Genomic DNA, 70,722 nt, shown 5'->3' on the forward strand with positions numbered 1-70,722 from the left:
TTGGATCCAAAGCTCGGAGGTGGTGAATCTGGTTGCTGCCTTGTGTGGCATATACAAGGTTAGTACCACTTTCTATATACAATTATTACATGAAATCTGTAGTCATGAAATTGAAATATTTCTAAAGATAGCTAAAATGAAAATCTTATTGATCAATGTCTTCTATGCTAAAAACTGTTTGATAATTTCCCCTTACATTGCAAGTGTTCAAAGGATGAAACCTGGAGGGCAGTTCAATTATTTGAAGCCACGATCCACTTAGTGATATTGTGCTTCAATGTGTTATAGCCCACAGTATCCTCAAAAGGAGGGAAAGAAGAGATTAGCTTAGAGTTTTGTCTCATGTCTATGAGGGTTGTTGCTTCGTTGGAATCCGTTGCAGATGCAATGTTGTTTTTTACTCTCTTAATGAAGTAAAAACAACATTCATGTGGTATTAGCACACTCGTCAAAACGAGAAAAAAGGAATAGCTTAGAGTTTTGCCTCGTGTGAAGCATACATATGTGATAGCTCTCTATTGCAGACACAATGTGACTTCTTACTTTATTCGGCAGTTTCTTAATAAAATAATAAATCACGTGTAGTAGCCCACCATCGTCAAAAATGGGGAAAAGAAATAACTTAGATTTTTACCTCGTGTCAAAAATTCAAGTGTCTCATAGTCGTCAAAAAGAGGGGGAAAAAAATTGCTTAAAGAGTTTTGCATTGTATAAAAAACGCATGTTCTATACACCAAGGATGCCACAAAAAGGGAAAAAGGAATAACTTAGAATTTTGCCTCTCGTCAAAAATCCATGTGTGCCCACGATTGTCAAAAAAGGGGAAAATAGATTTTAGAGTTTTTTGTCGTATTTATAAGCTTGTTATTTTGTTGGAATCCGCTGCAGAGGCAGTCTGATTTTTACTTTATTAGGTACTCTCTTGATACTTGATAGAGTAAAAGATCATGTGGCATAGCCCACAATCGTGTAAAGAGGGGGAAAAAAGGAGCAGCGTAAGTTTTGCCTCTTTGTCAAAAACGCATGTGTTATAGCCCAGGATGGTCAAAAAGAGAGAAAACACAAAAATAAATAGCTCAGAGTTTTTTGGAATCGGACTCCGGCGTCCGATTGGCCTGAAAATTGGCGGGTCCATCACTAACGGCCTGGTGATTCATGCTAATTGTTTTGCAATGAATAACTTCAATTTTGAGGTTTTAGGGTCATGAAACACGACTTCATGATATTTGGAGTTTTCGGCACCCATAGTCGTCAAAAGGATAAAAAAAAAAATAGCTTAGACTTTTGCCTCATGTGAAAAACGTATGTGCTATAGCCCGTGAATCCACAAAGGGAGAACAAAAGAAAAGCTTAGAGTTTTGCCTCTTTTACGATCAGGAAACATGACTTCATGACATTTGGAGTTTTCAGTGGGTTTTTTAGCACACAATGTTTTTTGAAATTCGGATGCCGGACTCTGATTGGCTTGAAAGTTGGCGGGTCCCTCACAAACAGCCCGGTGATCGATGCTAATTGTTTTGCATTGACTAACTTCATTTTTTTGAGGTTTTAGGGTCATGAAAAACAACTTCGTGATTTTTGGAGTTTTCGGTGGGTGTTAGCACAAAGGTTTTTGGAATCGGACTACGGATTCCGATTGTCCTGAAAATTGGCGGGTCCATCACTAACGGCCTGGTGATCCATACTAATTATTTGCAATGAATAACTTCAACTTTTTGAGATTTTAGGTTCATGAAACATGACTTCATGATATTTGGAGTTTTTGGTGCCCATGGTCGTCAAAAGGATGAAAAAAATAAATAGCTTAGAGATTTGCCTCATGTTAAAATCGTATGTGCTGTAGCTCTTGAATGCCACAAAAGGGGGAACAAAAGAAAAGCTTAGAGTTTTGCCTCTTTTAGGATCACGAAACACTTCATTACATTTGGAGTTTTCTGTGGGTGTTAGTACACAATTTTTTTGAAATTCGGACGCCGGACTCTGATTAGCTTGAAAGTTAGCGAGTCCATCACAAACAGCCCAGTGATCGATGCTAATTTTTTTGCATTGACTAACTTCATTTTTTTGAGGTTTTAGGGTCATGAAACACAACTTCGTGATTTTTGGAGTTTTCGTAGGTGTTAGCACCCAGTTTTTTGGAATCGGACTCCGATTGGCCTGAAAATTGGTGAGTCCATCACTAACGGCCTGCTGATCCATACTAATTGTTTTGCAATGAATGACTTCAATTTTTTGAGGTTTTAGAGTCATGATAGACGACTTCATGATATTTGGAGTTTTCGGTGCCCATAGTCATCAAAAGGATGTAAAAAAAAAATAGCTTAGACTTTTGCCTCATGTCAAAAACGTATGTGCTATAGCCCGTGAATGCCACAAAGGGTACGGCTGTTCAAAACCGAACTGCAACCGATAACCAACCGCAAAATAGGTTTATTGGTATCGGGTAATTGGATTAACGGATGGGGAATGGTTTGGAATTTTATAGTTAATGGCTTAACGGTGAGGGGGACGGTTTCCTCATTTTCCTTATCGGTTAGCCGTTAACCCATTAAGAATAATCAAATTATAAATATATCTCTATGTATATAAAGTACTAAAGATTAGAAATACTAATCTTTGAGTCTAAAACTCATTTTTCTTCCCGCAACATGGTACTCATTTTCCTTATTACTTCTGCCTGGTGTTTGTTTCTTGTTATCTCATGTAACCAACTAGAATCATTCAAACATTTTTACTTTCTTTGGATGTTTCTTCCCTTTTCTATGGCGAAGATGAGAACGAGATAGAATTACTAGTGGTTGTTTGAAAGAAATAAATTTTCTTATGGACAATGACACACTTTAGTATGAAAATCTCATACTTAATCTGCACAATTTATTTAATAACGGTACTTTAGTGAAAATTTAATTCGTATTTCCAATAATTTAAAATCATGTGTCCCAAGAATACCCACCATGAGTAATACATCCATTTAAATCTTGCGATGTGAAGCAAATAGGGTCAAATGTGAGTTTGCTACCTATACACTATCAATATTGAGTCTTTTGTGTTTTGATAATTTTGTATTGATGCAATAGTCCGAGCAATAGAAGGAAAAAAAAATCTCATATACTTTATTGATTAGCCGATAAACCGACCGTTAACCGCTAAATCCACACCGAACCAACCGATATCTTATTGGTTGGTTAGCGGATTGAGATATTTAAAAACTGATATCCGATAAGCCGAACCGTTAAGCACAATTATCCAACCGAACCGCCCGATAAGCACCCCTAACAAAGGGGGAACAAAAGAAAAGCTTAGAGTTTTGCCTCTTTTAGGATCATGAAACATGACTTCATGACATTTGGAGTTTTCGGTGGGTGATAGCACACAACTTTTTTGAAATTCGAAAGCCGAACTCTGATTGGCTTGAAAGGTGGCAGGTCCATCACAAACACCCAGTGATCGATGCTTATTGTTTTGCATTGACTAACTTCATTTTTTTTGAGGTTTTAGGGCCATGAAACACAACTTCGTGATTTTTGGAGTGTTCGGTGGGTGTTAGCACACAGTTTTTAGAATCGGACTCCGGACTTCGATTGGCCTGAAAATTGGCGGGTCTATCACTAACGGCCTGGTGATCCATAATAATTGTTTTGCAATGAATAACTTCAATTTTTTGAGGTTTTAGAGTCATGATAGACGACTTCATGATATTTGAAGTTTTCGGTGGCCATAGTCGTCAAAAGGATGGGAAACAAAAATATAGCTTAGAGTTTTGCCTCATGTCAAAAACGTATGTGCTAAAATCAAACAGCCCGATGGCTTGAAGTTGCATTGACTAACTTCATTTTTTTGAGGTTTTAGGGTCATGAAACACGTCTTCATGATTTTTATAGTTTTCGGAGGGTGTTTTGCACACAGTTTTTTATGAATTCGGACGCTGGATTCCGATTGGCCTTAAAGTTGGCGGGTCCATCAAGAACGGTCCGATGATCGACACTAATTATTTTGCAATGACTAACTTCAATTTTTTTTTTTTAGGTTTTAGGGTCATGAAACACAACTACATGATTTTTTGAGTTTTCAATGGGTGTTAACCTACGATTGTCAAAAAGAGAGGAAAATGACTTCGAGTTTTGCCTTGTATTTATAAGCTTGTTATTTGTTGGAATCCATTGCAGACGCAGTGTGATTTATTCCTATATAGAACTCTCATGATAGAGTAAAAAATCATGTGATATAGCCCACAATCGTGAAAAGAGGGAGAAAAAAAAGAGTAGCATAAGTTGTCTTAAAACATGTGCTATAGCCCACGATTGTCAAAATGAGGAGGAAAAGAAATAACTTGAGATTTACCTTGTGTCAAAAATCCATTTGTTATAGCCCATAGTTCAAAAAGAAGAAAAAATAGATGGCTTAGAGTTTTGTCCCGTGTCAAAAATACATCTGCTCTAGCCCACGAGTGGCACAAAGAGGGAAACAAGGAATAGCTTAGAATTTTGTCTCTTGTAAAAAATGCATGTGCTATAGCCCATGATTGTCAAAAAGAGAAAAAAAAAATAGCTTAGAATTTCGCCTTTGTGTATAAGCTTGTTGTTTGAATCCGTTGCGGACGCAATGTAATTTTTTACTTTATTAGGTACTCTCTTGATAAAGTAAAAAATCATGTGAAAAGAGGGGGGAAAAAGGAGTAGCGTAAGTTTTGCCTCTTTGTAAAAAACACATGTGCTGTAGCCCACGATTATCAAAAAGAGGAAAAAAAGAAATTACTTGGACTTTTACCTCATGTCAAAAATCCATGTGTCCATCGTCGTCAAAAAGAGGGAAAAAATAAATAGCTTAGATTTTTGCCTCGTATAAAAACGCATGTGCTATAGCCCATGATTGTCAAAAAGAGGGTAGCATAGCTTAGAGTTTCTCTTCGTATTTATAAGCTTGTTGTTTTGTTGAATCCATTGTAGACGCAATGTGATTTTTTACTATACTAGGTACTCTCTTTGATGAAAAATCATGTGATATAACCCACTATCATTAAAAGAGTGAAAAAGAGGAGTAGAGTAAGTTTTGCCTTTCAAAACACATGTGCTATAGCACACGATTGTCAAAAAGATGAAGAAAAGAGATAACTTAGATTTTTACCTCATGCAAAAGTTCATGTGTCATAGCCCATAGTCGTCAAAAAGAGGAAATAATAAATAGCTTAAAGTTTGGCTTTTGTTTATGTGCTTGTTGCTTTCCTGAAATCCTTGCGACACATTTTGATTTTTTTCTTCATAAAGTACTCTCTTAATAAAGTAAAAAATAATGTGTTATAACCCACAATGGTCAAAAAGGGGGTACAAAGGAATAGCTTAGAGTTTTCCTCTTCTAAAAACGCATGTGCTATAGCTCACGATTGAAAAAATATGGGGAAAAATAGCTTTGTGTTTTGCCTCACTGTTTAAGCTTGTTGTTTTGTCGAAATCCATTGACGCAATGTGATTCTTTATTTTATTATACTCTCTTAATAAAGCAAATATTTATGTGTCATAGCCCACAATAGTCAAAGGAGGAACAAAAAGGAATAGCTCAAGTTTCGCCTCTTATCAAAAACGCATTTGCTCTATCCCACGATTGTCAAAAAGAGAAAAAAAGAAATAACATAGAGTTTTGTCTCGTGTCAAAATATCTATGTTATAGCCCACAATTGCCAAAAAGTGGGACAAAATGAAATAGCTTTGAGTTTTGCCTCGTGTTTATATGCTTGTTGCCTCGTTGGAATCTGCTGCAGACGCAATGTGACGAAGATCATGTGTTATAACTCACACTCATAAAAAAAAAAGAAGGGAAAGATGAATAGTTTAGAGTTTTGCCTCTTTTCCAAAAATGTGTGTGCTATAGCCCACAATTGTAAAAAAAGAGGAAAACAATTGCTTATAGTTTTACTTTGGATTTATAAGCTTCTTGTTTAGTTGAATCTGTTGCGGACACAATGTTATTCTTTTACTTTATTAGGTATCTCTAAGTAAAGTAAAAAATCATGATACACCCCACAATCATGAAAAGAGGGGGGGGGGGGGGGGGGGATGGAGTAGCATGAGTTTTGCCTTTTGTCAAAAACGCAGGTGCTATAGCCGAAGACGAAACAAGATTTGAGTGATTCCGTCTTCTATTAATTCTTTATTAAAATTGAATTCCAACAAATAAAATAGAAAATTCTTGAGTAGTCTACTTCCCTTTGAATGATAAATCCCTTAACTCTTAATAATTAAAGGAATACCTTGGAGCTCATAAGGGATTTACTTGTCTATATATTGTTCCATTCGATCTTTTAGGTCCCGAGACAGAAGCGACCCCATAGGCTTTCGCTTTCGCGTCTCTCTAAAATTGCAGTCATGGTAAAATATTGGTTTATTTAATCATCAGGGACTCCCAAGCACACGAGTTTTCTACAGTTCAAGTACAGTTGATATAGTGGAAGCGCAGTCAAAATATGGTTTTTGGGGGTGGAATTCGTGTCAAAAATCTAAGTGTTATAGTCCATAGTCGCAAAAAGACGAAAAAAATAAATTGCTTAGAGTTTTGCCTCATCTCAAAAAAGCAAGTGCTAGAGACCACGGATGCAAAGGAATAGTATAGTTTTGCCTCTTGTCGCAAATGCATGTGCTATATAGTCCACGATTGTCAAAAAGTGGTGAAAATAGCTTAAGAGTTTTGCCTCATATTTATAAGCTTGTTTTGTTGGAATTCGTTGCAGATGCAATGTGATTTTTTACTTTATTAGGTACTCTCTTGATAAAGTAAAAAATCACATGATATAGCCCGCAATCGTGAAACGGAGGGAAGAAAGGAGTACCATCAGTTTTGCCTTTTTTTGAAAATCAACAGTGCTATAGCCCACAATTATCACAAAAAGGAAGAAAAGAAATAACTTAAAATTTTACTTCATGTCAAGAATTCATCTGTTATAACCCATAGTCGTCAAAAAGAGGAAAAAAATAAAACACATGTGTTATAGCCCATGAATGCCACGACGAGGGAAAAAAGAATTAGCTCAGAGTTTTGCCTCGTGTCAAAAACGCATGTGCTATAAACCACGAATGCCACAGAGAGAAATAAAAAAAGAAACAGCTCATAGGTTTGGCACGTGTTTATGTGCTTGTTGTTTTCCTGGAATCCTTGCGGACATATTTTTGGTTTTTTCTCTTCATTAAGAACTCTCCAAATAAAGTAAAAAATCATGTGATATAGCCCACAATCGTTAAAAGACAAAAAGAGGAATAGCTTAGGGTTTTATCCTCGTCAAAAATGCATGTGCTATATAGCCCACGGATGTCAAAAAGAGGGTAAAATAGCTTCGAGTTTTACCTTGTATTTATAACATTCATTATTTTATTTTATTTTTGGAATCCGTTTCAAATGCAATGTGAAATTTTTACTTTATTAGGTACTCTCTTGATAGAGTAAAAAATCTTGTGCTACCCATGATTGTCAAAGAGAGGAGAAAAGGAAATAACTTAGAGCTTTACCTCGTCGAGAAAATGCATGTCTTTTAGCCCACGATTGTCAAAAAGAAGAAAAAAAAAATTAAGTTTTACCTCGTGTTAAAAATCTATATGTTATAGCCCACAGTCATCAAAGAGGGGGAAAAAATAGCTTAGAGTTTTGCCTCGTGTAAAAAATGCATGTGCTATAGTCCACGAATGCCACAAAGGGGAAACAAAAGGAATAGCTTAGCTTTTGCCTCTTGTAAAAAATGCATGTGCTAATATTAAACGATTGTCAAAGAGAAGGGAAAATAGATTAGAATTTTGCCTTGCATCTATAAGCTTGTTGTTTACACGATGGTGGTCTATAATACATGATTCTATACGCGATGGTAAGCTATAACACATGATTCTTTACTCGAGGCAAAACTCTAAGTTATCCTTTTTCCCCTCTTTTAACTATTGTTATAGTCACAATCATCAATAAGAGGGGAAAAAGGAATAGCTTAGAGTTTTGCTTGTGTCAAGAGTACATGTAATAATTTAAGCTTAGTTGCTTTGCCAGTTAAACAAAAACATTGCATACGTTACAACTCACAATCGTCAAAGAGAGGGAGAAATGGCTTAGTTTTTACCTCATGTCTAGATGCTTCTTGGGTCGTTGGAATCCGTCGTAGAAACAATATAAATTTTTACTATTAAGTACACTCTTAACAAAGGAAAATCAGGTGTCATAACCGAAAATCGTCAAACAGAAGGAAAGGAATGAGTTTTGCCTCATGGCAAGCACACTTGTATTATATTCCCCGACTGTCAAAAAGAGGAACAGAAGGAATAGCTTAGAGTTTTGCCTCGTGTTTATGTACATAATGCTTCATTAGAATCTAATGTGGTTTTCTTTGTCCACTTTATTTCCTTAGTTGGAATCCATTGGAGACAACACAATGTGGTTTTTAACTCTCTGTCTGCGACGGATTGCAATGAAACAAGAAGCACATAAACACGAGGCAAAACTCGTCTATAGCTACTAACTACATTGACTGGTATTATAACTCAGTACCCAACTACCTGCAAGTAATTTCTCTAGGATTGCTGGTAAATGGTAATGAACCTGCAATGGAAATCGGCGAACAGCGGTAAAAGGCAGCTACAGCTATCTCAATAAAACTATTCCAAATGAAAAATGTGAAAGGAACTTATATATTTAAGACTCATAAACTACAAATTAAATCCCAGAAAGCCAGAACAAAAGCCCCTATTGAAGAGTTCTGCAGTTCAAAACATGCCATACCCGACATCACATCACATCAAATCTTCAGTTGTTTCAACTTCTCAATTTCCTGAGATTCATGTAGCTTCTCCTCAGTTGCAATCTCGGTCGCTTCCACTGGCATTGTCGCGCTCCTTGAAACTTCCAAGTCAATAGGCTCCTGTCTCTTAGTCGGTTGAACTTGAGCAAATGGTTGCTCTTCAGAATGGTCATGTGGCAATTCTGCCTTGCCTGGTACTGCTTGACAAGTTGGTATTTCATGTACCTGAATTTCAGGTGCCTTTGAAGCTAGTGGTTCTTCGACTTGAACAGGTGGAGCTTTAGAAAAGGTAGGCTCCTTTACTTGAAGTGCTGTATCTAATGTGGGGAGCTCCGCAGCCCGAACAGGGGGTGCAGCATAAACCGGCACTGCCTGCCTTATACAGACAGGTGGTGCCACTCTCATACCTGGAGGCCTTATCATCCTTGCAGACTGAGATGATTGAGGAGGTGGTGGCGCAGAAAAAACAGGAATTGAATTCCGTATGGTCACCGGAGGAGCCATCCGATGGTGCGAGCCAAAATGCCCGACAGGAATATATGGTGCTGCGCCAGCAGCAGGGAACTTCTCCGGTCGAACCCTGTGACTATCCATAGAGAAGCTGTCATTTATAATATTATTTATGGTTTGAGCAGTCCTTGGACTCAATGGTGCGTCGCTTCCAGTAGTATCAATGGATCTACTTTGAGAAGAAGGTTTTAGACATAACGGACTGACCGGTCTACTACGAGGAACCGTTCTTGGACATATTAGGGGAAGAAGTTTTGATGTAGTAGATGGAAGCTGCTGTACACTTGATGGTCTTGGATTAGGTGTTGGAAATTTAATTGGGAATGATGCTCTAGCCAACCTTGCCTTCATAATGTACCTTTGTAGTGCACGTGCAACAGTTACATGCTCTTGCTCATCATTTCTTACTCGGTCTGGTCTTGAACTTTCAGACTGCTGTGCCACTGACGCAACAAAAAAAAATAAAAAATTAAGTCATGCAGATTAGTGCACCTAATTATTGCTGATTGTAAGATACAAATTAAAGCTTATCACTGGTATAAGAAGAGAATATCAATCTACTGAATTCTTTTTGATCGGTAGGTGTATATCAGTCTAATTGAAATTTAGAAACTAAAAATATTAATTTGCAAGCACAAATAATCAAGCAATTAGATTGCAGCACTGGAAGTTCTCCTAAAATTTGATAAACCATGCAGCACTGATGATATAAACATTTGTAAACATTCAGGCAAACATCAAATTCTAGCACTTAAATACTTCTCCATCAAGTTCGTCATAAGAAAGTTGGAAATCACTGCACCTCCAAGCTTATCATTTTCAAATGAGTTGGCCAGACGCGAGAGTCACTAAGCTCTGAAAGAAGAGAAATTGCCATATCTGGTTTAATCTTTTTCATTGTTCAATAAGAATTTCAGGCTGCAATCTAGTATCACTCACCCTTGAGAGTAGTAATTGACTCGCTCGTCAAGTAAGCTCTAGCAAGCCCCTTTTTGTTTTTTATAATAGAGCAGAGCTTTGAGCTTGTATTCTCTCACATACACGCACATATGAATATATTGAAGCATAAATATTTTCTCAAATATAGTACCTTTTGTAATCAATGATGATCCTTGCAAGAATTTGTGTAAAAATATAGTAAGCAGCTACTCAGTTTTTAAATACTAGTTTTCTAGAAATAATATATCATTGAGCTTGATAACTCGAACTGGTTTATTTGCTTGTACTAATTAAAAATTAACGCTATTTAACATTTACCTGAAATCGAGCTCAACCATTACAAATTTATAGTACTTGAGTTTAGCTAGCTAGCTGTGATAACACCAATACATACAGCATTATTGACAAAACAAAAAGGCAAATACATATGTGTGTGTCACCAGACTGAACCGAGAGGCAGAAATGCGGGGTGGAATGTATGAGCGAAAGGTGACATGCAACGGAGTGGGGAATAGCCCTCGTCTCATGTAAGACAACTAGCTGCACCTCGAGGTGCTGCCGGGAACTGAGGGACCTTTTCAAGCACAGCAAGGTAACTGACAAATAGCACTAGCATATTCATTATGGAAAACTAATGCTCCGAGCCAAATAAAGCTTACCTAAGAAACATGGCTTTCTCAGCGAGCTTTCTATCGTAAAGCCAAAGACGCACTAAGACAAGGTATAACTGTTGAGAAGGGGAAATGATCAATAGAACCTAGTTGGAAAATCAAAAAGTCTGAATTTTCTACAAAAGTCGGCTCGAATATTTGATTTTAGGTGCATTTATCTATTTATCTATCTATATCATCAACTGTTGAATCGGTTTTACTTAGATTTGAAACTTGCACTCCTCCTAGGTTGATAATTTCTCTTACGGGTGGAAGAAATCAAAGAACATATAGACTAGTAGAGACCCTCAATGTAGTTGTCTATCTAAGGCGATTGATCTACGTCTTCTCCACAGAGGCCTGGAGTTGTGTCTCGATCTCCTATACGTGAAATATAAGGGACTAGTTCCTATGGAGATAACCCCTTGGTCTAATTCCACGCCTTATGACGAAAAGAAAATCGGTGTGGCTTAAAGTGAAGATTCGGGAAAGTAGAAAAAATTCCCTTATGGGGTATTCCAAAGTGAAACTTGCGCAACAAAAAAGGGCCCGATACTTCAACTAGAGAAGCAACCAATTGGTTCAGCAAACCTCGACCAATTGTTACACATTCTCCAGGTCAGAAGGGATCTAGTGCCCAACTACTGACAGGCCAGGATTGGTCGTTATTTGACACCCAACCACTTTTCACCAATTAGAGACGCCCTCTTCAACACATTAGAAGACAATGTCACATAAGCCAAAAAGACTCAGTCATAGGATATTAGAACACCTATGTGCTGGTATACGAAACCACCTGGATCGGATTAGAGTAAACAATAATCTCTAATCAGGCCTCCCTTTGACTTGAAAAATTTCACACACGGCCACCAGTTTCATAAGAGGATGTATGTTGCCTATTGCTCACGAAAATACCCGACCTATACATAGTCAAGTCATTCGCCTATCTTTGTTATCTCCTTGCCTTCTTTTTTTGAAACATGTTATCTCCTTCAGTGAAAATGGCTTTGGCTAAAAAAGAGGGAGAGAGGAGCCTTACGGTACGTCACTTCTGCATTTATGTTTAAGCTCTCGAGATTCTACACACTTTTCAGTGGAGACGAATAGTACGTGAATGGCGATCTTCAGCCTATTTCTTGGCGGAAGGAAATGCTACTCACGTATCAAAAAAGAAAGTTGGTGCCCTGTCAAAAAGACTTGGCGTAGAGTAAAGGCCTTTCAGCAAGATATTAGTTTTAAGCTCCTGCGGGTGGCTTTTTGTCTAATAATACAACATGGTAATTAATCGAGTGTGCTTTTCTTTTTCCTACTTCCACTTCAGGAAGGGAAGTCCTAAAGGTGGGCATGCTCGATTGAAAGGAGAGAAAAACTTCTTCACTTTCAGCACGGGCGCGGACTCCGCAATCTTCGAGTCGCTGAGGTTTGTTTTTTTTTTCCGCATCTTAAGATCCGTTATCTCTATGATTTGATTCTTCGCGTATCAGACGCATACTTATTTGGTCTCCATTTTACCTAACGTAAGAAAGTGACACATGCTTGGCAGACTTTTTTCAAATTTGACGGTCATGGACGAGGCTAACAGCCATGTACCTGAAAGCACTTTTGCTTTCAACCGCCAAATGGTAAGGCACCTCCCTCTTTTCTCTCGCAATCACAATAGTTGTAAAGTCGAGTGTTTAAGTTAGACTGGGTATAACAGTCGAACTATCAAAAAGATTTGCTACAAAAGAATTAGGAGTTATAACATGGGAAAAATACATAGGTTGGCCCCTAAACTTGTCTGGAAAAGTCATTTACACACCTTAACTTTACGGGCGACGTATCCCCCCCCCCCCCCCCCTTATGTTTGTTCGAAATGATATATTACAGTAATCTCCAATTGTAGCTACCACCATACGCCAACCAACAAGGATTAAAGCCATTGACCTCTAATTTGATGGAACAACTTGCAAGACACTCATGTTTTTTGACAACCAAATATCAATAGAACGGGGCTGTGAAGAGTCCCACATCGAGCATAAAAGAAATGGATGGTCTCTTTACATGGCTCGGGCAATCCTCCCCTCTATAGATAGCTTTTGGGATTGAGTTAGTCCCAAGATCCATTTCTTTACAGAGAGTACAGTGAGAAAAATAAATAAACAAACTTGAAAATTGATCCGAAAAAAAAATTCCAACTAAGTTTTGCTGACGCAAAACAAAACTAGAGGAGAAAATCAAACTCAATGGTTCTCCATCAACTCTTTTAAAATTGAACAAACAAGACAACACCAACACATCCAGCATCATTGACAAAATAAAAAGGCGAATGCATCTGTGTTTGTCGCCCAAACCAAGAGGCATACTTGTGAACCACACATGTCAACTACCCCCCCCCCCCCCCACACCCAAAAAAAAAATATACCACCCACAAGGAGCTAGTCCACCAAATGCGGCCCTGACTTACAACAATGCAAAAAGAATAGAGCGGGGGGGGGGGGGGGGGGGGGAGAGGAAGGTAAAAGGGGTGGGGAGACAGAGGCACATATGTACTTTGACAATTTTGAAGTGAAATGTCCAAGCAGCATTTGATGTATCATTCTACCAGTCATTTACCCTCTGTGCAAACTGTTGTTCAAATCAATAGCAATCTTCAACAGCTATTATGCATCATGACGCAAAATACAGTATTATGAACCACAGGAACTTTTAATAAAAACTCCACAAGCCCCACTAGCATAGACACAGTGCAGCTTTAAGACAACTTCTTCATAAAGAAACAAGGTTCCCAAACAACTGATGCAGTAAATATCAATTGGTTCATAAACATCGGAATCACTTACATAATTTCAGAGACGACCAAGCTGCCATAGCTGCATTCTTTTCAGCTTGCTTCTTATTCTTCGCTGGTTCACCAGTAAATGTGACGCCTGCCAATTCTACTGTGCAGGTAAAGACAGGAAGGTGTCCTAGACCAGATCTAAATGTTGTATATGCTGGCAATGATGCTCCTACTCTTTGAGAAACTTCCTGTAAAAGATTCTTATATACCCCCGTCTCATCCTACAAAATCATGGTCATACAGAAATTAGAAACCAAAATTCCAATCAGAAGCAACCACAAAGCCTTATTCTTTCACAACTAAGTCCAAGCACCATATATTAATTTATTAAAACAATCAGGTACCGCATAAAATCCACGCAGCTCACAATTTATGGTGACAATGTTGGGCTCACTTGCACCAGTGCTATCATTTTTTACTGGAATAATTTCTATAATATTGGTCGGAGAAATTTAGATTTATTTTAAGTTTACTTAGATACAGAAATGATGATGCAACTTCACATATTGAGTCTAATTACCTAGAGAACCATCAGAAATTGGCAATGTCCTCTAGAAGTTCTGGACTTCAGACCTGACCATCTAAAATTAGAACCCTAACAAACAGAAGCATCACCTTCAGACCACTATGGTAGCTTGGCTGGCGTAATGGTTTTGAACAGTCTTAATGAATTTAATGTAATGCTCAGTCTAAGAATTTTGGGTACATGGCTTCTATGTTGCCCTCCCAAGAAGTTGCCCACCTAATGGTGGTGTTTAAGTTTATTCACTTTGTAAAGTACGAAAACCTAAGGTTTTTAATGCCTGAAAAGCAAGGGAAACCAGTCAGAAGAGGACTCCAGGAATGCCACAACAGTAGCATTCTACACTTACTAAAGGACATCACAAGAAAATCACCATTCCATAGATTTGTAACTTCCATAAAAGCATACCTAAAATGATTAGTTATTGTTTTCAGCTAACACCTACCTTAGCTGGTACTATCTGAACCGCTAGTTATTCTTTTTGCAACTAACAGCCACATAACAGGGAGCTCTTGCTCCTGAACTATCACAAGTTCGAGAAATTTATCATACTTGAACTACTATACAATAGCTATCAAACTACTGCAGCAATTTGGGACCAAATATGTTTTTTTTTTTTTAGAGAAGGTAACATGTGGGACCAAATATGTTTTGCAAAGCTCACATAGACAGAAAATTCCTATAAATCAAACTAGGAAAAACAAGAAAAAGGAAACATCTGTATAAGGAAAAATTGTAAATAAACTAAAGTATCCTAATAATAATCGCGACTTCACACAACTACACTTCTTTGGTAGTCTTAGTATAGATGACTAATATTTATTATTTATCTATAACAGACGTGTTGGGGCCAGTTTATGCGCACAAATAATCCACCGGGTACCTGCTACCTAGCCCCGGGTAACTTTGCACACCATGAGTGTAGAAAACCAATCGTCACTGACACTTACAAAAATCACAAATGCAAATACATTTAAGCTAAATGTCATAACATAGAAGATAAAAAGATATTCATATACAAACAGCCAATTTCAAATGGAAAAGTGTAATTCTGAAACCCTAAATCGCTAAAATCGGGAAAATAATATCAGAGTTCTAGCTGCAAGCGAGTTGGAAAGACCACGATTAGAAAATATTTATTTATTTTTCTATAATGGAGAAGTCCGGCTAGTTTATAAGCACATGACATAATCCACCGGGTACCTGCTACCTAGCCAAGTAACTTTGCACCAAGAGTGTAGAAAACCAATAATCACAAATGCATATATACGTTTAAGCTAAATACCTTGACATAGAACATAAAAAAGATATTCATTTAAAAAAAAAAAAAGGCAATCTCAAAAGAGCGTAATTAGGAAAGCAAATAGAAATGATGGGAAAAAAAACTCTAAACATTCACTAAAATCGAAAAAGTACCAGGAACATAAAAAAGATATTCATTTAAAATTAAAAAAAAAGAAGGCAATCTCAAAAGAGCGTAATTAGGAAAGCTAATAGAAATGACGGAAAAAAGACCCTAAACATTCACTAAGATCGAAAAAGTACCAGGAACATAAAAAAAATATTCATTAAAAAAAAAAAAAAAAAAAAGGCAATCTCAAAAGAGCGTAATTAGGAAAGCTAATAGAAATGATGGAAAAAAGACCCTAAACATTCACTAAGATCGAGAAGTACCAGAATTCTAGCAGCAAGCGAGTTGGAATGACCACGATTAGCGATATTTAGTTCTTTTTCTATAATGAAAATGTCCGGCTAGTTTAAGCACATGGCTAAATTAACACAAATACATATATACATTTAAGCTAAATGCCGTAATATAGAGAACGCAATCTCAAAAGGCAAAGCATAATTAAAACAGCTAACAGAAATGACTCATTAAACCCTAACAACTCACTAAAATCGGAAAATATTACTGAATTCTAGCAGCAAACGAGTTGGAAGGACCAATAATCACAAATGCATTTATACATTTAAGCTAAATGCCATAGCATAGAACATAAAAAGATATTATTCACTTGAAAAAGGCAATCTCAAAAGGAAAGCTTAATTAAGAAAGCCTCCCTCCGTCCCAATTTATGTGATACAGTTCGAATTTCGAGAGTTAAACTTCTTTATTTTGACTGTGAATTTCAACATACAATCTTTAAGTTTTTTGAAAAATAATTTACATATTTAGAAACTACATAGAAAGTACTATAAGTCACAATGATTAACAATTTAAAATATTTAAAGGGCATATGAATAAATCGCGATCAAAGATTTTCTTGTTTGACTCTCGAAATTCAAACTGTATCACATAAATTGAGACAGAGTGAGTAATAGAAATGATGACACATAAAACCCTAAAACTCGCAAAAATCGAAAAAAAATTACAAGAATTCTAGCAGCAAGCAAGTAGGATGGACCGCGATTCGCGAGTGCATTCAACGCAACCAATAATCACAAATGCATATATATACATTTAAGCTAAATGCCATAACATAGAACATAAAAGAGATATTCATCAGGAGGAAAAAGAAAAAAAAGGCAATCTCAAACGGAAAGCATAACTAACAAAGCTAATAGAAATGACTAATAACACCCTAAAACTAGGGAAAAATCGGAAAAAATTACCAGAACTATAGCAGCAAGCAAGTTGGAAGGACCACAATTAGCAATATTCATTTCCGTAACTAACACACACTAATGCATATCTACATTTAAGCTAAATGCCATAACATAGAAACATAATTTCAAAAGGAAAGAAATTTTAACAAAGCTAATAGAAATCACTCATAAAACCCTAACAACTCGCTAAAATCGGAAAAAATACCAGAACTCTAGCATATAATAAGCTAAATGCATATAATCACAAATGCATATATAAAACTAATAAAAAGCACAATTAACAAAGCTGATAGAAATGACTGATAAAACCCTGAAACTCACGAAAAATCATCAAAAATTACAATAATTCCAGCAACAAGAGAGTTAGAAGGACTGTGATCCGCAAGCGCATTTAACGCAACCTCAGCAGCAGAATGCTCAGCTTGACGAAGGGTAGAACAGTAATTTGGACTCTCAAATACTTAGCCGTTGAAATTAACCGAAGCTTTAAACCTAGGCGCGTGATCCAGGCCTTCTCTTATACACGTATACGAAGGCAAATTGAAACAACCCCTTTGCGCTAACTCTTGTAACTGGTTTTTATACATTTCTAGAAGGTTCCAAAAAAAGCACTTCGATTTTTATTTTATTTTTTTGAATCTCGAAAAGTGAAAACTATCCCATAAAATGTGACAGATAGAAAGGAGGGGCAAAACCCTACAATTTGCTAAAATCGGAAAAAATTACCAAAATTCTAGCAGCAAACGAGTTAGAAGGACCCCAATTAGCGGGTGCAGTCAACACAACTACTAAATACACATTTAAGCTAAATGCCGTAACACAGAAAAGGCAATCATAAAAGGCAAAGCATAATTAACAAAGCTAATCGAAATGACTCATAAAACCCTAACAACTCACTAATAATCACAAATGCATATATATACATTTAAGCTAAATGCATATAATCACGATTGCATATATACATTTTTTTAACATAAAAAGTACAATAAGTCACAATAATTAACAACTTAAATATAATTCATAAAACCCTAAAACTCGCGAAAAATCCTAAAAAATTACCAGAATTCTGGCAGCAAGAGGGTTAGAAGGACCGCGATTCGCAAGCGCATTTAACGCAAACTCACATATATATGTATATATACATACTTAAGCCAAATACATACATACATTTAAGAAAGCTAATAGTAATGACTCATAAAACCCTAAAACTCGCAAAAAATCATCAAAAATTACCAAAATTCTAGCAGCAAGGGAATTAGAAGGACCGCGATTCGCAAGCGCATTTAACGCCACCTCAGCAGCAGAATGCTCAGCTTGTCGAAGGGTAGAACAGTAATTTGGACTCTCAAATACTTCACCATTGAAATTAACCGTAGCTTTAAACCTAGGCGCGTGATCTGGACCTTCTCTTATACAAGTATATGAAGGCAAATTGAAACAACTCCTTTGTGCTAACTCTTGTAACTGGTTTTTATACATTACTAGAAGGTTCTAGAAGAAAATTTGAATTTCAAAGAGTAAAGTACACGCGCCATACCATAGAAACAGCAATCTCAAAAGATAAAGCGTAATTAAAAAAAATAAAAAAGCTAATAAAAATGACTCATAAAACCCTAAAACTCGCAAAAAATCGTCAAAAACACCAGGATTCTAGCAGCAAGCGAATAATCACAATGCATATGTACACATAAAAGGCAAAGCATAATCAACAAAACTAATAAAAATGATTCACAAAACTCTAAAACTCGCAAAAAATCGTCAAAAACACTAGAATTCTAGCAGCAAGCGAATAATCACAATGCATATGTACACATAAAAGGCAAAGCATAATCAACAAAACTAATAAAAATGATTCACAAAACTCTAAAACTCGCGAAAAATCGTCAAAAACACCAGAATTCTAGCAGCAAGCGAGTAATCACAAATGCATATATATCACACACTTAAAAGGCAGAGCATAATCAACAAAACGAATAAAAATGACTCAAAAACACCCTAAAAACTCGCGAAAAATCCAAAAAATTACCAAAATTCTAGCAGCAAGCGAATAATCACAAATGCATATATATCATACACTTAAAAGGCAAAGCATAATCAACAAAGCTAATAAAAATGACTCGAAAAAAACCTAAAAAATCCAAAAAAATTACCTAACTTCTAGCAGCAAGCGAATAATCACAAATGCATATATACAAAACAAATAAAATTGATTCATAAAACCCTAAACCTCGCGAAAAAGTCGTTAAAAATTACCAAAATTCTAGCAGCAAGGGAATTAGAAGGACCGCGATTCGCAAGCGAATTTAACGCCACCTCAGCAGCAGAATGCTCAGCTTGACGAAGGGTAGAACAGTAATTTGGACTCTCAAATACTTCACCATTGAAATTAACAGTAGCTTTAAACCTAGGCGCGTGATCTGGACCTTCTCTTATACAAGTATATGAAGGCAAATTGAAACAACTCCTTTGTGCTAACTCTTGTAACTGGTTTTTATACATTTCTAGAAACTTCTAGAAGAAACTTCGAATTTCAAAAAGAGTAAAGTACACGCGCCGGTTAGTTCATCGGAGCTCCGTTTACTCTCGCCGTTATCGACATCGAGTCCGATCGTCGACGGAGTTAACGGAGAATTTGCTAGGGTTTTGTAATATATATATATATACAGTGTTAGTGTATGTAATGATTTTTTTTTTCTAGAGAGAGAAAGTTAAATATCACAGTTTCACTTCTAGATAGAGAGAGAAGAAGGATCTTTCTTTTCAAGAGAAGAGAGATACGTTTAAATGAAGTGCTTTTTGTTCGCATTCGAGCATTAATTCTCTGCATGCGTCCACACAACAAGTCACATAAAATCTCTGTTATTTTAGAATCGGCTCATGTATATAAAGGATCATATAAAGTCATATATCTTTATTCATTTTTGTAAAGACCCCTTTTAACTAATTTTCTCACATAAGATAAACGGAACAAACACAAATAAGCATATATTAAAAGGAGAAATCGGGTAATTTCTATTGAAACTGAATATTATAGGTCAATCTGGAAATTCAATCGATTGAAGGATAATTTTGTTAACTTTTAGAACGGCAGGCAGGGCATAGTCAGATAGTATAACGTGAGACAAACTTAGCTAATAAATGAAAGTAGAAGAATATTTTTGACCTTTTACCCTACTTTTTAAATAATATTTCGCTTAGTCATCTAACTTTCCAACCATATTTGCTCTTGTAATCTAAGAAATATAATATATATTTATTTATTCCTATTCTGTTAAATCTTCATATCTTATCTTAATTTTTCTATGTGGCTCATATAGTGACTTTATTTTCTATTAATTCTACTCACATATTTAAATTATTTTAATCCGCCTGTCCGAGCCGACCTATCAACTCACGATTAACAATATTTATATTTATATATTAACTGTGAGTGTATCTAATGATTTTCTAGAGAGAGAGGAGAGATTCTGAACCTTTTTTCTTCGAGAGAGACTTAGAGCCTGTTTGGATGGGCTTATGTCTGTTTGCAGCTTATAAGCTAAAAAAAATAAGTTGGGGTAGTCTAACTTATTTTTTTTAGCTTATAAGCTGTTTCAGCTTATAAGCTGCTTTAGATAAGCTAAGTCAAATGGGCCCAATTATTTTTTTGAGCTTATTTTAAGCACAAAATGACTTTAAGCTGGTCAGTCAAACACTCAAAAAAGCTGAAAACAGCTTATAAGCAACTTATAAACCAATCCAAACGGGCTCTTAAAATGAAGCCTTTTTAGCATATTGCTTTTTGATTGCATTCATTCCACTGGGGGAATTAATTCTCTGCATGCGCCCACACAATATGGATCTTGATATAGATTTGTTACAAAAGTAGTCTATATTGATGGTGTAAATAATTTTTATATAATTTTATATCTGTATATGTTTTGGTTTAACTTAATATTGCAAGGTACTTTTTCTTTTCTTTTTTTGTTATCAACTTTTACTTGTCATTGATTTTGACTCTTCAATCCAAGAAAAGAAGATTGTGTGTGAATCGATTTGAAAAATACAAACTTGATATTATCTTTTTTTTTTTTTCATATTTGAATGTCTTTCATGGATCTCTTGGTTGGAGAAATCAAAATAAGAGGCTCAAATCATTTCTTCTGACTTTTTTTCAAATTCAATATATTTGTTGATTGTATATTTGTCGAGTTGATTGGCATCATTCGTTCTTTTATGTGCTTTCATTTTTATCCACCGCCAAAAAAATATACACTACCTCAACTATTCAAGTAAGAAAAGGAAACAACTAATAGTTGATGTGTTTTTTGATAAATAGTTGGTGATTGTTCAGATAAAAAACTCACGAAAAAATAATAGTTCAGGTGTGTTTTTAATCTTTAACTCATAAATGTAAGTTCATAATTAAATTGTCGATGTGCCTTTTCGGTTAAAGATGAATGGGGCAGAACTGTGAGGCTCGAAAAGTTTATCAAAGTGAACAACATCTTAAGTCTTAACAGTGAAACTTGAACCACTATATTAACCGTATAAAAAAAAAATTGTTAAATTGTCACATCAATTTGACCCAAATCTGGCTACATTTATGTAAAAATCACCATAACCTCTATTGTACAATTTTAAATTAAGATAAAATTTGAGAAGAAAAGATAGAAATGACATTAAGTAAGTATAAATTATTAAATTTGACCTAAATAGTCATATGAATTTACCCCATTTGAGTCATTGTGGCCAAAATAGTGTGACAAAAAATCCTTATTATAAAAAAAAAAATACATTAACTATTTTTTTTCCTACTTGGGGAAAGATAATAATAAATAACTCACATGCCGTCCTTTAATTTGTTAGAACACTGATAACACCATATAATAAATGAACTGAAGAAAAGGTTGAAATGAGACTGCCCTAATTTGAATGCAGCCAACTTCATGTTTTTCCTCTTTTTTTTTTCTTTTTTTTTTTGCTGGTATATAATTTTTTTGATGACAAGGGAACCCACGATCACGCACGGGGTAAACTTCGCTCCTGTGCAATAGCCCCCAAACCACACAGGAGAGGTAACTCGCACTAAGTAAGCCCCATGCGACGAGCTCGATCCAAAAGGCAAATCCCTATTGCCATAGGCAGGGAGTTTCAAACCTAAGACCTCCATCGTGAAAGTTTTTTTTTGTATATATTCTTCAAATTTTTCCAATTTGTTTGTTTCATAAAAGAGATATATGCTAACAATATTATCAATGTAAATTTATTGGTTATAAACTTATAATATAGGTTACCACAACTATCAAGTTCGATAAACGTAAAAAAAAAAAAAAAAAAAAAAAAAAGTTGTATTTTTGTACATCTATAATATGTTTGCGAGTTCTTTATTGTTTTATCAATTCATACTTATTAGAGGCAATTACATGATGTTAAATTTCAAATAATATAATAGTGTAACATTTTTATATTATCTTGTAAAAAAATTAAATTCTACGCTTAGTCTTAATTGGAGTGGGTGTTGAGGGTCCAAAAGTTGGCCACATGTTTCACACGTGTAGTATCAAAAACAAACATATGATGCGTATATCAATTCAAATGGTCTAAGTTGACTTTGAGTTTAAAATTTAGTGGTCAGTATCTACATGAGGGCAGCATATTATTTCACCTACTTTTGGATAGGATTAATAGATAGTTCTATCAATTTTTTTCAATATTTAGCACTTGGTTTTCTAAAAGTACCTAACTTTATCTAAATAAAGAAAATTATCGAAGAGCCAACACAATTCTCAATTAATTTTTTTTTTTGGCCCTTTCCCAATCGAAGCAACTCAAAAGTGTTTATTCCTCCCAATACCATATGTTCTATCAATTTTTTTCAATATTTAGCATTTGGTTTTCCAAAAGTACCTAACTTTATCTAAATAAAGAAAATTAACGAAGAGCCAACACAATTCTCAATTACTTTTTTTTTTTTTGGCCCTTTCCCAATCTAAGCAACTCAAAAGTGTTTATTCTTCCCAATACCATATGACTTTTCCTCAAACGATCAACAAAATAACGAGTATATAATATACCTCAAACTTGGTAAACATCAAACTTTCTAAACACCTCCATTTTTTAGGATGGTGGTTCGAACTAGCTTTTTGTGCCCATTAATTTCACTGACTATCTACGATCTTTCACCAGCACAATTAATTATTCCACTGGATAACTACTATCTCCCATCAATGCAATGAGGTTACTTTGTCATCAAGGCTAAGGCATATGGGAAGACCAACTTATGAGCACCTTGGCTATTCCACTGTATATTTACTACCCCCGACCAATGCATATATCAATCTACTCTACCACTAAAGGTTAGGTAGATGGAAGAAAGCAGCCTGGCATTTTTGCTCCTAAATGTGAACCCTTATCCCCCAAGTTTTCACCCCCTTAGTACTTTTTTCATAAGCACGGTCATGTCTTATCCCCGTATAGTGACCGTTTTCATGTTTTCTCCTAATTTTATCGTTTCAAGATCGTTGACCGTTACGCCACACCCTTAATTGTCGGGTTCACCACCTTAAAATATTGTAGGAGTGTCCTCCGACCAAACAAATAATACATGTCTCAGCATGTTTGGCTAAGATGCAATTTAAAAGTTTCTTATCCACCAAGAGCAATTTTGCATTTAGTGCATGAAAAAACCAGTCACCCACAACTGGATAATAGAGTTTGCATAAATTATCTACCAACACTACAAATCTCTTGAGCATCCATGATTAGATTATTTGATACTAAGTTTTGAAACAAATGGATCTGAGTAATCAACTATCCTGGTCCACATTCTTCATCTCTTTACACTTCTTGACACTAGGACAAGGACTATGAAAGAAAACCACAATGCATGAAAAAATATGATAGCCGCTAAGGCTAGTGGAGGCGCGCACGAGCTAGTCTGGACAACACCGTTGCAAAAATTAAAAAGAAAATGACATTGTAGTCGGGTTCTCCGAGTCAAGCTGGTCTAGATATTACTGTTATTACAAAAAAGGGATGACAATCACCAACGCTAGCCGAGGTGCGCAAGTTGGCCTGGACACCATTGTTATAATAATTAAAAAAAATGACAACAACTGAGGCTTATATATCCAAGACTCCAGTATTCAAACTTCCAGTGAGCAATGCAATACAATACCTTAAAACCTCAAATTATTCCAGATAACAAGTTGTCATCACAAGTTCTTGAAAGCCGACTCATGAGTTGGTTTCTGTGGGGTAAGTTTTGCCAATAGCGCCTTGTTGTGACAATGCTCAGCATCAACAAAATAGAAGTTTCCGTTAGCCTTGAATGTTACAAAAGGTCTATTGGTCTCGGCTGGCTTGATATCTGCAAACTTAATCGTCTTTGGAATAAAAGTTGCCAGCCAAGACATCATCTCCACTTCGAAAGAATCTGAACCTGGCTTCCATCTCAGTTTGTGAATATAAGGACTCACGAACCAGTGAAGCGCACCAGTAGTAGAAGCACTTAAGAATATAACGGTAGATGCAACTGCTCCCTTTAGTATCACATTGGAATCAGTAGACGTCATGAAGGTTATGACAGGGCCTAAAGATACAGAGAGGCAACAGGTTGAAAGGGACAGAAGCTTCACTTTCTTTATAGTGCTTGAGATAGGACCATAGTAGACAACTCCGCCATCCTTTTCGTCATTTCCTGCTTCTCCTCCTTTACGTGGCCCTATGCTGATCTTGTTGTCATCTTGTGCTGTTGCGGACTGTGATAGCCACCTTTTATGGATAGCAGCTAGCTGAGACACACGACTAGTGTCAGTTTTGGTACCACCAATAAGCGGCCGAGTTCCATAACTAGCCAGATGACCACCTGAAAAGATAACGGGTAGGGGTGGCAAAATTAGCCCATGAAAACATGACCTGCCCAAGTTGATATGTAGCCAAAATTGACCCAAGAGAAATCTGGTCAAAATATTTTTCAAAAAGCATTTTTTATTTGATATGTTGTATATAGCCATAATAAAGAAAAAAATAGTTTTATTAAGTACTAAAGAATTATAAAAACAAATAAATCAAAAGCTTAATAAGAATTAGGCAGAAATGGATGGAACGCTGCAGCTAAGGTTTACGAAAATAGACAGTTAACGATTTGATCCGAAAATTTGACAGAACTTGGTCAAAATTTGATATTCTAACATAAACAGAGAAGCTGAAAAAAGAATTTCACGAAGGAGTGTGATGAAAGAAGTGGAGAAAGGACAGAAAGAAAAGAGTAAAGTCCAGCATTTGACAACCTTGTACGCAGAAAATTTTGCTTAGGAAGGACTGAAAATCTACAATGATAAACTTCAATAAAGCAGAAATTCCATTTAAAGCTATTTCAAGTTTCACCTCAAAGGAAAAAAAAAATCACCTCAAAGCATTACGCTTTCCTTTCTGCAAATATGTCTCTTGAGAAACTTAGGGTCAAAATCGAATAACATCACGTAATACTAATGATCCGTCCCAATTCCCAAATCCTAAAAATACGGAAGTAAAATACTTTTATCATTTATTATTAAAGCAGAAACTGGAGTCATCAAACCATTTTTAATGGGATGGTACAAAAAGATAAAGGAGTAGGTTGTAGCCTTGCTCGGTAGATACGGTAATAAAAAGTTGTTACATTCTTTCTTCAAAAACCTTAGAGCTATAAACCCCAATAAGTTCATCTGTATTCAGAGGCGGATGCAGAAATTGGTGTCATCAAACCATTTTTATTGGAACGACATGAAAAGATACAGTAATGGTAGCTTCATTCAGTAGATACAGTAAAAAAAAGTTGTTATATTCTCTCCTCCAAAACAATAGAGCTATAAACCCCAATGATTTCATATATGCTCAGGGGAAGATAAAGAAGGTAAGTTATGGGTTCATCTGATTCAGTAGATTTTGTTCGGACCCTGTATATGTGTTTGAGAATTCACCTAAATAAGTACAAATAATTGAACTCAAAAACAATAAAGTTCAAATCCTGAATCCGCCTCTCTGACTATGCTAATGTAAACATGCATAATTCCTGCCTACTAAATTAAGCAATCCGTTTCTTCCATATGAACATCAATCAAAATAAGATGATCAAAGCTGGCACTCTTCAGACCTCATTGTGATATTCCAATTCAGAGGCCAATCCATGGGTTCAGAGTACTACCATATCCACTAATCCTTGGTCACAATGAGTTGGGACTTAATATAAAAATACATTTTTGAAACTTCTTAACTAATATAGGCACATATATAAGTCGAGTTGAATACAATGGTTAAAGTCGGGGGCGGAGCTACGATTCCTCTCATTAGTTCGTTCGGCAGAACCCAATAGCTTCAGCCCAGAATACATATACTGTATTTGTGTTAAAAGATTCACCTAATATGTATAAATAATTTATTCAAGAACCCAATAAACTGCCTTTTCTAGAATCTATAGCTCATACACTCAAAATCTTAGCTCTGCCTCTACTGATTGTGCCCCTTGTTTCCATTTGACACATAGGGTGTGTTTGGTATGGATCCAATTTTCCCATGTTTGGTTGGTCAATATGTTTTGAAAAATATTACTTCTAGGAAAATAAGTTCCTTAGAAATGAGGACAATGATTTCCCTAATGGAAGGAGGGAAAACAAGTTCCGTTAATGACATTCCAAGTTCATTGTTTTCTCCCCGCCCACCCAACGGCCCAAACCCCCACCTCTTGACCATCCCACCCACCCGCCACCCCCGAAACCCCACTCGCACCCTCATAGTGTTCTGCTACATTGCATATAAATGTTTATGGAATAATATTTTTCTGCTTATTTACCAAACACATTTACTTGAGCCGAGGATCTTTCGGAAACAGTCTCTCTATCTCCACGAGGTAGGGGTAAGGTCTGCGTACATTCTGCCCTCCCCAGGCCCCACTTGTGGGAATACACTGGTTATGTTGTTGTTGTTGTATTTACCAAACACTAGAAAATAGGTAAGAAACCCACTTGTTTTTCAAGAGAACATTTTCCTTCATACCAAACACACCCATAGGGTCAAATTCTCTGAGAGAAAAAAAATAGCATACAATTATCCATACACATTTTTCTACAAGATTAACAGAAGGGCGTTGCTTTCATTTTCCTCCAAGTGACAGTGTTTTACTAGATTGCATACAAATGTTTATGGGATAATATCTTTTTGCTTCTTTACCAAACACTAGAAAATAAGGAAGAAACTCCACTTGTTTTTCAAGAAAACATTTTCCTTCATACCAAACACACCCATAGGGTCAACAAGATTAACAGCAGGGTGTTACTTGCTTTCATTTTCTTTACAAGTGACCGACTATTCACATAGATACAGAAAACAATTGAAATAGGAGGGTCAAATATACAGAAATTAAATTGGCAAGAAAACTAGGTCGAGGATTAAGTTTGAACACAACAACAACAACATACCCAATGTAATCCCACAAAGTGGGGTTTGCGGAGGGTAAAGTGTACGCAGACCTTACCCCTACCTTGGGGAGGAGATAGAGAGGTTGTTTCCGATAGACCCTCGGCACAAGGACAAACAATTCAAAGCGGGATGAAAAGTCATGGCAATAATTTTTTTTTTCTTATTTACCAAACACTAGAAATAAGTAAGACACCCGCTTGTTTTTCAAGAAAACATTTTCCTTCATACCAAACACACCCATAAGGTTAAATCCTCTGAGAAAGAAAAAAAATAGCATACAATTATCTCTACACATTTTTTCAACAAGATTAACAGAAGGGTGTTACTTTCTTTCATTTTCTTTACAAGTGACCAACTATTCATATAGATACAGAAAACAATTGAAATAGGAGGCGCAAATATAAAGAAATGAAGTTGGCAAGAAAGCTAGGTCGAGGATTAAATTTGAACACAACAATAACAACAATACCCAGTGTAATCCCACAAAGTGGGGTTTGGGGAGGGCAAAGTACCCCTACCTTGGGAAGGAGGTAGAGAGGTTGTTTCCGATAGATCCTCGGCACAAGGACAAGCAATTCAAAGCAGCATGAAAAGTCATAGCAACATACTATAAATGCATATAAATGTTTATGGGATATATATATATATATTTGCTTATTTACCAGACACATCAGGCACAAGGACAAGCAATTCAAAGCAGTATGAAAATTCATGACAACATACTATAAATGCGTATAAATGTTTATGGGATATATATATATATTTGCTAATTTACCAAACACTAGAAAATAAGTAAGAACCCCACTTATTTTATAAGAAAACATTTTCCTTCATACCAAACACACCCATAGGGTCAAATCCTCCGAGAGAGAGAGAGAGAGAAAAAAAAAACACCATACAATTATCTACACATTTTCTTGTCCTTCGATGTCTGTTATTATTTACTGTCTCTTGTTCTTCACTTAGCATACTGTTTTGTCGTAGTTATTGTCCCTTTTTCTTATTTGACCTTCTTTGTTATTGCTTTATTCTGAGTAAAGACTCTACCCTCCCAAGACCCCATTTTGTGGGATTACACTGGCTATGTTATTGTTGTCGTTATCTGCACATTTTTTTTTTTTTACAAGATTAACAGAAGGGTGTTACTTGTTTTCATTTACTTTCCAAGTGACCAACTATTCATATAGATACACAGAAAAACAATTGAAATAAGAGAGGCAAATGTAAAGAAATGAAACTGGAAAGAAAACTAGTACAAGAATTAAATTTATACACAAACCTGAATGAAAATTGGTGGATTTTAGATGATTAGCTTGAGATTGAACCAAGTGAAAAAGGGTTCTTCTTGCCATTGTAAACTTTGAGATGCAAAACCCAAAACCCACAACTGAGATCTTGTTTTACATAAAGGGTTTTGCGTTTATTCGTTAGATAGGAACTGATTGTTAGAGTTATAAAGAAATTATTTGTGAGAGAGGAAATGTATTGGGCATTTGGTCTAGTGGTATGATTCTCGCTTAGGGTGCGAGAGGTCCCGAGTTCAATTCTCGGAATGCCCCTTTTTGTTTTTTCTTTTTCTATTTTGGTTTACACCTTTGATATTTAAAGGCCAAATTCATTGGCGACCCGTTCTGGTCGTCAAGATTTTTTACTTAGACACCTCAATTAAACTTTGTTTCATTTAGACACCTGAGGTGGACTCTTACTGTGTTATTTAAACACTTTTCGCTGACTTGATAAGTTGTGTGGATTTCACACCAAACAGGCGCGTGAAAAGGTCAAAAATCATATTTTTTTTCTTTTTTCTATCATCATCGATTTTACCGCCACCGCTATCACTACCGGAAAAAAAAATCAGTTACATTTTTAATTCAACTCAAGTTCTTACTTTCTCTCCTAGTAAAAAGAAAAGAAAAAAAATCAAAGGAACTCATCAAAACACATTTAAAGGGTTCTTTAGAAAGCTTGAAGGTTTAAAATGGATTACTTTATTTGATGAAAATTTTGAAACATTAATATTGGGGTTGTCTTCGGGGCTTCGTGGGGAATCTTTAGCAGAAGTTATACAAATTTGGAGGAGTTTTTCTTAAAATTTTGGATTAAAATCGTGGTTGGAACAAGAACACATATGAAAATGGTGAAGAACTCCAACAACATGATTTCAAAAAAAATCTTTTGTTAGTAAATGTGTTTTTTTTTTGTGTGTGTGTGTGTTAATAATGTGTAGGGTTTAGAAAATAATTTTTTTTTAAATCTTTTTTGAAATATTAGTTTTACTCAAAATTTATTTTTTATATTATTATGGGATCAAATGACACATGTCATAATTTAATTTGTCATTTTGTCATGTCATCGGCGAGTGTGTTACACACACATTACATATTTGGCTGATTCAGCGAAAAGTGTTTAAATAGCACAGTCAAATCCTTCCCCGTGTGTCTAAATGGAATAAAGCTTAGTTGAGGTGTCTAAGTGGAAGATCTTGACGACCACAAGGGGCCGCCGATGGGTTTGGCCATATTTAAAACCAGAGATAATCGTCAAAAGCACATCTTAAGTATCACTTACTTGTGAGTTTCCTACCTGAACTATCAAGTTTTTGTTTTTCCTACATGAACTATCACCACCTATGTATTAAAACACACTTCAACTAGTATCTTCGTGTTATATCCCGTGTTTTCACACCTTTGGAAAATTGGAAATAATTTGGACTTGTATGAAATAAGGTCATAATTGAATTTATGTAACCCTTGAGTTGTTATGAAAGAATATTAATATGGAAGTGTCGAGGAACGCTAAGGGTAAATTTGGGATTTCGAAAATTAGTTTCGGGAATTACAAAACGGGAATTATAATCAATTGGGCCCAAATAATTGAAGGAAAAATTTGGGCCCAACTCAAATGGGGTGGCCGGCCAACATACTTGGCCCAAACCCAAGTCACATGGTAACCATGTGACAAATTAATTAAGGGTACGGGAGGCCGATATTCCTAAGACAGCATTCCGGACCAGATATGGGCATTATGAATTCAGAGTTATGTCTTTTGGGCTGACTAATGCTCCTGCGGTATTCATGGATCTAATGAACCGGGTATTCAGGCCATTCTTGGATATGTTCGTAATTGTATTTATCGATGACATTCTGGTCTATTCTCGGTCCGAGGCAGAGCACGCAGATCATCTGAGAGCGGTATTGGGGGTACTTCGGCATCAGGAATTATATGCAAAATTTTCTAAATGTGAATTCTGGCTGGCTTCAGTGGCATTTCTGGGCCATATTATTGCAGCTGATGGTGTCCGGGTGGATACACAGAAGATTGATGCCGTGAAAAATTGGCCCAGACCCACGACGCCCACAGAGGTACGTAGTTTCCTGGGGTTAGCAGGCTATTACAGAAGGTTGGTGGAAAAATTTGCTTCGATTTCAGCGCCTTTGACAAGGCTAACTCAGAAGGGAGCCAAGTTCCAGTGGACTGATGCTTGTGAACGAAGCTTCCAGTTGCTGAAAGAGAAGCTGACCATAGCCCCAGTTCTGACTCTTCCAGAGGGACCCGATGGATATGTTATTTATTGCGACGCTTCTGGCGTGGGATTGGGCTGTGTATTGATGCAGCACGGCAGAGTTATAGCTTATGCTTCTCGGCAATTGAAAAAGCATGAAAAGAATTACCCTACTCACGATCTGGAGCTTGCAGCAGTGATCCATGCCCTGAAGATATGGAGACATTATTTATATGGCGTTCATGTTGATATCTATACATATCATAAGAGTCTCCAGTATATTTTCAGACAGAAAGAGCTTAATTTGCGGCAGCGGAGGTGGCTGGAGCTCCTGAAAGACTATGATGTGGATATTCTGTATCATCCGGGCAAGGCTAATGTTGTTGCAGATGCGCTTAGCCGGAAATCTATGGGCAGCCTGGTAGATTTACAGCCAGACAGGAGAGAGATAGTACGTGACATTCATCAGTTGGCTAATCTTGGGGTTCGTCTGGCCGATTCTGGAGGTACACGGATTTCTGTCCGAGGAGTTTCTGAATCTTCTATTAAGGAAGATATCAAACGGCATCAATATGAAGATCCTGGTTTGGCACAATACAGAGACACAGCCTATGATAAGGAGAAGACTCTGTTCGAGTTCACTCCGGACGGGACTTTATTATTCAGGGGCAGGTTGTGTGTACCTGACATTGCAGGTCTTCGGCAGCAGGTTATGAGCGAGGCACATTATGCTCGCTATTCGGTCCATCCTGGGTCTACGAAGATGTATCATGATCTCCGATGCTTATACTGGTGGGATGGCATGAAACGGGACATCGCAGAGTTCGTCGCCTAGTGTCCCAATTGTCAGCAGGTCAAGATTGAACACCAGAAGCCGGGTGGACTGTTGCAGGAAATGGAAATTCCGACGTGGAAGTGGGAGATCATTAATATGGACTTCATTACAGGGTTGCCTCGCACTCCACGGAAGTATGATTCCATCTGGGTTATTGTTGATAGGCTGACAAAATCAGCCCATTTTCTCCCCGTCAGGACTACTTATTCCGCCGAGGATTATGCCAGGCTTTATATTAAAGAAATAGTGAAGCTTCATGGAGTTCCTATATCTATTATCACTGACAGAGGTGCTCAGTTCACGGCGAACTTCTGGAGATCTTTTCAGGAAGGATTAGGGACTCAGCTGAGCCTGAGCACAGCTTTCCATCCTCAGAGTGACGGACAGGCTGAGCGCACTATCCAGACGCTTGAAGATATGTTGCGAGCCTGTGTTATTGATTTCAGAGGTAGCTGGGAGGATCACTTGCCATTGATTGAATTTTCTTATAATAACAGCTACCACTCCAGCATCCAGATGGCTCCGTACGAGGCTTTATATGGTAGGAAATGCAGGTCACCTATTGGCTGGTTTGATATTGGCGAGACAGAATTAATCGGCCCAGATATGATCCAGCAGGCAGTTGATAAGGTGAAACTTATCCGGGAGCGACTACTAGCAGCCTAGAGTCGACAGAAATCATACGCTGATAAACGACGTCGTCCTTTGGAATTCCAGGTTGGTGATTGGGTATTTCTGAAGGTATTGCCTATGAAAGGCGTAATGCGGTTCGGCAGAAAGGGCAAGCTTAGTCCGCGTTATATTGGGCCTTATCTGATTGTGCGGAAGATTGGAAATGTCGCATATGAGTTAGATCTGCCATCTGATTTGGAAGCGGTACATCCGGTATTCCATGTGTCTATGCTCCGCAAATGCATTGGTGATCCCTCCAGAATATTTCCTGCGGATGATATTCAGGTGACGGAGCAGTTATCTTATGAGGAGCAGCCCGTAGCTATTTTGGACCGTCAGGTACGGAGGCTCCGTAATAAGGATGTAGCCTCTGTTAAGGTACTGTGGCGGAACGAGAATAGGGAGGAAATGACCTGGGAGTCCGAGGAAGAAATTAAGAAGAAATATCCTCATCTGTTCCCTGTGCCCACATGTAACCTTGAATCCCTACTTAATTTCATTTCAATACCAATCATATGGCATAGGTGTTGTTTGTAACCATGAACTCCCCCAAAGTGTTTTCAAACCCTATAAGATTAGTTTTACATTCGAGGACGAATGTTCTAAAGGGGGGGAGGATGTTATATCCCGTGTTTTCACACCTTTGGAAAATTGGAAATAATTTGGACTTGTATGAAATAAGGTCATAATTGAATTTATGTAACCCTTGAGTTGTTATGAAAGAATATTAATATGGAAGTGTCGAGGAACGCTAAGGGCAAATTTGGAATTTCGAAAATTAGTTTCGGGAATTACAAAACGGGAATTATAATCAATTGGGCCCAAATAATTGAAGGAAAAATTTGGGCCCAACTCAAATGGGGTGGCCGGCCAACATACTTGGCCCAAACCCAAGTCACATGGTAACCATGTGACAAATTAATTAAGGGACCATTATATGCATTAGAAAGTCAAGAAAAATTAGAAGAGAAAGAACAAGCAAAGAGAGAGCAAGAAAAAATGGGGTTTCGGGTTTGGTAGTGGAAAATCACCATAAAAAATCTCCCTCTAAAAATTAATTTTTTGTTGAACTCCTACTAATTCAAGGTCCCTTTTCAACTTGGTGTAGTTGGTTTGGAAGAAAGAGCCCTTAGTTCATCATCTTGATCATATAACCAAGTGAAGAAGATTGAGTAAGAAGGTAAGAATTCATCCCTTATTATTGTGTTTTGGAGTCTTGTTTGTGTTGTAGTATGTAGAAATGTGTTGAGTGTATGGAGAAATGGAAGTTTGCAAAGTGGGTGTGTGTTATTAGTGTATGGTCGTGTGAATGTATATGTTGTATAGCCATAATGTGTTGAATTTGTGTTATATTCTAGTTGTGATTGTGGTGAAATGCATATTGGAAATGAAAGTGGAATGAATTGAGTTGGAGTGATAAAAAGAGCACATGGCCGTGTGGTGTGTTGGAGTTGGAATGGAAATGAATTAAGTTTTCTTAGTGTGTTAGTGTGTTATTGTGATGTTTGCAATGTAAATGAAAGTAAAACAATATGAGTTTGCTTTGAAATGGAATGTAGAAACTTATGTCGTTTTAGTATGATTTTCCGACATTAGGAAAATGAAGTTATTTGGTTGTTAGTTGTGTTATTCATTAATGAATTTGGGAGTTGGAAACATGTTATTAAAATGTATGCCAAAGATTTGATGTTTTGAACAAGTTATGACTTTGGCGGAAAGTTGTATATTGTGTATATCGTGTGTATAACTTGAGGAAAGGATATGAAATGTTTCTAAATCTATACTGTGATAACCTTGATTGATAATGAGTGTGAAATCATTGATATTAGTTTGAAAGTTAAGGTTAAAGTAAAGGTTACAACATTATGTCGGCAAGTAGAACTAGTGTTGCCATATTGTGTTTCTAATGTTGTTGTTGATGTTGATGTTGTTGCTTGGGTTGTTGTTGATGATTGTGAGCCGAGTTAAGTGCTCGGGGGTGCTATATGTATAGGGGAAGTGCTGCCGAAATTTCGGTGGACAAATAAGAGTTGAATTGAATTTGTAGCATCTATAACTTACAATTGGCAAACTTGACCATTTGCAGATTTTTGACGAAACGGGAAGTGAGTTTAGAAAGGCGTAAGGAGCTTGAAAGGTATGTAAAGCTACCCCGATCCTTCTTTTGGCATGTCTAAGTGTTTTAGGATCGGATTCGGGCCTCAAAAGACCTTCTTGGCCATCGGAATCCACAAGAGAAAATCTCAGTTTTTCCTTCAGTAGAATTGAACCATTTTGATATGCTTTTCCTGAAAGTATGTAAACTTTCTCTAAACTCCTTGAAAAGCTATAGAATGTCCGTAGAACCTTTATAGGTGACCCCATAAGCTTAAAGGGCGTAATTTGAGCCCACCACCTTGCTTGTTCCGAGGTGGGCCCGCTATTCCCGGTTTTGCCCTTAATGTACTAAAGTCCCCTTTTTGAACGATTTTTGAAAGAAACGTTTCGACTACCCTTCTAATTACCTAACTAATATGGTTTTCAATATTCCATTAAGTCTGATAAATTGTTTTGATACTCGAAACTCATTTACTATGATTCCTTCCGACTTCATCGGATCGGTTTGTCTTTGATATGCCTCATCGAGTCTATGGAAACATTTATGATATTTTACTTGCATTAGTTTCTCACGACTCTATTCGTGGATGCCCCAATGTTTCCCACACTGAGCCCGGGCCAGGATATGTTGTCAAGCGTAATCCCCTGCATTGTTCGCCGTGCCTCGATGTGAGGGGGCAGGTATATGCGTACATGGGTTTGTGGAGTATGCTGTGCCATGTACGTTTGTTCTGATATGATTTACTATAGCCATCTGATATGACATATTATGTTACGGGGTTATGCCCCTATTCTGATTCTTCTGTGTTGTGGCACCAGCGTCGGGAGGGTGGCCACGTTCTGTCTGCCGAGTCCCTTGGCAGGGGCCGGATTTGATATGACATATGTTCTGTACACACTCTGCATGTTTTGGAAATATGTATCTGATATTTTGGATTTTCCGTTTACTTTCTGTATGTTCTGCACCAGTTATGATTTTGTTTCTGCAGCTCAGGCTTTACATATTCAGTACATATTTCGTACTGACCCCCTTTCTTCGGGGGCTGCGTTTTCATGCCGCGCAGGTACCGACGACAGGTTTGCTGATCCGTCTGCTTAGGATTTCATTCTGCTATTCTTGGGGCGTTCTTTTATTCAGAGCCATCTTTTGGTATAGTCTGTCACTTCTATATATGTATATTCTTGTTCATGGGTACGGCGGGGCCCTGTCCCGTCATATGATTCTGTCGGTTTGTTAGAGGTCTGTGGACATGTTGTGGGTCGGGATCTTTCTGTACAGTTGGGTGCTTATGTTGTGTTTGGGCGATCCCATTCGTTGCGGCGGCCGGTCCGCATATATTTAAATGTTGCTTTGTTGGCCCTGTGTGGCCTTTGTTGGTATTTTCTGCGTGCAGGATATATGGGATAGTCCGTAAAACAAAGGAAACTCTGCCGAATTTTTTTCTAAAAATTAGCTAAATTTGAAATACAGCCTTGTCGGCTTCTGCCATATACTAGAATGCGTTTGAGTGCCCAGATCGGGCACTAGTCATGGCCTACGGGGTTGGGTCGTGACACTTCGGATGTGTTTTTGACCATTATCTCTTAATTTTTTGTTTAATTCCAATCAATTCCTTTAATTATCCGCGTGGAGTGCCATGACATCATTTCTTAAAAAAGTAAAAAATAAATAAAGAATATACACCACCCACCATCAGATACTAGTCGAGTGTGTTTTGATTTTGATGATAGTTTATGTAGGAAACGCAAACACCTAATAGTTCGCAAAAAAATACTCTTTAAGGTGTGTTTTTGACCATTATCTCTTAAAATTAACTAATCAAACTAATTCAGATTCGTGCAGCCGAGTGAGCTTTAACAATATTGTTAATTAAGTCTCTAATGAGTACGTTTTAGCTATTTCAGCTCCCCCGAATAGTGTCTCCTCCACAATGATAAGTGGCAAAAAGATTTACTATTTAATTCATATTTCAAAAATAAATAATTTTTGTATTCAAATTTATAGACAGGCACATATTTGTGAATATGAGGATGGTATACTAGTATTTACGAGCCCTAAATTATTAACATGCTTTTCGAGCACGTTAAAAATTCATTTCAAATTTTACTGATGTAAACACTTACAGGATCTTATGATTCATTTAAGACAAAACGTCCTGTGCCAGTAATTTGTTCATTTTTTAAAGCTCCTCACCCAAGATATTTCACTAAAAGTGAAAAGATATCATTCATCTCTGTTTGGATGGTTGTTTCTCGTGGTTCATTAATGTACAGTATGGTATGATACAGTATGGTGTTGTATTGTATTGTACTGTATTAATGAACACTATGTTTCCAAAAAAAAAAAAAACATTATGTTTGGATAGACTGTATTGTTTGTTGTGGTTTAATAATATTTGTATTGTTTGGTTTGACTGTATGGTACTGTATAATAACTTGTAAGTTTACTAAAATACCCTTAACTCTTAATTAAAAATTAGTTTAATAAAACTCAAGTAAAGTATAAAATAGGAACTTTAAAAAATAAATAGGTATTGGGTAGGGGTGGTGAAGGGGTGGGTGGTAGTGGGATGAGGGTGGGGCAGGGGCGGAGCCAGCCCTTTGGGTGTGGGTTCGGCCGAATCCAGTAGCTTTTGTCCATACCATATATTTGTATTAATTTTTTTGTCAAATATGTACAAATAATTAATTAAGAACCCAGTAACTTTAAAGAATTAAAACCCCAAACCCACACGCTTCCAATCCTAGCTCTGCCTCTGGGGTGGGGGTGAGTGGTTATGGGGGTGGGGGTGGGTGGTGGTGAGGGGTAGTGGGTGGTGGGGTGAGGGTGAGTTGTTGTGGGGTAGGGTTGGGCGGTGGTGAGGAGTAGTGGGTGGTGGTTGGGGGGGTGGAGATGGGTAGCAGGGGAGTGGGGTAGTTGGGGTGGGGTGGGGGTGAGTGGTAGGGTGGGGGTGGGGTGGATGGTGGTGGGTGGGGTATAATGGAGAAATGAAATACGTAACCACGGAAAAATCACCAAATCCGTGGTTACAAAAAATGAGACTTTTCATGGTTATATAACTATGTGATGAACTACGGGTTTACAACACCATACCACATAATTTTAAGAACAATGGAAACAAACATGATTTTATAGAAAACCATACATTAATGAACCACCGGAAACCACCATCCAAACATGCATATTATCATATTGCAGACAAATCTTCAAAACATGAAGGAAAAATGGACATTTTTTGGAAGCTCAATGCTACATCCTTCTCCTTCCTTTTATTCAAAGAATATTGTGTGTTAAAGACTGGGAAAGTACATTAAAACCCCCCTAACGTATAGCCGGATTAATTATGACGCACCCAACCTTTGCGGGCGACCTATTACCCCCCAGTCTTAATTTTTCAGTGTTTTAGTAGCATTTTTTGGCTGACGTGGCAAAAAAAAAATTGAATCTCAGTTGCACAGTGGAGAGTGTTGCACACTCTCCGCCACGTCGCTGGCACGTCACTGCCACATCACTGCCACTTTTTTTTCATTTAATAATTCAAATTAAAATAACACATTAATAATTAAATTAACACATTAAAATAACACATTAATAATTAAATTAACACATTAATAATATCTCACCCACCCCCACCCCCACCCCCACCCCCACGTCTCCGCCTGTTGCTGCTGCTGCTGGCGGCAGCGGCGTGGCGACGGTGGTGGTGGTGTGGCAGCAGTGTGGCGGCGGCGGCAGCGGTGGTTGAGGAGAAAGAGAAAAAGGAGAAAGAAGAAGAAAGAGAGGGAGGGTGGGGGTGGGTGAGATATTTTAATATAAATAAATTTTTAAAGATTAATTTTTATTAAAATATCACATTTGGTTCATTTTCACTCGCCAGTTTTCTTTTTTGCCACATCAGCCGAAAATGCTACTAAAATACTGAAAAATTAAGACTGGGGGGTAATAAGTCGCCCGCAAAGGTTGGGTGCGTCATAATTAATCCGGCTATACGTTGGGGGGGAGGGGTAATGTATTTTCCCTTAAAGACTTAGTAGGGGATTATATTACAAATATATATAAGCGAGGATGCAAAAGTTTTGTCGTCCTCACAAAACTTGTGATCCTTTGATAAAGCTACACGTGGAGGATGTTGTCTTTTCCTTTGCCTACTCATTTTTTGCATCTAATATTTTTTTCTTATGTTCTTTCTTTACAGACCTCTATAATTAATGTATGTTGGCATTGTAGTAATTTTTTATTGAAATCTTTTCTTGTCCTTTATTTTCTCCAGTTTATATTATATTGTTTTTTTGGTTTTTATATTTAATTCGAGTAAATATTTTTTATATAATCAAGAAGGTTTTATAACTTTTTTATTATTGTGAGGAAATTTATGTATTATTTTATGCGGGGTTTAGTTATTCATGTATTAGTTATTCAACCTATATATCTTGTATAAATAATATATAAGTTCTCTTATAACTTATACATGTATTAGTTATATGAATTTCTATATTGCAAATTAAACACTGTATTAAATTTATACATGAATAACTACCTCTTAACCAACTACCAAGCGTGGTATTACTTATGCAATATTTAATACCTGCATAATTCACGTGGTCTTAAACTAAAGATATGTGAAATGTACCAAAAATGTTCTTTAATTTGTGGTTTTAAACATGTCACGTGGAAAGTTTGAACTAAAGAGTTGCCAAAAAAGGAATTAGACATTCTTTTTTAAACGGACAAAAAAGGAAAACAAGACAAAACAAATTGAAACAGAGGGAGCATTGAATATCTATACGAAAAGTATTATAAATTGTAATTTTAACTTAGAATTAATATTTTTAAGTATAATATATATATATATATATATATATATATATATATATATATATATATTTCTACTATATTAGAAGCACCGGATGGTGCACTTTTTCGTCGTCTATTTGTGGGCCCAAAAAATTGTGGGCCCACATATTAAACACAAACCAACTAATATTAAAAAAAAAAAAAAAAAGTGGAACCCACCATCTCCAAATTTACGGAGAAAAAAAAGTGGACTCCATATTAACAAAATCAAGCAATATAAAAAAAAAGTGAATCCCATATTAAAAAAGCAAACAATGTCAAAAAAAAAAAAACGTGCAGACTTTGTATTCAAAGCAAACACTAATATAATAAAGTTTTAGATACGGAGCAACTATAATGTTATATTAATCGTGTTTTGAACATTAAAAAAAAAAGTAAAATAAGTGGAACCCACCATCTCCAAACTCAAGGGGAAAAAAAAAGTGAACCCCATATTAACAAAATCAAGTGATATAAAAAAAAGTGAATCCCATATTAAAAAAACAAACAATGTCAAAAAAAAAAAAACGTGCAGACTTTGTATTCGTAGCAAACACTAATATAATAAAGTTTTAGATACGGAGCACAAACTACAATGTTATATTAATCGTGTTTTGAACATAATATATAGTGTATATATATAATCACTATTCAAAGACAACTACATACACATAGATGCACTATAATCTAAAGTGTTGGACCCGTGCGCAGCACGGGCCTAGGCCATCTAGTATATATATATATACGAAGAACTAAATTGATTCTTGAGATTCATTTAATGAATTTAGTTTTTTTCTCTCCTTAGTTTAGTCTAAAACTAAGTTTAAATGGCCACATTTAACTAGCATAAACTCTTGCCACATGAAATATTATAAGTGAAATTTAAACTTAATAAATATTAAAAAAATTCTAATTGTATATGTAAATACAGAAACTATTGATAAAAATGCTATTATTTTGTTTCGCCGAGCTGTAATTATTTTACATAATTTAAAACATGTTATTTTACAGAATGTTGAGTCGATTGTGTCCCTTTGGTATTTAATAATTTTTCTGCCAGACTTTCTTCCCTATAAATAGTTTTTTGTTTAAAAATTATCTAATTAGGTGACTAGAAAACTTTAATAATAACGAATACTTTTTAAATAAAATATTAGTATTTTTATCTATTAGGTTTGGACCCGAGCTTAACACGGACCTCACGTAACTAGTATACTCTAGAAAGTCTTTCTTTTTCATGACAGAAAAGTCTTCTCTGGGCTAAGTATCTATAACTCATATTTTCATTTGAACAAAGAAAATAATAAGAAAAAAGAAATAAAGTAAATGGTCCACTCCCTCACAATTGTCAATAAACATGATTTTTTCATTGAATATGACTAATGAGTTACAGAGTTGGCCACTTCCGACTAATTCCCCTTTTGACTTGTCAGTGTGGCATGTAAGAAAATGACCACGAAACAACGCATAATTCATGTAAAATAACAGGTGCCTACTTTCTTCTTTATATAAAAAGATGGATAAAAGTACATTACCACATGGATTTAAATGTTACTCCATTATCGATCAAATGTCACTTTTGGTTCTTTGAGGTTTGGCTGTATTATTCCCTAACTACGTTGACCAAAATTCAGAATTCAATTCCATAATAATATGCTTGTAACTCAATTGTTGAACAATCTTGATCGCTTCAAGGACTGTTAAAGTTCGTACCTTACATGATTGATACTTGTCACATGAATTTCAAATATGCAAAACGAATCCTACATTTCTTTTGATCCGCTTGTTTCGTATTCCTACTATTATAAGGTTTTTTTTTTTTTTTTTTAAAATTATTATTATTACTACTACTACTACAAGAAGAAGAAGAAGATATCTAGTGTAATATCACGAATGATGTATGGAGAGGGTTGTGGATACGCAATCTTACCCCTATCTTGTGAAGATAGAGAAGTTATTTCCGATAGACCTTCAGCTCAAGTAAAGCATATCAAAATCAGTACGAAAAAGAAATACAATAGTAATGAAACCATATACAAAATAATAATAAAAAAAGGAACAGTAGCAACAACAACTAGTACAATAATCAAAATAAAGAAAATAACATGTGATAGTAAAATCAACGAACAAGATAAAAGGAGAGTGCTGACAATAATATCGATAAGTAAAAACTCGCAGGATGAGGAAAGAAATTGTGGACTCTCATATTCTGAACAAAGCAAGACAAATTCTCACCTAAAGGAACTCAAGTCCGAATGGGTTTCCATGCTCGACTAGCTACTAAGCTTTTATCCTAAATCATTATTTGGGGTCATATTCCCAATAACTTGTGGACGTGTTTATTAGTAAATTTGTGTTCAAAACTAGTAAACCAAAAACATGATTTAATTTGAAAAACGTAAAATGCGTAAAACTGAAAATATCCGAGTCCACAGACTTCACTGTGTGCCCTTAAAGAATTTAATCCCCTCACTATACCTGAGGTTATGGATTACTTCCTCCCAGGATAAAGCAATATCTATTGATGGCGTAGCAGTACCTCAAATCCTATCAACTTCGTTGAACGCAAATTCAACAATAAATCACATTGACTCTACTATAATTTTGTTTTGAAAACTAATGCAGAGAACAATTTCAAAGGAAAAGAATTTAGTTTTTTTTTTTTTTTTTTGGTGTTTGAAATCTGAGGTAAAGCCTTTGAATTTATAGACAATGAAAGGGTGAGATGAAAATGTGCAATCCAAAAAGTGCTTTTTGAATGCAGTTCAAAAGCTACCTTTTCTCATTTCCTATTTACACCTTAAAATCCCAATACTGGTTAAGTTTTGTCTAATCACCTCCACCTCCAGTATTATTATTACTATTATTATTATTATTATTTGGACCCCATTTTCAACAAAAGTAGGAGCAAGCAACTGTGAACCCTCATATTTGAAACAAAGCAAGACAAATTCTCACAAACTCAAGTATGAATGGGTTTTCACGCTCGACTACCTATTAATCTTCTATTCTAATTTATTATTTGGGGTTATATCTCTAATAACCTGCAGATGTGTTAATTCTTGTCTACTCACCTCTCAAGTATTACTATTACTCCCTCCGTCCTAAAAAGATTGTCCTTTTTTTACTAGACACAAAGTATAAGAAATAAAAGAAGATTTTTGAAACATGTGGTCCAAAACAAGCCTTAGATATTTGTGTAGCTGTAAATCACCTCATAAAGTTAAATTATTTTTAAATATAAAAATGAAACAATCTTTTTGAGACAGACTAAAAAAGAAAAGAAAACAATATTTTTGAGAGAGGAAGTATTATTTGGACTCATTTTCAACAAAAGTAGGAGTAAGGTGAGTTAGTTATATTCTCCAAGTCAAAAAAAGCCCGCGTAGAGACATATTCTTATTTGGCGTGTGTAGTCAACACGCCGTCGTTTTGCTCTTTCTCTCTTCACCTACGCATAAACTACTCCGTCTTCATTTGATTCTTTTCTTCATCTCATTTCTCTCTTTATTAACAAAATTAATTTCTTTTAGTTTTCATAATACTATTTTTCTCTTAAGGTATGTTCTTTTTTCAGAATTTACTGCTGTTATTTCAATATAGTATCAACATTTGAATAGTTTGGTAGTTTCAATATTTTGATTTGAGTTGTTGATAGATTTTGACAAGTGGGTATTTGCTTTTTTTGTTTTTTATTAATGGGTTTTTCTTAAAAGATTAATCTTTGATGTTGGAAAAAAAAAAGAAAAGAAGGGGTCCAAATGTATCAACATTTGAATTGTTTGGGTAGTTTCAGTTGTTTTTGTTTGATTTAATTTGTTGGTTAATTTGACAAGTGGGTATTTGTTCTTATTGTTTTTTTTATTAATGGGTTTTGCTTAAAAGATTAATCTTTGATGTTGGAAAAAAAAAAGACTGATATAGAATTGCTTGGGTGATTACAATTTTTTTTTTTTTTTTTTAAATTTAAGTTGTTGGTTGAATTTGACACCTAGGTATTGATTTTTTTATTTTTTTATTGATGGGTTTTGCTTAAAAAATAAATCTTTGATGTTGGACAAAAAAAGACTGATATAGAATTGCTTGGGTGATTACAATTTTTTTTTTTAAAAAAAAATTTAAGTTGTTGGTTAATTTGACAAGTGGGTATTTGTTCTTATTGTTTTTTTATTAATGGGTTTTGCTTAAAAGATTAATCTTTGATGTTGGAAAAAAAAAAAGACTGATATAGAATTGCTTGGGTGATTACAATTTTTTTTTTTTTAAATTTAAGTTGTTGGTTGAATTTGACACCTAGGTATTGATTTTTTTATTTTTTTATTGATGGGGTTTGCTTAAAAAATAAATCTTTGATGTTGGAAAAAAAAAGACTGATATAGAATTGCTTGGGTGATTACAATTTTTTTTTTTTTTTTAAATTTAAGTTGTTGGTTGAATTTGACAAGTGGGTATTTGTTCTTATTGTTTTTTTATTAATGGGTTTTGCTTAAAAGATTAATCTTTGATGTTGGAAAAAAAAAAAAAGACTGATATAGAATTGCTTGGGTGATTACAATTTTTTTTTTTTTAAATTTAAGTTGTTGGTTGAATTTGACACCTAGGTATTGATTTTTTTATTTTTTTATTGATGGGTTTTGCTTAAAAAATAAATCTTTAATATGATAGTTGAGCAAAATGGATATAGAGGATTTATGTAGCTAACTCCAACTAGTTTGGAATTGATTTTGTAGGTGTTATTTTGATAATTTTTGTCTTAGAGGTATGTTTGCTTTCTAATTCACTGTTGTTTATTTCAATATGTATCAACATTTGAATTGTTTGGGTTGTTTCAATATTTTTTTTTTTTTTTTTTTTTTTTTTTAGTTGTTGATCGAATTTGACAGTTGGGTTTTTGTTCTTTTTGTTTTTTATTAAAGGGTTTTGCTTAAAAGATAAATCTTTGATAATGGAATTAAACGGGTCCAAATGGATATAGAGGATTTATATAGCTAGCTCCAACTTGTTTGGTTTGATTTTGTAGTTGTTATTTTGTTATATTGCAAATGGTTTTTGTGTTTGAGCTGAACTTTGATCTCCACTGATGTATGGATTGTATATGGAGTGTTATATTTCAATCCGCAAATCGCTTGCTTTTCTCTTTTTGTGCTAGTTACTTATTAGCTATTTCGTTTGGGTTATTAACCCTCGCTATATTTATCTTCTGAGTTTATCTTACAAGATGTCCTAACCATCCTTCTTTCCAGTTCAGCTTGTACTTTTTGTTATCAGTTTGGCTGTAGAAAAATCCCTAAACTGTGCTCTTCTATAATTTGGATATTAGATTATGTTTTGTATATGGTTTTAGTTGTGTCCTGTATCTTTTATGGATTCTTTTCTGGACTTCCTTAATGCTTGATGTTATCGAAAGAGCATGGTTTGTGATTATTTGTCCTCAATTCTTGCTTTGGTAATTGTTTCTTGAAGCTTTTGTTGCTCACAATTTCTTTTGATTTTTGTGTAGGTCATCTTTCTTCCAATAAAATGGAGTTTTTCTCCGGGAATACAAGCAATGACTCTTCAGGTTTCCAGCAAGACATTACTAGGAGCCCGTTTGGATTGGCTTATAAGTTAGCTTATAAGCTGTTTTCAGCTTTTTTGAGTGTTTGGCTGGCCAGCTTAAAGTCATTTTATGCTTAAAATAAGCTCAAAAAAATAATTGGACCCATTTGACTTAGTTTATCTAAAGCAGCTTATAAGCTGAAAACAGCTTATAAGCCAAAAAAAATAAGTTGGACTACCCCAACTTATTTTTTTCAGCTTATAAGCTGCAAACAGCTTTAAGCTGTAAGCCAATCCAAACGGGCTCTAGGTGCCCATTTTTGACGAATATCAATGAGCCGACAAATTTCTCTTTCTCAAGCTCCAGTGGTGTCCCCATTCCTGTAAGTTGTTAATTTTTCATTAATTTGCAGAAGAAATCTTTCTTTGAATCTTTGTAAAGTAATTTACATATTGATGAAACGATATTGTTAAGGCCTCTCATTTATAGCCTGTTTACCTAAAGCTTCTAGGAAGCCAAAAGTGCTTATTTTGTTGAGGTGTTTGGCATAATTGCTTTTGAGTAGTAGTAGAAGCTGTTTTTCAGAAGCTGAAAAAATAGTTTTTCCCCAGAAGTACTTTTAGAACATTGGTCACGTACAAATTTTTGATGAAAACATTGGTCAAGTACAAATTGTTGCTCTAATATTGGCAAAAATGTTTTTCAAATTGATTAGCTAAACACAAATTGCTATTTTCCAAAAGTATTTTTTCAAAAATCACTTCTGTCAAAAAGCACTTTTAAAAATACGCAGAGTTTGGAAGTTTGGCCAAATAGGCTATAAGTCTACCACCAATAGTTGGTTCCGTGACGATATCCTGGTCACACTAAAATTGAAGTCTTTCTCATTATTTCCTTGCACCTGAATCAGGTACGTGCAGGAAAAGGTCCTATCTTCGAGGATGGTCCTAACTTTGACATGGCATTCAGGCTTTTCCATGGGCAGAATGGTGCTGTCCCGCTTTCTGGGAGACTGTCCCTTACGAATGAGAAACAAGATTCTGAACATGCACCTCGCCAGTTCAACCCTTTGGCGGCAAAGGCTGCTACCATAAGTCTCTCAGCTTTTGGATTTGGAGGGCCGTTTGGTTTTGATTCGTTCTCTGAGAAGTGGAAGAATCAAAAGAAGAACTCTGAATCATCCAAAAGACAGGTTCAAGACCATTAATTTCCCTTTTTTATTTTGCATCTCCCAGATTTATCAATATGTCAAAATAGGCTGAATTAGGTTATAACTCTTGAATTATGACTTTGTCAAATGTCCATGTTCCAATGAAACACTCTATTTGACTTCTTGATCTAGCGTAAATTTCTAAGATTAGCAGTACGTCAAAATTGCTGAATTTCATTATAACTCTTGAAATATGATTGTTGGTGACTTAAGAAGCTTTTAATTTTGGGCAGAATAACCAAAATTCAATCTGATTGTGCTTGCTAACCAGCATTTTGCATACCTTAGTCGGCCTTTTGGCTAAGATCAAGTGTAGTATCTGTTCTTATCATTTATATTTTTGGATCTATCAGGGAGGAGATTCAGAACATGAAGCACAAAGCAATGAGTGGTTGCAAAATGGAAATTGTCCTATAGCGAAGTCATACCGTGCTGTGCGTACTGTCCTTCCTCTTGTAGCGAAGGCCTTTAAGCCTCCTCCTGGTGTGAAAATCAAGTGTCCCCCTGCTATAATTGCTGCCCGAGCAGCTCTATCACGGACCACCTTTGCGAAAAACTTGCGACCACAACCTCTGCCTGCAAAAGTATTAGTCATTGGTGTCTTGGGCATGGCAGCAAATATCCCTTTAGGCATATGGAGAGAACACACTGAAAAGTTTTCGCCATCATGGTTTGCAGCTGTACACGCTGCTGTGCCGTTCATAGCCATTCTGAGGAAGTCCGTGTTGATGCCTAAATCGGCTATGGCTTTTACCATTGCAGCGTCTATTCTTGGACAAGTGATAGGCTCTAGGGCAGAACGATATCGGCTCAAAGCAGTTGCAGCTAGGGATTTGGTTCTTATGAAAAACTTTACCCCCCGACACGATCATCAAGTCGTTGATGGAGCACTTAGAGGTGGACACTGCAGTGAGATTGTTGCTTCGAACAAGGTTCCTCTGCATGCCGGTTTCCTTTCACCAGCTAGTGTAGTTAGCTGATGCTTTAACATTTTTGATGTTGTATTGATTAACTTTGTGCAGGATGCCTGCATATATTCTTTGCATTTGTAGCTATGTTGCTTAGACTCTTTAAAAATGTCGTCAGGTGCGTGTCAGATCCTCCAAAAGTAGTGCATTTTTGGAGAATCCGATGCGGGCGCGATATCATTTTTGGAGAGTCCGAGCAATATAGACTTGTGATAGTCCATAGGCAATGTTCAGCAACTGAGAGAAAAGTGTTGAGGATGAGCATTATTCTTGTTTGGTGACAATTTGTATAATTATGAAGTAACAATGACATTTTGAGTGTGTTTCCTATGCCAAAATAAATGAAAATGATTTTATTCTTATGGTTTTAGTTTGAATATGAAAAAAATCTCTTAAGTATTTTAAATAACTTGATGTTCCTCTCAGTGGCTGAGCCAGGATTTCATACAAGGAGACTCAAAGAACTATTAGAGCTTCACACCTATGATTTCTGACCTATAGCACTTTTTGTAACCCTTTTACCAAACAACAACAATTACTAGACTAAGAATACACAAAGAGTCCATTTCATTAGAAATCTATTAGTACATGGAAGAGTTTTACAAGGTGTTTGGCTAATATATATGATAGTACAATTCAATTAGGTAAAATGCCTCTAGGGATAACAATGTCCCCAATGTTGTTGTGCCATGGATCAGCCAAGTGAGTTGCCAAGTTCTCCAATGGTCCTGTTCCTGGGTATGCTGATTGTTGTACACAAAAGCCCACAAATGCCAACAACGCAAGGCGACCTAACAACAAATAATCATCCATAAAAAGTGAGATTAAATACACGGAGAATAAGGAAGGTTACTTGCTGGAACAGGTAAAAAGAGGTTTGACCGTATAAGTAAAGTTTTGGTAACATTGTAAATCATTACAAACTTGCTTATTAAAATGGTTAAACTACACTAAAGTAAGAAATCAATACGTTGGCAGTATATATAAGTTAAATCCATAAAAAGAGAAATGTGAAATGCATAAGAGGAGTGAGTTAATGTTCTAACCATTTTTGATTTCCTTGACTTTGAGTTCTTCAAATTTCTTAGGGTCCTTCGAGTAGCCCAGTGGGTCAAAAGCTCCACCAGGGTACTTCTTCTTCTCTGGGTCCTTTTCCATACTCCTTTGGTGTTCTACAAAGGCTATGGCCAAAAATTCAATAACCAAAATAGTAGGAAGTGTGCCCCATGGAACAGGCTGGCCCAAATATGTAGCTTGTCCTCCAGGAACTGCGGCCCATTCTTGGGCCTTGACCCAATTGCCCAAGCCCAATGCCTCTGGAACTAGGATTCCTGGCTGCAAATTTGTTCATGAATAAAAGCTATGTTAGAGAATTCAAACCAATATATAATTTTATGTTAGAGAAATTGATTAATGTAATGTAAAGATCTCTTCTAAAATGTGTATATGTGTATATTTTTCTAACATTGTTTGTATATCTCTTCTAACATGTGATGTATGTCTTAGAATAATGTACTTGTTTACAGACTTACAGTGGTGAAACCAGGAATACCGCTAAAGGAGCTCAAGATTTAACGTAATTGTATAAAAAGGTCAGTTTTGACCGATATACACACTATATAATATTCAATATACACAATATAACTTTCCGACGAGAAGTGTTCTTCGCGACTGCCTAGTTGGCTTTTAAATGTCCACAATCTTAAAGGTAATGCAGAAAATTGTTCAAAAATAGTAGTACTACATGAACTGTGTAGATATTACAGCTTGATTTTTATTGGTTTCATCTTGTTTTCCTTGTAAAAAGAGTTTAACTTCTATATGCATCGAAGGTCACCAAAAGCATAATTACCGGGAATTCTCCATAAAATGGAATTAGGAACTCGTAAAATATGGAAAGTTACTAGCAACAAGAAGTTAATATACACTAATAACATAATATTTTATACTTTCAATCTATATAAGTTGAATCATTTCCTATATTAGCAGCTAAAAAAGGAGTATTAGAGAATAAGAAGCTTACAACAGCAAGCATAGCCCATCTGCAGTGAATAAGTTCAGACTCTTTGTATCTCTCCAAATTTGAAGGTACTTCTCCTAGACCAAGTGGATCAAATCCAAAGTCTCTGCATTTATATATTTAGAAATTAGAACATGCATAAAGAAATACATATTATAGTACTTTATAAAGGGGTGTGCAAATAGCTACGTGAACACTTTTTTTTAATCCAGAGAGAGTAATATTTTACTTCTAATAATATATAAGTCAAAGTAGGTTTTATACCTCGTGTCAGTCAAATATCGTCACATAAAATGAAACGAAAGAAGTATTGTACTATTTTAGTGATGAATTACCCGGGGGCTGAGCCGTCAAGGTAGGAGGGACGGGGTTGGCCGGGCATCCACTCGGCCGACATGGTGAGACGTGACGTGGCATTGGTAGCTCCGGTGGACACGGGCACCGCCACGGCAAATTTAGACTTGGAAGAAGAGAGGACAGAGGGGCAAACAGCTGCTATTCCACAGCTCATCAATGTATTTGAAGCCATCTCTTCTTCCTTATTTTTTTTTAATTAAAAGATGTTCAAAAGAATTTGGAGATGAATGAGTAGAGAAAATTAGAAAATGGATATGAGAATGAAAAATGATGGTATAATTGTGGAGAGTATAAGGAAGGAGTTTGAGATATAGGCAAATCTGAATGTAGATTGTTATTGGCTAAAGAGAATGGTTTCTGTTTTATGATTGGGCCACGTGGAAGAGGAAGTGGATATATGTGAAGGATATGTAATGGTGTTTTTGTGGCTGAGGTTGTCTTAGTTGGAGAAAATATCATATGTAGGGTCCCACAACGGGTTAGATTATTGCCTGAGTGGATAAATTGGTAGATAATAAATACATTGAATATCTAATAATAATGACGGAGTTCGTGTCAACTTATGTATACCTCGACTATTTTATTTGGTCATTGCTATCTTTCACCAACATTAATACGAGGTAATTCTTCCCAAAAAATTACTCTTTGTCAATGTTGTGATTTGAACTCTAGTCTCTCGTGATTGGGCATCAAACTAAATCACTTCAATATTCAGTGATTGAGCATCAAAATAAATCACTTCAATATTCAATATCCACTGGTTCAACTAATCTGAATATGCGACTCACAACCATTTATGCACTAGAGAGATCGTTTCTTGCGTCAAAGCTTGCCGTAGTTTCTACTCTTGCTAATAGTTAACACATTCATTCTTTGTTATTACGGGATCCTGAAGTACCCCTCTTTACCTAACTACTTTAAAAAAAAATTAGCTTAATCAATCCAAAGATTATCTATTTACAACGGAATGGCATACAAAGTTAACATTGCATCAACAATGAAAATGGAGAATAAGCTCGACCACTTGAACCTTCTCGAACTCATTCTTTTTATTACGGGGAAGGACTTCCTATTAGAAGTTCTTTTATTGCCAAGGCTTAAACCCGAAAACTTAGTTTAACGATGAAGAGATCACATTGGTAGCACCACATTTCTTGGTGTTAGAACGTCTAAAGTTAAGGATTTCCGAATGGAAAAACAATGGTTAATGCAGAATTAATAACTGTTAATACGAACTTAAGGCTATCTTTGGACACATTTAGACCTGCTAATTAACGTACTTACTCATAAACTCAATGGAAGTCAAATATTTTTATCTTAAGATCTGTGTAAAATAAATAGCAGCACAATTTGTTATTTATACATAACTACTATGTTTCATGGTCAAAATTCTTAAAAGATAATAGACTATGGTGCCAATGTAAATTTTATACATTGTGTTCCTAAGAAAAGGAATTTGTCCATTTTCCAGAGTCTCATAGGGCGTCGAAACGCATATAAAGTTTAATCACTCTTGTGTCCTAAAGCAAAAAAAAAATATCACTGTACAGTTGGGCAAACCTATACCCCGATAGCCCGTTAGTCATATAAATTCCAAACCGTCTACCGAACCGTTAATCTGATAACCGAAATCAGTGAACCAATAACAACTTTTTTGGTTCAGGACCTTCGAGCTATCGGTACAGTTCAATTTTGAACAGCCCTGGGGGTCATGCAACCAAGAAGATAAAGGTACAAGACAAATCACACGCTTGGCCAGCATTTTTCATACATCCATAAAAACTTTAATCCCACTAAAAAGGAAAAAAGAAAATTCTTGATGCAGAAATTTATCGATCTCTATCTTAGCTCGTCATTGCCAAAAAAAAAAAAAAAAAAAAAAAAAAAAAAAAAAAAAAAAAAGAAGAAGAAGTAGTAGTTTTCTTGGACGGTGTCTATCGTGCTAATCACGACGATATCACAAACTATCATGCATGGAACTCGACCCTATCTCAGTATTTTGACCAAACCAGATGCAGGACAATCAATTGCCTTGATCCAAAGAGTACAAGTATACAGATCTTTCTTGAGGATTTGATGTTCCCAGAATGTGTATCACCAATTTGCACCACCTTCTGAATCGCGGGGCTGGTAAAAGTCATTTGGTTTCACGATATTTACATCCTCGAATTCATTGTCATCTAAAAGCAGGAAATATGCACGGTTATAACGAGCAAAGATCAATCAAAATGCATATCATAAAGCCAAAAGTTAGAACATAGTAGTATAAAATCAAATGCAAATTTCAAAAGTTAAAAAGCTCTGGAAGAACATGAAGATCACAACCAAAAAGCTAAACGATTTTCACCTCAATCACCATAGCAACCAAGGTTTTCCTTTTAAAATGTCTTGTAATTTTGGACATGCAAGACTGCATGAGTACCTGCATCCCACTAAATTCAATAGCATTCAAGTATTTGACTAGATAAAAGTTCAAACGATTCCAGTACAAGATAGGATCAAGTCTAGATAGAAATTCAAATGGCGCATGTGACGCTCATGACGGAGGGCGGGCTGACAAGTTTCTGAAAAAAGGTGCGCGAATCCCAGATCGAAATGGGAGGAGGAAAGCGAAGAGCGTTATAAAGCATAACACATGCTCACATGGTATGCACGTTCTTGGGCTCGATGATGCTGTAGCCTAAGGGACAAATCCGTGCGACCTGTTGGGTCAAAATGGACAATACGTGTCATGGGCTTGGGCCGTGACAGTTCCGGTCCCAAGATAAGATCAAGTCCTAATGTAAACTATAGAGGTTTATACTTCTCTAGCCAATGAATACTTCATCAAAATGCATAATGCAGCTATTCTGAAATATGGATGAATGGGAATGTTGTAGGAGTGATTAAATGAGACAACATCTTTTTTTTTTCTTCTTTACACCAAGTGACACACAACAAGAAAAAGTGAACAAACAGAACAAACAAGAAGTTGGACTTATTGTTAAAGAGGCGGCAAAGGGCAAGAAAGAGGAGCCCTTTAGTGAAGGAAACCAAGATTATGCATCAGATGCCCTCCTCTTGGAAGACACAACACAATAATTCTCAGTGTCTCTGCCACGTAGTCATAGTACCAATAATAAGCCAATTTTCCTAGTGATGCATTTTTAGTCTAACCACATTCCTGGATCAATTATAGTAAAAAAAAATCACCCAAAATTCCAGTTAATCCAAATCAAATAAGCACATGCGCTATCATTTCCCATCAATACGAAAAAGATATGCAGCTATTCTGATTTTTCGCTCGACTCACTATTTTCCTTACTTAGACCTCAAGATCCAAGTAAAGAATGTGATGAAATGTAAATAGCTAGTACTCCCTCACTTCCACTTACACAGGTCTTATTTTCTTTTTACTATGTTGAAAATTCCTTTTTTTAATTTTGGATAATGATGAACAAAGAATTCACTTTAAATTAATGCGCCAAAAGCCATAACATATCAACTTAATGTGAAAGGAAGCTCTTCAATAGACTTTCTGCCTAACTAAGGACTTGTTTCTTACTCAACATATAAACTCCTTGAAGTCTAAAAGGAAGATTAAACTCCTTGAACTGATGCTACAAACATATTCATCACAACTCCAAAGCTTATGTAAGATGAGAAAGCACGGTAAAGTGTACTATTCCACTCAGCCATCACGAAGTAACAAGGGTAAACATACCCACTTGTCACACTTCTTTTCCAGCTCAGTCCAAATGAGCTATGCTCTTATTCTTTTATTCAGTTTATAACCATTTTCTCAATAATGTTGATTCAGGGATTCCCCTTCCTCAGTATTTCCATCTTCACTCTGGTTACACACAGTTGTCTCTAGTCAATCTCCACTCGTGTTTGTTGAATTAAAATATTTCACAACTTTTCCTTTCCTTGTGAAATTGCAGTTGCACCCTACGTATTAAACTCCTATGTCTTCATTTAACTTGTTTCAAGCTCTAGTCAGAAGTTGATATTTCTGTTTGTGCCCCAAACTAAGAATATATCAACAGTAGCATCCAAAATACGAGCTAAGTGGAGCTCAACTATTAACTGATGTTTTTAGATTTAATTTTCTCTCGGTAGTGCAATTGCTTTATTATCATCATTTCTTGATATTACACCTAAGTACTCATTTGCTTTCTTCATGATTGTCATGGATTTCCACACACTCTTATGGTATATCTTCCAAAATCTATACCTATCAGCTTTTGTGACTAATTTCCCTAGATTTCTCTAAGGTGATTCTTGAGTAAGGCTTTTCTAATCTAAATAAGAAATGGGTCAATGACTAGAAGATAAAGACAACCAATGATTACTTGTACGAAGGAAAAGGTGCATTCATCTTGAGCATTTCTTGCCAAGTGGTGATACTTTGTAGTAACATAAAATTACTTTGGGGCCTAAAGGGATGAAAGGCAGTCAAGAACAAAAAACGAAACAAAATTATCAGCTAATCAAATATAGAAATTTCCACTAAAACTGGGAAAAGACAAATGCAAAAGTGAAGAGAACCTTTTCTCAGAGTCAGCGCCACTACACAGTCATTTTCAACCTGAAAAGTGTTCAAAAACATTAAACAAAAAATCAAGCCATAAACTTAGATTAAATAAAGAAGTATGGGATTATTTGCTTGAGAAAAATATTTCAAGAGCCTCATGGACTTCTTTCTTGCTCTTAGTGTATACTCATATGACTTAAAAGTTAAAAGAGCTCCCTTCTTTTTATAAGGTAATAATTTTAGAATAGAGGGGAAAAAACTACCATACATAAGCACTATACTAAAAGTTAGAGAATCTGCAACATAATATAATTCTCTACGAACAACACCCAACCTTTTGAGAAAAGGTACCAAAAAAACGATCTTTTCCAGCGGAGGCAAAAAAGCACTAGTGATTTCGTCCCATCTGCCTAAACCTTGGTAGGTAGAGCTACCCAATACCGAAGTCGAGATATGTGCAAGCTGACCAAGACACTACCATCATCCAGAAAAGAAAGAAAACCCAATCTTTTTTACACACTAGAACTTCATTGGGTGCACCAAAAAGAAACTAAAAATTCTAAAATGTACGTAGTCATTTCACACCAACAGGTTGATCCCTTAAAAGAGCTTCCATATTACGTTTGTTGTTAATATGATGTTAAAAAGAGTGTTCAAAGTTAAAAAAAAAATTTCCTTTTAAAGAATGTCGACACCAGTGTTGGAACAACCCAAAAGGGAAAGTTGGACGGGTCACTGGCAATAGGAGTAGATCTGCTGATTACCCAAAATACTAGACGACAGGATAATTTTCTAGTTGTACCAATTTCTCATACGATATTTTGAAAAATGATGATGATAAAGATGGACAGTTTACTTTCTGATCAGCTAGGGACTTTGAGTCTTCCAGAACGTCTCCAGCTGGCATCAGGATTAATCGCTGATCATTAACAGGTTGATCAGTGAGGTTAAATAATTTCTCCTTTATTTGTAGAATTGTCTCGGTTGGGTCACATTGAATGAAGTAGGTGGTTTTATTACGCTTCACACGGATATACATTGCCTGCATAGACAAAAAGAAATTAAAGAACAAATCGGTTGACAAAATATAAATAATTTTCTCATTATGTGCTATTGAATTCAAATACACATAAATATATTATAATACCCAGTTGTGCTTCCATTAGTTTTTAGGTTTATATGCTATCATATAGATCCATGTAGTTCATTTTTATTGGTTGTATGCATGTTGTTTTGCATATTTTCATTGTTTTTGACTCTGATAAAACAAATAAACAGTCAACATATTAGTTGTCCTAACAGCGTACCTTCAAATAGAGTTCGGTTTTGTGAAGATTGAACAATATTAGCTTAATGCCTCAGTTATTCATTCTTTCCCCCTTCTTCTTCATGTATGTATTAACCTTGAATGAGTACAGATCCATTTAGAATATATGCATAATGTGCATGTACTTGGTAAGAACATGCACATACTGACACGTAAAAATCAAATTACGCCAAGAAGTTGTCAAGCATCCTAATACTAAATCATCTCTCTTAACCACTCAACCCAAGGCTTGCAAGTACTCCAACAATGATTGCTTCTTTGTTTATGCTGCAGTTATTTGTTTTTTCCTTTCTCAAATTCAGAAGGAATTGGAGTTCTCTGATGTTTCTTTAATCCAGAAAATTAAGGAATGAAAGATCCAGTTGACCTTGGCTAGCACTACCTAACTGGTCGGCTTCCATTTGTGCTTAACTCTAAGCTCAAAGATTCATCTCTTCATAATCTATTATGCTGAAATTCTACTAACACTTCTCAGCTAAAGTCCACCGTCAACCAAAAAAACAGATATCAATGTCAAGGAGCAAAGCTCATAAGAAACTGTCCCTCTATGAAAACCAGACAAGACAGAGGTTACAATTCACACAAACTCCTTGATCAAACAACCTCTTTGGCTAACAGAAAAGCATGCTAATGACCATCTTAGTCCACCAGAGTAACCACTAAAATTTGGAAACTAAATGCATCGGAGCAAATAATTTACCTAACAGTATCCAAATCAATGCCCGCTTATCCTTTATACTAGTAGTCGTACTATTACTCTTGTAGTTTCTTGTCCTTAGATTTCTGCTACTATTTGCTGTTTCTTGTACGTCGATCATCGTATTAATTCGCGGTTGTCACTACTCCTTTTGTGGTTGTTACTGCTCTATCATGCTTTTATAGTATTTTTCCATGGCCTATTCGTTTCCTTTATTTCTTTTTGTACTGCTTTGAATTGCTTGTCCTTATGTCGAGGGTCTACCGGAAACAGCCTCTCTACCTCCTAAGGTAAGGTAAGGTCTGCGTACACTCTACCCCTCCCTTGTCCCCACTTTGTGAGATTTCACTGGGTATGTTGTTGTTGTATCCAAATTAATGAGTATTTTGAGAGAAAGAATCTGTAAATACATAATAACGCAGTGCAATTGAGGGGAGCTTTTTGTCAGTCACAATATATCTAGAAGAAGACTTCTTATAAGTAAAATTCGATATCTATAAAGCTCATGGCAATACAATGTTAAATTGCAAGGTTCAAACGAAAATCATATGAACAACTTATCCACATAGTACAATACTACAATCAATCAACTACCTCATTGGCTCACTCCCAAACTAGTTGGGGTCTGCCATCCTAGGGGTGGATGTACAATATCAGCTACTGGTCAGCTGAACACGGTAGTTTTGGCTCAAACCTTGTAAATGATTAAGAAATCTACTCCTACTATATATGTGCTAATATTAAATTTCGAACCCAGTAACTCAAATGGTTTGGTAGGTTCAACAGTATCTAAACTACTAAAGTTCAAATCCTGGATCCGCCTCTGGATATCATCCCAGTACAACCCTCCTCCAGTAGTTGTGCTTTGTCAAACTCAACTAAACAGAGTTTCAATCCACATAATTAAAAGAAATTAATTATACAAGGGAAAAGAAGTAGACCCAAATCAACTAGATATATGCTATCAAAATGGAGATAAAATTGACACTGAATCCTCCGAATTTGGTAACCTCAACTCCAATAACAGCTACTTATGATTTTTTTTTTCGGTTTACACCCAAAATCTTAAGTTTTTTATCGCACTAATCCATTGTCACAAATAATTCACGGGAGAAAATTAAGTTCCCCAAACCCCACGTGAGCATTTCAAGAATTATACAGAGAAAACAAATCCATTGACACAATTACACAAACATTTCATGGGAGGAAATTAAGCAGCCGTTTGGCCATGAAATTTTCACTTTTTTCCGGAGTTGAATTCTGGAAATCACGTTCAGCCATAAAATTCCGGAATTTGAAAAACACCAAAAAGTTGTTTTCTTTTCACCCTTTTCACTCCAAATCACTCACAAAAACTAAAAAAACAACACCAATTATGAATACAACTCCAATTTCCAAATACCATTTTTCACTTTAAAAACAAAACTACTTTTTTCAAATTTCACAAACTTCATGGCCAAACACTCCCTAAGCCAAAAAAAAAAAAAAAAAACATGTGAGCATTTCCAGGAATTATAAAGAGAAAATAAGTAGACCCAAATCAACTATATATATATGAACGGAAAAATGGAGATAAAATTATAGCATATACCTTTACTGAGAAAAATACACACACACACACACAGATCAAAATTGATAAAGAAAATCCAAGAATAAAAAATTGAAACAATCAAAGAGGGAATTATACAAAGAAAAAAAAAGTATACCCAAATCAACTAGATATATAAAGCAGCAAAATGGAGATAAAATCATGGCATATATCTATACTGAAACACACACACACAGAGATCATAATATATATATATAAAAAAAAAATCAAGAATGCAAAATGGGGATAACAAAAAATTGAAACAATTAAAAGTGAAATTAAAGAACAAACCATGGTGTTTATTGTCGGTGATTATTATTCTTGTTGTAGTCAAAAAAATGATGATCTTTGCCAGTTGTGTTCTTGATGAAGCTATTGTCAGGTTTTTAAGTGGCAAAGTTAAGGCCTTAAATGGGAATTTAGCCCTTTAAGATTGAGAATATATCAATTTGACCCTCATATTTATGACTAAATGAAACTTGCAGTATTTAAATTTTTATGCTAAACTTTGTCCTTATTGTTTTGCACCTAATATTAAATTCTTTTTATTTTTCTTTAACATAAATTTCAAGCACTTTTACTAGACAAAATGAAAAACTTTTGTCCCTAGGAATTTTTTTTTTTTTTAAATGTCGGTGGTGTTAGGATCAGTTTACACGTACCTCGATTATTTCATCAGGTATATGTTATCTCTTACCATCACAAGTATCGAGTAACTTTGTCTCACGAAGACTTAAGGGACCGTTTGGTTACAGGGATTAGGGGGTCATGCCAGTATAAGTTTTGGGATTAAATTTGTCATAGTATTTTAAATGTGTGATTTAGCTAAAATCAAGAAAGAATTTATATCAGAATCTTGAGATTATCTATGTTATATAGAAGTTGGATTATAATCCCCTGATCATATTGGGATAGCCTTCGTTTTTAACCAAATGACGTGGATTCAACATCAATTCGAAAGGTTGTTTTATTCAGGAATTTTTGAATGCTTATTTTTCCGAAGTATTTGTCGATTAATACGCCCTTCCCCGTCTGCCTGGGTATTCCCCATAAATCTTCTTTGTCTGAATCTCGTTATTCACTTTCAAGGCTATGCCATTTTAAGATACTGCTAAGTGGATGGGAATGTCGGGTTTTTTGAGTGGCAAAGTAAAGGCGTTAAATGGGAATTTAGCCCTATAAGATTGAGAATATATCAATTTGACCTTGGCATTTATGAGTAATGCACGATTATGGCCCTTTAAGATTGAGATTATATCATTGTTTTGCACCCAATACTTAAAATTCTTTTTTATTTTCTTGACATAAACTTCAAACACCCTTACTTGACAAAATGAGAAACTTATGTGAACCTATTTTATGTACTAAAAGGAATAAGTTCTTTCTAATAATGTGGTAGTGTTAGGGTCAGTTTGTATGTACCTCGATTATTTTATTTGTAATTTTTATCATTCACTAGGATGAGTATCGAGTAACTCTGTTTCACGAAGGCTGAAGGGGTCGTTTGATTACAGGGGTTTGGGGGTTATCCAGTATAGAATTTGGGACTGAATTTGACCAGTGTTTAACTGTAGGTATTAGCTAAAACCAAGGTAAAATATATAATAGAATCTTAAGATTTTGTCTATCTCATTTAGAAGGTGAGATTATAATCTCGGAATTATAATTGGGATAACCTTGTTAATCTAACGTCATAAATTTAACAATAGTTCGAAAGGTTGTCCTATTTGGTAATTTCAAGATGACGCTTATTTTTAACTCGTCAATTACTATGCCCTTCCTCGTTTCTGAGTGCCTAGATATCACCGCAAATCTTTCCTAGTTTCACCCTCAACACCATTTACTTTTAAAGCTATGCCATCCTAAGAAGTTGCTAAGTGACGTGCTACCCGACATTTATCTTATGTAGTGATTATTTACATTATCAGCAGATGTAAGAGGTAGTTGGTAAATTGTACTATGTGGATAACTTCATATGATTGAAATTTGAGCCTTTGAAGTGTCTATAAGTAAACACTGTATTGCCATGAGTTTTAAATATATTAGGTTAACCTGCAAGAAATCTTCTGTCTAGATGTCTATTTTGACTGAACAAAACCTCACCTCAGTTGCACTGCAAATTAACATGGATATAACACTTTAGACAAAAAACCAATTGTTGGTCATTTTGAGCATTTTAATATTATAAAATTATATTAGGGTGGCTCATGTTTAAGAACCACAATGTGCTGCATTTGTTATACACGTTAGTGGCCATATAAATGGCTAGAAGTGGTTTCATTTCTTACATTGAATATGGTTGAATGTGGTCATAATTTTCTTATAACCCCAAAAGCATTATCTCCTACTAATTACCCCATTAAACCTCAAATAACTTATCCACTTTCTTGACATTTACTTGTGGAAGAAATCTTACACCTACATAAAGGATGTTGTGTTGGAGTGAAAAAAAAAAAGTAGATGAGGAGTGGATGAGAAATATTATATTGTGTTTATATTTTGAGGTTGGTGTGTTGATAAAGAGATAGTTGAGAGAAAGAAAAATATTCTAACTCTCCAACTTAGTCACTACAAAAGCGAGTACTTTTGTGTTGAAGGAAGGTGTTCTTATGGTGGAGCTTTGGACTTTTCAACTAGTCCGGAGTTGTTTGAGTCATACGACATTGACGGGCTGTTGTATCCTGGAGGGGACAAGTCAGAGTTATACTGCTGGACCGGTGAAGATTATGCCGCACTGGGTTTAAATCTCCTTAAAGAGAGCGAGATATCTGCGCCTCAGCCTGAAGAATATTTATTTATTTTCTTCATTTTATTTATGTTTTAAATTGTAATAATTTGTGGTATATTCACCAACAATTTTAAGGAGATTTAACTTTGTTACAGTTTGAAAAATCGCGAATATCAAGATAGGAGATATTAACATCATTCCGCTTCGGCGTTGCTAGATCTCTTTAAGAGATGGAAGGGTAAAATATTTTTTTTTCTACTTGTTCAACTCAAGCGGAGGAAAGGTAAAAAAACATTTTACCTTATATTTTTATGAATAAAGTGATACTACTTTTCAAGAGTATAAATTGTTATTTAAATTCTCAAAATAGTGGGGGCTAAAGAAGTGAGAAAAATATCTATCATGAAAAGTGATTTTTGCATCTTTGAGAATGACTTAAAAAGAGTGGCAAGTGGATGTACTAATCTTCAAAAATTCACATGTTATTTTGCCTCAATATTTGATCATTTGTTGTTCTTTGGCTCTAACATTAGTGTTGTTAAATTAAACAAAAAATATGGTAGCAACCATTTTGAAGTGAGAAATTTGAGTGAGGCAATTTCATTCTTGGAATGAAAAATATAAAAAACATGTGATAAAACTTTTCGTAACCAGTCACATTGTGTTGAGGAAATTGTGAAGTACAATTTTGTGGATTGTACATGTGTTGATTCCTTTTGATTATGTGTTTATTAATTTCCAATTCAAAGTTAAAATTTGTGATAAATCAAAAAGCTAAGGAATATGCTAGCCTAAATATGAGATATGTGACTATCTGCACTTGGCCTGATATTGTGTGTATAGTAAAAGTACTTAGCAGGTACAAGCAAACCTGGTATATATACTTGGTAAGAAAATTTGTGGCTTGTTTTATAAGAAAAAATATCCTGTCGTACTCGAAGATTTATTATATGCAGATAAGAATACTTGGTGCTATTTGTTGAAAAAATATTATTACTAACTCTACCATGGAGGCTTTGAGAAATCAATCCTCTAACTTTGATTTATTGTTATAGCATAAATATTATTGGTAGAATTCAATACCGTTATCACAACGGTAAATTCAGACCCATGAGGAGAACATATAATACTGCGAGATCATTTGTGAAAATTGGTATACCATAAATATTCTTGATTGTGTAAATTTGTGATAATCTTGCAGATTTATAGACAAAGCCCTTTGCAAGCGGGTCTGAAGCACATAGAGGGGGATGGGATTGAAGCCCATAAATTCATGAGTCGTATATGAGGAAATCCAACCGGGAGACTAGAGATCCTATAACCAGGTTCAATGGGAAAAAACGAATTATATGATGACTTGTTATGAAAAAAAGCACTATTTTATTTATTCCCTCCCTATGGTGTGAGTGCATTATTCTGTAACAGTTTCTAGAGGTTGAGTTTATAAACTCTTAATGAAATGCTGTAGCTCGTATGAGCGGGGTGTTAAGTTACAGAAGCACCCTTGATAGATTTCACCTATGTGAGTGTGGAAGTAGGCCGCTTCCTATGAGAATTGGGCTCATTCTCAGAAGCACTCATGAAACCGGGATAGCACAAGGCCGTAATGTGCCAGCTATTAAAGCTTATGTCAACACCTTGATTATTATGTGTAAGCAGTGATACTTTATTTCCCTTAAGCAGTCATAGTTCAATGTGGAGCACACTATTGACTCTGGAGTACGGATTACTGTTTTACTAAGTGGAGGTTCAATGCAGAGCATACCTTCATTATGCATAATAATCTCCTTTCAAATAAGTTGGTGATAACTCTCTTATTATAACATTAAAATGCTTGGGGGATTGTTGGTCATTTTGAGCATTGTAATATTATAAAATTATATTAAGGTGGCTCATGTTTAAGAACCACAATGTGCCGCATTTGTTATACACGTTAGTGGCCATATAAATGGCTAAAAGTGGTTTCATTTCTTACATTGAATATGGTTGAATGTGGCCATAATTTTCTTGTAACCGCAAAAGCATTATCTCCTACTAATTACCCCATTAAACCTCAAATAACTCATCCACTTTCTTGACATTTACTTGTGGAAGAAATCTTGCACCTACATAAAGGATGTTTTCCTTGTGTTGGAGTGAAAAAAAAAATAGATGAGAGTGGATGAGAAATCTTATATTGTGTTTATATTTTGAGGTTGGTGTGTTGAGAAAGAGATAGTTGAGAGAAAGAAAAATATTCTAACTCTCCAACTTTTATCCACTACAAAAGAGAGTAATTTTGGGTTGAAGGAAGGTGTTCTTATGGTGGAGCTTTGGACTCTTCAACTAGTTCGGAGTTGTTTGAGTCATACGACATTGACGGGTTGTTCTATGCTAGAGGGGACAAGTCAGAGTTATACTGTTGGACCGGTGAAAATTATGCCGCAATAGGCTTAAATCTCCTTAAATAGAGCGAGATATCCGCGCTTCTGCCTGAAGAATATTTATTTATTTTTCTTCATTTTATTTATATTTTCAACTGTAATAATTTGTGGTATATTCACCAACACCAATGAACTACATGGATCTAATAATAGCATATAAACTTCAAAAGAAAGAAAAAACAAAGTTCATTGTTGGGGGGTATATGAAACTTTTTTGTGAGAACGAAAATTAATGGGAACACTTGCAAATCGATCTCCCACATCGATGTGGGAACTCAAAAGCCCCTCGCACACTCAGGACTGGAACAGGAGCGGTGAAAATATAATTAATATGAGGTTCAATATCGAGTAAATCAAGAATTGGAATGGGTCTGAGGCTAATACTATGATAAGAAAATGAATATTGAATCTAACTCAACCTCAAAAACTAGTTCACGAGGCTAAGACAGCCCAAAACCATATTAAAAGGTTAATTTTCATCCCCACACTGATGTGGCAACTCAACAGCAAGTCGTGATCTTCAGCATATTCTTAATAGCGAAAAACTGCCACTGTATGGAAGTGTCAATTCTCACAAGTGAAATTGCATGCAAAATACTATCCAATCAATAGCCTGTTTTTTCCTTTTTACCTAGTTGACTAAAACTAAGTTCCCTTTAAGCAATTCAAGGTGCAGTATAACAACCAATAGAGTGGGTGAAAATCATAAGAGATCAGACTACAAATCCCTTCATCGACAAAAAAGATGATTTTTCTTATCTGTCTATGTCTTGGTTGGAAAGAATTATTCCGTCCACTTGTTGGTGAAAAACTACAACTACACCTAATAAAATAGTTGAGGTGTGCGCAAGTTGACGCGAACACTATATTACTGAAGATGGTTCTCATCATCTCACTATAGAAAAATATGCCAGATTTTCCACGTTGGCAATAGTCTAACTCATCGTGGAACCCCACGTGTGATATTTTCTCCAACTAGGACAACCTCAGCCACAAAAGCACCACTACATATCCTTCAAAATATCCACTTCATCTTCCACGTGGCCCAATCATAAAACAGAAACAATTCTCCCTAGCCAATAATTATCTACATTCAGATTTGCCTATATCCCTAACTTCTTCCTTATACTCACCACAATTTACACCATCTTTGTCATTCTCATATCCATTTTCTAATCTCTACTCATCTCAAATTTTTTTGAACATCTTTTAATTTATAAAAAAATAAGGAAGAAGAGATGGCTTCTAATACATTGATGAGCTGTGGAATAGCAGCTGTTTGCCCCTCTGTCCTCTCTTCTTCCAAGTCTAAATTCGCCGTGGCGGTGCCCGTGTCCACCGGAGCTACCAATGCCATGTCACGGTTCACCATGTCGGCCGAGTGGATGCCCGGCCAACCCCGCCCTTCCTACCTTGATGGCTCCGCCCCCGGGTAATTTTCATCACTATTATTATTTTTAGTGCAGTACTTCTTTCGTTTCATTTTATGTGACGATATTTGATATGATATGAATATGATGTCTAAGGCGCTTAATTTGATCTATGTATTATTAGGAGAAAAATATTAAAATTTTGGTTGAAAAGTAAGTTTGATGGGCATTAAAGTTTAATAGCATAATGAATTTAAAATTTTGAAAGTTATAAAAATAGAATGATGTCGAACATTTTGAAACGTATCAGAAAGAAGGATGCTTATAATTAAGAGTTGAACAACTTTCAATGATATGTAGTGGCGGATTTAGAGTACAATTTACGGTTCACACGATTCAGTAACTTTTGTCCAAACCTTATGTATATATTAAGAAATTATTGAATATCTATAAATATTTGACCGTGAACTCAGTTATTATTGTATATGAAATTGCTGTAAATCCTGAATTCGCCTTGGCTTTGTTAAATATCTTTAACTAAAAATAATTTGTACTACAATCTGTACTATGATTTTTTATGCAAGTTCTAATTTCTAAATATATAAATGCAGAGACTTTGGATTTGATCCACTTGGTTTAGGAGAAGTACCTTCAAATTTGGAGAGATACAAAGAATCTGAACTTATTCATTGCAGATGGGCTATGCTTGCTGTTGTAAGCTTCTTATTCTCTAATGCCTCCTGATGCTATCTTATGACAGGATATAACTTATATAAACCGATAATGTAAAAAAAAAAACTTACATTATTTGTTTATGTTAGCATGTTGTATCAGGTACTTCGCCCTATTTTACGGGTTATTAATCTCGGTTAGGGAGAGCTCCATGTAATAATGTTTTTGGTGACAACAATATAAAATTATTCCACTGTCGATGCATATAGAAGTTCAACTCTTTATACAAAAAGGAAAACAAAATGACATCAATAAGAATATTTACACAGTTCATCATTTAATAATATGTTTCAACAATTTTCTGCATTACCTTTAAGATTTTGGACATTAGACCTTTTGTTGAAAAATTATACTGTGTAAATACAAAATTATATAATGTATATCGGTCAAATATTACTCTGCTTGAACACTTTTAACGAAATTCTTGGTTTCACCAATGTAACTAGGTACATTGTTCTATGACATACATCACATTTTAAAAGAGATTTACAAACAATGTTAGAAAAATATACAAATATACACATTTTAGAACCACGGGCATAGTGTGAGCTTAGTGCACTTGGCTGCCCACATTTTAGAAGAGATCTTTATATTACATTAATCAATTTCTCTAACATAAAAATACGTATTGGTTGAATTCTCTAACATAGCTTTTATTCATGAACAAATTTGCAGCCAGGAATCCTAGTTCCAGAGGCATTGGGCTTGGGCAATTGGGTCAAGGCCCAAGAATGGGCCGCAGTTCCTGGTGGACAAGCTACATATTTGGGCCAGCCTGTTCCATGGGGCACACTTCCTACTATTTTGGTTATTGAATTTTTAGCCATAGCCTTTGTAGAACACCAAAGGAGTATGGAAAAGGACCCAGAGAAGAAGAAGTACCCTGGTGGAGCTTTTGACCCATTGGGCTACTCTAAGGACCCTAAGAAATTTGAAGAACTCAAAGTCAAGGAAATCAAAAATGGTGAGAACATTAATCCACTCCTCTTATGCATTTCACATTTTTTTTTTAATGGATTTAACTTATATAAATTAATTTTATCGGCAAAGGCTCAAATATGCCCCTAACCTATGCGAAATTGTACACATTTGCCCGTCGTTAAAAGGTTGGTGCAAAGATGCCCCTAACGTTTTTTTTTTGCCACACATGCCCTTGTGTGAGCTCGCTCACATTGCCGGTCCCAAGCCCGGATAAAGGAGGAGGGTTGCCGAGGGTCAATCGGAAACAGCCTCCCTACCCAGGTAGGGGTAAGGCTGCGTACATCTTACCCTCTCCAGACCCCACTATTGTGGGATTACACTGGGTAGTGACCAAAACCAATGCCCTTGAGTTAACGGAAAATATGGGAGAGCATATTTGTTCAGTTTCGCAAACTTAGGGGCATATTTGAGCCTTTGAAATTCCTGAATATTGTGGCACAAAATATCATTGCATTCCAAAACATAAAAAAATATTTGTAATTACAATTCATCCACCATTGTATTACATCAAAATTATACAACTAAAAGAGCAGATGCAATTACAACCATCTTTTAAAGACTGTTTTCACAAACAAGAGCACCATTTTCCCTTTTCAAAAGATTTTTTTTTTACTAATGATAATACCATTTTTATTTTTCAATTTGTTGATGATCTGGATAGTTCTTTCTGGATATTTTTTGTCTTCTCAGTCCCAATACCTACACAATAATGGATGCAACAATTACCGCAATAAAACATAAACATAAAAAAGGAGATAACTTATATTAGACTTATGGCACATGAAAAAATGTCTCCCGCGGTGCTCAAAATTTTGATAATAATAATAGAAAGAGTATCACATTTTAAGCATTTATACAATTTCTTACATAACATTCAATATGGTTTGGCCCTTTCGTGAATTTCACGCATAACCGAAATTTAATAGAATTATTTGAAGTCCATAAGTGAGACGGAGTGCAGTATCTACACGTCCACAAACCCTTCCACAACTCCACATCCACAAACCCTTCCACAGCTATTTGAAGAACTCGAAGCTTCCGACATTTCATAAACAAGTGAAAGAATAAGAGAGAAAAGTGAGGGGTTGTACGATAAGTGTGGAGTTTCAAAATGAAGTTGCAATAAATTATTGGCTAGCATAAAGTGCACTACAAAAAAATCTGAGAACTATTTGTGCCATAATATTCAGGAATTTCAAAGGCTCAAATACGCCCCTAATGTTTCCGAAACTGAACAAATATGCCCTCCAATATTTTCCGTTAACTCAAGGGCATGTATGGCTAAAAAAAAACGTTAGGAGCATCTTTGCACCAACCTTTTAACGACGGGCAAATGTGTACAATTTCGCAAAGGTTAGGGGCATATTTGGACTTTAACCGTAATTTTATTGGTACTACTATCAGTGTTTCACTTGTAATAGCTACTTAATTATTACATAGTAGTACTTTACTAGGTTATCAATTACTCTTTTCATTTCATTTTATGTGACCTTGTCTCACATGGCATGAAATTGAAAAAACACAAAGAAAGACTCCAAGCTTTTGGTATAAAATAAGTTATAATAGACGTTTGTGTGTGTATGTCAATCATCTCATTAAGGGTAAAATGAAAATTTGAAAGTTAAAATATTTCTAAATATAGAAATGTGTCATTTTCTTGGGGATGGACTAAAAAGACAACATACCACAAAATTGGGACACAGAGATCAGTACTTATCATAAAGATTTACTTGTCGTTACTATATAGTTTTAAGTTATATACACTTATATAGTGTAAATGTTTGTATACTATCAATGCAATTTTATAGGTTATAGCAGTTTGTTAAAGCTATATATTTTCCGGGTTACATTAGGCCTGATATAAAGAGTTACTAGTTTTACAGGACAACTCAACCGACGGTGTAAAAGTTCTTTACGTTGTCAATGCACCAAACATAAACTCATTACTATACAAGCGATCTGATTCTATAAATATTTTTTTAGACTATCAGTGTAATTTTAATATCTTCTAGCAGGTAATCTTTCTTATTTTTATGCTATTAATTTTACCTTTTTTGGACGATTATCTGTTGTTAGGTCGCCTTGCATTGTTGGCATTTGTTGGATTTTGTGTTCAACAATCAGCATACCCAGGAACAGGACCATTGGAGAACTTGGCAACTCACTTGGCTGATCCATGGCACAACAACATTGGGGATATTGTTATCCCTAGAGGCATTTTACCCAATTGAATTGTACTATGATGTATATTAGCCAAACACCTTGTAAAACTCTCACATGTACGCATAGACTTGTAATGAAATGGACTTTTTGTGTGTCCTTATTAGTCTATGCCTAGAAAAGTTGCTATGCCAATCTAATTTCCTTTCCATCTGTTAGAGTTGAATTATTCAAACTTAATCTTCAGTCCAACATTATGAGTCCATGCCTATACTAGCCTTCAAGATTCACAAACATATGCGTGTGCGAGCATATATGGTCCATTTCGAAAATATTGAGTTCAATAGAAACATGTTAATATGTCCTTACTAAAATTACAAGGATGTGAAATTATTGTTGGCTTATAGTTTGTTCTCACTTCAGCATAGTTTAGCTTGTTTTCTTCATATAGTTCTCTTTGGAATCAAGTGAAATTCGAGAGTTACTTTTACAGAAAGCGAGTCAATTTTGTACCTTTCCTAAGTTGTTAGTATTTAGAGACTCTAGTTTTGTTAAGGGGTAAGAAAGATAACAAGCAAACTAGACATATACAATTGATATAAAAATTAACCTTGGGGTGGTAATTAAAATTTACAATAAATATTTTGTTCTGAGTCTATAATTTCAAAAACATAAGAGGTTCAGTGATAAGAACATTGTATTTATAAAATTCAAATTTTAAATTCGCCTCTAATTATAAGGCACCAAAACAAACAAATATGGGGTTCACTAGCTATAGAAATTCAAGGTACTTGATTTAAAGTTTTTCCTTTTTTCTTTTTCTACGAAAGGGCTTAATTGAAACTTTAAAAAGAGGCTGCCAAAAATCATTGGGAACTAAATCAAAAAGTGCGGGCGTGCAAGAGTGCAACTAGAAAAGCTGATAGAAAATTAAACATTGTGTTTCTATTTGTCCATTTTTTAATAGTTCAGAAAAATTAGGGTATTAGGGTTCTAGTAGGAGCTGTACTTCACAGGGCATAAGTTTTTGGGACACAAAAGAAAAAGTAAACTGACTTGTATTAGCGGCGGATTTCTTCTTTTTCGTGTACTACTTTCTTCACACCTTGTAATTAACATTAATCTAATATTTTATTTTAAAAGTATTGTCTTTTAAAGTGGAGCAGTGTACGCATGTTAGCAAGAACAAAAACCGAGTAATAGTCATGTTTTCCTCTTGAAGCATATGGTGTTAGAGAGGAAAAAAAAAAAAAAACTAGTTTAGATTTGCATAGTAGAGAGCCCACTCCGAGGGGTTTTAGACCCTCTCAGTGACGGAGCCAGAATTTTTATCTAGGGGTTCAAAAATATAAGAAAGTAAATATACGAAGAAATCAAGGGGGTTCAATATCTACTATATATACATAAAAAAATAATTTTAATCTTGTATATACACTATAAATTTTCACCGAAGGGGTTCGAAACCCCTGCAACGTACCTAGCTCTGCCCCTGGACCCTCTACTAACCTAAATCGAGGTTAGTTAATAAAAACTACGATAAAGTTGTTTATGAGTATTTTCACGATGGACTTAATTTTATCAAAGATGATGATCGATAACTTAAACTTACGATCATTTGTGTGTTGGGGGATAGTATCTTATTATGTGCCAAAGCAATTTATAAAGCATCAAACTAGAACATGTGAATTTCTTGAATGTTGTTGCAGGTGCATGCGAAGAAATGTAAAAGAGTGGTATTTGTTAGGGAAGTCAGACAAAATGCATCCTACTTAACAAATTCGAACTCGTAATTTTTAGTGGACGATGACGGAACATTTATCTTTCCACAACATCATACAACATAGACAAATTTTGAATCATCTTTGTCAATCATTACATGACTTAATGGCGGAGTCAATTTTTTTTTACTAAGAGAATTTAAAATATAAAGAAGTAGATTTATGAAAAAAGTTAAGGGAATTCAACATCTACTGTACATATACATAATAGTTTCGACGTTATAAATGCAGTGTAACATTTAAACCAAGAAAATTCCAATGATCTCCTTGCGGTACCCTAGCTCCACCGAAAAACTGATAACGTCTTTTATGTTAATGTATATAATTTAAATAAGGAAAAAAATAAAATAAAATTCTCATAATCATGCGTGAGTGTTGTCTACTAATTTCGAGGAGTTGCAAGTTGCTATTAGCAGAGTCAAAAAAGTGTAAAAACACACATGGATACAACAAACACATAAAACCCTGAGAAATTAGTTTCTGGTAGGCACATGACTTGCCTGGCATAGACTACTGTTTACACTTCTCATCATCATGGGAACCACAGAAGGTTTATGCATTAAAATGTGTTTTTTTATGTGTATTTCGAGGCATATTTGGAAGACGTTGAAGTCATGAATATTACCAGCACGCACCATTAAACTTAGCTCTCATTAGTTGATTGCTATAGCTGAATGCTGACCAGTGACTACCATAATATACCAATTTTTTCACAGTTTTGTTCCTCAGATTATGTATCTTTTATTTAGTCATACAATTTATTTATCAAGTAAATATTATTGAGCAACTTTTATCAGGTAAGTGAAAGAATATTTTGTGATAACGGAATGGCGGTAAGACTCAAATTCGAAACCTTACATGCTTAGCACCTAACGCCTTTAATGTTGGTCCGGTAAAACACGCTTGCGAACTTGATTCTTTTCAATGAGTACAAGTGAGTATTTCTTTTTGATAATGAATGACAGTAAAATTTACATGCTTGAGCCTTTAATGTTGGCCAACCCTTGCATAACACATGCGAACTTGAATATTTTTAATGAGTCAAGTATGTATTTTTTTCTGGTATAGGGTGACAGAAAGATTCGATATAGGATCTCTACTTACTCAGATATCCGGGGCGCGGAGCTAAATGCCTAT

The 70,722-nt window shown here is 35.5% G+C and overlaps 6 protein-coding genes, 1 non-coding gene and 1 pseudogene across 10 annotated transcripts; 4 read left to right on the forward strand and 4 right to left on the reverse strand.

Moving 5' to 3' along the window:
- Positions 1 to 8,580: 8,580 nt before the first annotated feature.
- Positions 8,581 to 19,573, reverse strand: LOC132640022 (double-stranded RNA-binding protein 2-like). 2 transcript variants are annotated; one of them, XM_060356429.1, is made up of 3 exons: positions 19,065 to 19,573; positions 13,683 to 13,902; positions 8,581 to 9,714 (listed from the first exon to the last, which is right to left on the reverse strand). In XM_060356429.1, exons 1-3 carry the CDS (start codon positions 19,308 to 19,310, stop codon positions 8,759 to 8,761), a joined length of 1,422 nt encoding a protein of 473 aa, XP_060212412.1. In that variant the 5' UTR covers positions 19,311 to 19,573; the 3' UTR covers positions 8,581 to 8,758. The 2 variants fall into 2 exon arrangements, with proteins under 2 accessions (XP_060212412.1, XP_060212411.1); XM_060356428.1 differs by lacking the exon at positions 19,065 to 19,573 and adding an exon at positions 18,045 to 18,320.
- A 4,170-nt stretch (positions 19,574 to 23,743) lies between these two features.
- LOC132640023 (uncharacterized) lies at positions 23,744 to 28,689 on the reverse strand. Its single transcript, XM_060356430.1, has 2 exons — positions 28,531 to 28,689; positions 23,744 to 24,660 (listed from the first exon to the last, which is right to left on the reverse strand). The coding sequence occupies exons 1-2, from the start codon at positions 28,601 to 28,603 to the stop codon at positions 24,008 to 24,010; spliced, it is 726 nt and encodes a 241-aa protein (XP_060212413.1). The 5' UTR covers positions 28,604 to 28,689; the 3' UTR covers positions 23,744 to 24,007.
- A 49-nt stretch (positions 28,690 to 28,738) lies between these two features.
- On the forward strand, positions 28,739 to 28,810 carry TRNAP-AGG (transfer RNA proline (anticodon AGG)). Its single transcript has one exon. It is a non-coding gene; the product is annotated as a tRNA-Pro (tRNA).
- Positions 28,811 to 42,547: 13,737 nt separating this feature from the next.
- LOC132640024 (uncharacterized) lies at positions 42,548 to 47,270 on the forward strand. 2 transcript variants are annotated; one of them, XM_060356432.1, is made up of 6 exons: positions 42,548 to 42,751; positions 43,922 to 43,950; positions 44,692 to 44,769; positions 45,036 to 45,112; positions 45,641 to 45,922; positions 46,294 to 47,270. In XM_060356432.1, the coding sequence occupies exons 3-6, from the start codon at positions 44,712 to 44,714 to the stop codon at positions 46,918 to 46,920; spliced, it is 1,044 nt and encodes a 347-aa protein (XP_060212415.1). In that variant the 5' UTR covers positions 42,548 to 42,751; positions 43,922 to 43,950; positions 44,692 to 44,711; the 3' UTR covers positions 46,921 to 47,270. The 2 variants fall into 2 exon arrangements, with proteins under 2 accessions (XP_060212415.1, XP_060212414.1); XM_060356431.1 differs by lacking the exon at positions 43,922 to 43,950 and having other exon boundaries at positions 42,590 to 42,751.
- On the forward strand, positions 46,220 to 46,326 carry LOC132642944 (U2 spliceosomal RNA; annotated as a pseudogene).
- A 188-nt stretch (positions 47,271 to 47,458) lies between the features above and the next one.
- Positions 47,459 to 49,561, reverse strand: LOC132640025 (chlorophyll a-b binding protein 6A, chloroplastic-like). The gene is made up of 4 exons (XM_060356433.1): positions 49,264 to 49,561; positions 48,932 to 49,034; positions 47,955 to 48,243; positions 47,459 to 47,699 (listed from the first exon to the last, which is right to left on the reverse strand). The coding sequence occupies exons 1-4, from the start codon at positions 49,455 to 49,457 to the stop codon at positions 47,545 to 47,547; spliced, it is 741 nt and encodes a 246-aa protein (XP_060212416.1). The 5' UTR covers positions 49,458 to 49,561; the 3' UTR covers positions 47,459 to 47,544.
- A 1,456-nt stretch (positions 49,562 to 51,017) lies between these two features.
- Positions 51,018 to 57,850, reverse strand: LOC132640026 (uncharacterized). Of its 2 annotated transcripts, XM_060356435.1 has the most exons (5): positions 57,705 to 57,800; positions 55,109 to 55,204; positions 54,658 to 54,843; positions 53,816 to 53,855; positions 51,018 to 51,465 (listed from the first exon to the last, which is right to left on the reverse strand). In XM_060356435.1, the coding sequence occupies exons 3-5, from the start codon at positions 54,838 to 54,840 to the stop codon at positions 51,380 to 51,382; spliced, it is 309 nt and encodes a 102-aa protein (XP_060212418.1). In that variant the 5' UTR covers positions 54,841 to 54,843; positions 55,109 to 55,204; positions 57,705 to 57,800; the 3' UTR covers positions 51,018 to 51,379. The 2 variants fall into 2 exon arrangements, with proteins under 2 accessions (XP_060212418.1, XP_060212417.1); XM_060356434.1 differs by lacking the exon at positions 55,109 to 55,204 and having other exon boundaries at positions 57,705 to 57,850.
- A 5,849-nt stretch (positions 57,851 to 63,699) lies between these two features.
- On the forward strand, positions 63,700 to 67,968 carry LOC132640027 (chlorophyll a-b binding protein 6A, chloroplastic). The gene is made up of 4 exons (XM_060356436.1): positions 63,700 to 63,996; positions 64,546 to 64,648; positions 65,342 to 65,630; positions 67,724 to 67,968. The coding sequence occupies exons 1-4, from the start codon at positions 63,803 to 63,805 to the stop codon at positions 67,876 to 67,878; spliced, it is 741 nt and encodes a 246-aa protein (XP_060212419.1). The 5' UTR covers positions 63,700 to 63,802; the 3' UTR covers positions 67,879 to 67,968.
- The last annotated feature ends 2,754 nt before the right edge of the window (positions 67,969 to 70,722 follow it).

The sequence above is a fragment of the Lycium barbarum genome, chromosome 5 (assembly GCF_019175385.1).
Source record: "Lycium barbarum isolate Lr01 chromosome 5, ASM1917538v2, whole genome shotgun sequence".
Taxonomy (NCBI): domain Eukaryota; kingdom Viridiplantae; phylum Streptophyta; class Magnoliopsida; order Solanales; family Solanaceae; genus Lycium; species Lycium barbarum.

Bases quoted from the DNA above. Each gene is read 5' to 3' on its own strand.
- LOC132640024 (XM_060356432.1), top strand. From the start codon at position 44,712: ATGGAGTTTTTCTCCGGGAATACAAGCAATGACTCTTCAGGTTTCCAG. The intron at 44,770-45,035 runs CTAGGAGCCCGT...TCCAAACGGGCT, and splicing joins AGGTTTCCAGCAAGACATTA to CTAGGTGCCCATTTTTGACG. The intron at 45,923-46,293 runs GTTCAAGACCAT...TGGATCTATCAG, and splicing joins CTGAATCATCCAAAAGACAG to GGAGGAGATTCAGAACATGA.
- LOC132640026 (XM_060356434.1), bottom strand. The intron at 53,856-54,657 runs GTAAACTGTCCA...AACACTTTTCAG, and splicing joins AGTCCCTAGCTGATCAGAAA to GTTGAAAATGACTGTGTAGT. The intron at 51,466-53,815 runs GTTCTCTTCACT...TCCTGCTTTTAG, and splicing joins GGCGCTGACTCTGAGAAAAG to ATGACAATGAATTCGAGGAT.
- LOC132640027 (XM_060356436.1), top strand. From the start codon at position 63,803: ATGGCTTCTAATACATTGATGAGCTGTGGAATAGCAGCTGTTTGCCCC. The intron at 64,649-65,341 runs GTAAGCTTCTTA...ACAAATTTGCAG, and splicing joins GATGGGCTATGCTTGCTGTT to CCAGGAATCCTAGTTCCAGA. The intron at 65,631-67,723 runs GTGAGAACATTA...ATCTGTTGTTAG, and splicing joins AGTCAAGGAAATCAAAAATG to GTCGCCTTGCATTGTTGGCA.
- LOC132640022 (XM_060356429.1), bottom strand. From the start codon at position 19,310: ATGTATAAAAACCAGTTACAAGAGTTAGCACAAAGGAGTTGTTTCAAT. The intron at 13,903-19,064 runs GTAATTTTTAAC...ATGATTTTGTAG, and splicing joins CCCTTGCTGCTAGAATTTTG to GATGAGACGGGGGTATATAA. The intron at 9,715-13,682 runs GTAAGTGATTCC...TTGTTGCGTCAG, and splicing joins TTGGTCGTCTCTGAAATTAT to TGGCACAGCAGTCTGAAAGT.
- LOC132640025 (XM_060356433.1), bottom strand. From the start codon at position 49,457: ATGGCTTCAAATACATTGATGAGCTGTGGAATAGCAGCTGTTTGCCCC. The intron at 48,244-48,931 runs GTAAGCTTCTTA...ACAAATTTGCAG, and splicing joins GATGGGCTATGCTTGCTGTT to CCAGGAATCCTAGTTCCAGA. The intron at 47,700-47,954 runs GTTAGAACATTA...ATTTGTTGTTAG, and splicing joins AGTCAAGGAAATCAAAAATG to GTCGCCTTGCGTTGTTGGCA.
- LOC132640023 (XM_060356430.1), bottom strand. From the start codon at position 28,603: ATGGCAAGAAGAACCCTTTTTCACTTGGTTCAATCTCAAGCTAATCAT. The intron at 24,661-28,530 runs GTTTGTGTATAA...TTATCTTTTCAG, and splicing joins ATCCACCAATTTTCATTCAG to GTGGTCATCTGGCTAGTTAT.